Source organism: Melospiza melodia, unplaced genomic scaffold (assembly GCF_035770615.1).
Source record: "Melospiza melodia melodia isolate bMelMel2 unplaced genomic scaffold, bMelMel2.pri scaffold_51, whole genome shotgun sequence".
Taxonomy (NCBI): Eukaryota; Metazoa; Chordata; class Aves; order Passeriformes; family Passerellidae; genus Melospiza; species Melospiza melodia.
The window spans coordinates 1334957-1407045 of NW_026948797.1; the positions used below are offsets into that span (position 1 = coordinate 1334957).

At 46.1% G+C, this 72089-nt stretch overlaps 1 pseudogene; it reads right to left on the reverse strand.

Moving 5' to 3' along the window:
* Positions 1-9088: 9088 nt before the first annotated feature.
* Positions 9089-31087, reverse strand: LOC134413757 (synaptonemal complex protein 1-like; annotated as a pseudogene).
* Positions 31088-72089: the final 41002 nt, after the last annotated feature.

Genomic DNA, 72089 nt, shown 5'->3' on the forward strand with positions numbered 1-72089 from the left:
CAACTTTGGGCTGACCAGTTTGGGGATAGTTTCCCTTTTTCTGCAATTTGTAATGTTTCTCCACCTATAATGGCATAACCTGAAGCTCTTTTTCCATTTACTACCCTCGAAGAGCCATCCATGAATAAGCTTCTTCCAGTTGCTAGAGGCTGATCTTCCCTAAATTATCTTGTTCCCTGGCTATTGCCTCATCGAGACTGAGCTTTCTACAAAACCTCCTGACGTGTCCTGCCTTTCCACAGTAATAGCAATGTCGCTCTCTCAAAGAGCCTTGAGGTGTCTCCATCCCGCTTGCACCTGACAGTACTGACCTATCCTTGCCTCCTCCTGGTGGTGGACCTGCCCACCCTGAATTTTCTCTAGCTACAGCAACCATGACCTTAGCCTTGGCCTTTGCTTTTTCTTCCTCCCTCCTTAAATACACCTTCAATGCCTCTTTTAATAACTCATTAATGTCCTTCTCTTGCCAATCTTCCATCTTTTCCAGTTTTCTCCTTTTATCAGGCCAAGATTTGGTAACAAATTGGACTTTTAGCAGCATTTGACCTTCTGGGGTGTCTGGGTATATTCTAGAGTACAACTGGAAGTTCCGCCTTAGGCGATTAAGCCAGGCAGCAGGAGCTTCATCTTTCTCCTGTGTACCCTCAAATGCCAATTGGGTGTTAGTTCCTTTGGGAACTGACTCTTTGATCCCCCAAATTATCAAAGACCCATATTCCATCATGGCCTTCCTCCCCTCCTCCTGGTTAGGGTTCCAGCTGGGATCCGTTAGTGGAATTTCTGTTCACCTGTTGGCACCTGGGGTCCTGGACTGTTATCTTTCTCCCAAATTCTGAGGCTAGCTGCCCTAATCATCTGGACCTCTTCTGGGGAAAATAATATACTCAGGATGGAATTAATCTCCCCCCAAGTGTAGATATTTGGACCTAGAAATTGATACACTTGGTTGGCTATGCCCACTGGGTCCTCAACTAAATGCCCCAACTCTTTCTTGAATCCTCTCACCTCAGAAGCAGTTAGGGGAACATTCACAAAGCCAACACTTCCTGCTACTCCTCCCATAGGAACCTCTCTGAGGGGAAAGAGTCTCTCTGCCTTGGAGATCTTGGATCTGGTGCTACAGTACGGCCCATCTTCAGATGCCAAACTACTTTGAGGGATATCCGGGTTACCCTGAACTTTCTGCCCATCAGCAGGTGTATTTGCTGATAGCTGTTTACTGGACAAGGAGACATTTGTGTCCCAACTAGGAGGAGGTAAAGGGACAGCAATAGGAGGGGGAGAAGAGCCTGAGCGGATACTAAGCAGAGCTGGAGAAGGGGTGGGGAATGCAGCAGTTGGAGTAGGCACTTGTGGTGATGCAGAAGGAACTGGAGGAAATACTGGGTTTATCATAGCGGAAGCTGAAGAGGTAGAAGGAGGAATTTGAGCAGGTGGTAATGAGATGGCAGCTGGGGGAAGAACCGGACCTGCCATTTGAGGTTCCTGAAGAAGAGGATTATAAGGTGGAGGGGCAGAAGGAGGCAAATAATCCAGGGGGTCCCATCTTTTACTAGTCCTATCATCCCCTCCTTAATTTCCCTCTTTCTTCCTCTGTACCTTACAAATTCGCATCTCTTCATCCCCAACAGTGCTCTTTAACCAGCAAGATACATACAGTAATTGCTCAGGATCAGTATCGCCTTGAGCTGTCAGATAATTATTTAATTGTTGGCACATCCACTTATCCTTTGTCCCACACCAAGGCCATCCTCCTTGCAACTCTAATTCTGGCCACACTTCCATACAATAATGGATCATTTCCACTTTATCTAATCCCTCCGTGGCCTCTAGAGAATCCCATTTTACTAACAATTCTCCTAAGGGACTATTGGGATGTATATACCTCAGTCTCTTGCCAGTCTTTTTACTATTACACCCTCCAATTTTCCAGGTTTCAATAAAAAAAGTCCCAAGGGTGCCTCTACTGACTGGGAATTTCAAAAAAACCTTGTTTGAGGAGCTTCAGCCTCCTCCACTGAACTTCAAATTTCTGCCTGATGCTCAGGACTTTATACTGAAACAACTGCCCGACCTCTTGATTGCCCAACTTTCCCAACATCAGGTCTTACATCTATCGGGACTTGAACACACGAAGCCTTGGCCTTAAGAAACCGGGTCGTGCCTGACTCCCTCAGTCAGGAAAAATAACTGCCTGATTTTTAGTTTGCCTAACCCGCCAATTTTTAGGCTTCACCGTATCAGGACTTAAAAGCAAACCACAGCCTCCTTTGCTGGGGTTTCTGCCTGACTCCTTTGTCAGGACTTACTTTGCCTGCAGGGCTTGTGAAACACCCGAATCCATCTCGGGACTGACAAATCTTACTCGAATCCTTCTCGAGACTTACAAATCTGTCTGACTTCCCTCTGTCAGGACTTACTTTGGGTGCGTGCCACTCAAACACAAATATTCCCTCCGCACGCCTGGAGGCGGGGGGCCCTTTATTCCCCCTTGGGAGGCGACTCACTCACACTAATTCCACTTGCTTCCCCCTGTTCCTGGCCGGGTTTCTCGCGAAAAGCCGGAAACGCAGTACTAAGGGGTCCACTCTCAGGTCGAGGGTCTGGCTGCCGGCCTCGTCTCACTCACACACACATGTGCTCGTCTCCCACTCCCGCCACCAGATTTCTCACCAGTCCGGTGCTCTGGTGCTCCTCTGCATCACTGCTCCTGAGCCGATCCCTCTGGTCCTGATAGCCAGCTGTCCTCTGAAGATCCAAGATGGCCAGTCCTGAGTCCTCTTGCGGCGTGGCTATTCCGGACGAGCACCCCCAGCTGAAATAAACAGGGCCAGGAGACTTCTTCTCCTTTCTAATGCCTTTATTAAAAGTGATCAGCTCAGGATTGGGCAGCTTGGCAGGGCTGCAGTCCCTGTCGTCTCTCCCACGGCGGCTCAGAGGAGGAGGATATGCGCAGCTTTGTCCACTAGGGGCACAGCAGGGGATCAGGTCCTCGTGGGAGCCTTTAGGGCCTGGTGATCCCTTCCAGTTGTTGGTTCGATCCGGGTCTCGCTTCCTCCCAGACCTGGCCCGGGGGCTCTCGAAGACAGGGTGAGGAACAATGAAGGTTTCCAGCATCTCTGCAGGCCTAGCACTCCGCTCCTCAAATCCAGACATCACTCCAGTCTCTCAACTCTTATTTGCCTCGTTGTTTTTGGGGTTTTCTCCATGAGTTTGGAGTTGGGGTCCCACAAAGAATGCTGGTCTTGGAGTCACTTTGCATAATCCCCCCCCACCTTCTCAGGTGTCTTCCCTATTCTGGGAAAGGTACAACTTAGCCTCAGGCAAGGCTCTGCTAATACAAAAGGAGTGATTAGCCTCAACGAACCGTGATTACAATGACAAAACATGCAGAACTTGGGCAGGGACAGTGATCTGGCTGCCTTTTTGTAACTTTTTCTCACAAAAAATATATTAACCGAATTTTTGTTCATAACACCAGCTGCTCGGGCCAGGGCCACTTTGGAACCTCCCCCAGGGCAGAGCGTGGCTACTTTTGGGTGCCGGCACTGCCCGGGCTGGGCTGGAAGCACAGCAGGAGCGGGAGGGAGAGGAGGGACAGAGGAGGAGGAAAAGGAAAGGGAAAGGGCAAGAGAGGAGCGGGAAGTAGAGGAAGCAGAGGGCCAGAGCAGGAGGAAGAGGAACAGCGGAGAAGGAGCTGCAGCACCAACTCCACGCGGTTCCCCGCTCGGGCCGCGGCTGCCCCGGTTCCGCCCCTCTGAAGCCCGCAGGTGAGCAGGGAGGGGGAGTCACCCCAAGCCCATGGCGGGCGGGTCTCTGAGAAGGTTTTTTGGCTGGGTGGGGATGTTTGGATCGTGCAGAAGCCCAAAGCAGAGCCGGAAATGGCCCTGCAGGGATCTCGGGGGGTCCCACGGGGCGCTGGCCCGGTACCGGCAGGGAGGGGGCGATCCCGGCTCTGGGGATCCCCGGGAAAGCCGGGGGGGAAACGCGGGAACCCAGGAGCGGGAAGAGCCCCGGAAAGGGGCGATCCCGGTACAGAGGGACCCCCGGCAGCCGGGAGGGGTGCGGGAGGCTGGGGATGAGCGGGGTCCGGGCCCCTCGAGCCTGAAAGGGGCGCTGGCTTCTCCAGCTGCCCTTGGGCACCGGGTCCGTCACACCCAACATGCTCAGCACTTGTTTTGCTCCCCAAACCAGGACTTCCCATTCCCAAACCTTGGCCAGGTGGAGGAGGAGGCTGTGAGGAGGAAGCAGATGGCCCAGGGCACCTAGGCAAGTGAGGAGAAGTCAGTGCCCGTTTCCCCCTCTGTGCTGCTCCATCTTCCAGCCCAGCATGGCCCCCGGCTGCAGGACAACCCCACTGCTGATGCTGTCCAGCCAGGGATGCACTGGGGGGAATCTCCTTCCCCTTCCCTCTGGCACAGAGGCAAATCCCATCCTCTCCTTGTCCTTCCTCCTCCAGGGAAGGAACTGAGGGTGGAGAGCAGGGAGGACAAATCCCCACAGCAGAACCTCTTGGCAGAGGCCATTTTGAGCGGCTCCACAGGACAGGAATCCAATGGGGAGGAAAAGTTCCGGAGATCCCACACAAGGAGAGGCTGCAAACGTGCATCACGGGGATCTGAGGAGGAAAGACCCACCCTGTTCCAGGGAGGCGGCCAGAGCTTGGAGCCAGGGGTCCCTGAGCAGCTTCAGGATGGGGAGAAGCCCCACAAGTGCTCAGAATGTGGGAAGAGCTTCAGCAAGAGATGCCACCTGACCTACCATTATAGAATCCACGCTGGGGAACGGCCCTGTGAGTGTGGGCAGTGTGGGAAGAGCTTCAGCCACAACTCCAGCCTGAGCTGCCACCAGCACATCCACCCGGGGGAACGGCCCTACGGATGTCCTGACTGTGGGAAGAGCTTCAGAGCCAGATCCAGCCTGATTTTCCACCAGAGGAGCCACACAGGGGAAAAGCCCTATGAGTGTGACAAATGCAGCAAGAGCTTTCAGAGTAGCTCCAGCCTCCTCCTGCACCAGTGCACTCACACCGAGGAGAGGCCCTTCCACTGCCCCCACTGCGGGAAGGGATTCAGGCACAAGCACAGCCTCCTCAGGCACCAGCTCATCCACTCCGGGGAGAGGCCCTACGAGTGTCCCAGGTGTGGGAAGAGCTTCAGTTTGAGGTCCAGCCTGATTATCCAACAGAGCAGCCACACGAAGGAACGACCCTACAAGTGTGGGGAGTGTGGGAAGAGCTTTGCCTGCAACTCCAGCCTGATCTGCCACCAGAAGATTCACAAAAGGGAGAGGCCGTACCAGTCTGATAAATGCAGGAAGAGGTTTAAGACCACCTCCAATCTCCTCCAGCACCAGCGCATTCAACACAGAGGAGAGGCCCTTCCGCTGCCTCAGCTGTAGGAAGGGCTTCAGGGAGAACTCCACCCTCATCAGACACCGGCTCATCCACACTGGAGAGAGGCCCTATGGGTGTCCCCAGTGTGGGAAGAGCTTCTCCCAGAGGTCAGCCTTGACCCAGCACCAATGCAGCGAGCACTGAGGGAAGCTGTGGGAGTGCCCCCAGGGCAGGAAGAGCTTTGTGTGCTACTCCAGTTGCACAGCTCCATCCCTCATTGGAGGATCAGCACTGGATGATGTGACCCCAGTGGGCAGAGCCCTGGTGACCTTTGGTGCCAGTGATCTGTGTTAGGAAGAGACCTGGCTGGCTCCTGGCTCCCCATGAGCACCTGGACACATCCACAGACCAGCATCAGAAATCCATTGTGGAGAGCTGTTGCCCTGATTTTTTAAGATTTTCTAAGCCTTCTGATGTTTACATTCTTGTAACAAACTTTCTCACACACTTCCTGTAAATAACTTATTGTTTTGCATTCTTTGATGGAGGAGGAGAAATTTGATGGACTGTTGGTTTGTCCAGAGTCATTGGAGAGGTGGGACTTTCACCCTCTGATCCACTGTCACTTTTGGAAAACTATAAATGTTGGAGTCAGAAAATAAACTTTCCTTTTTTCACCTTGACAACAGTGGTATGTGCGCTCGTGTTGTTTTGTGTCTTATAGTGACTTCGAGCAGATTTGTTAACTTCTGACCCCAGAAAAATCTCACTTTTTGCATCTTTTGGTGGCATCAAGTAACACTGGATGGCCTTGGAGATCTTCTCCAACATAAATCCATCATTTTAATTCTCTCTGCCCCACAGGCATCTTCCACAACCAAATCAGGTCGGATTGGGGCAAAACCCATGATTTTGGAGACAGTGGGGTAGAAACCCCTCCAAAAAAGGTTCTTCCCACCCACCCAAGCACGTGGATGCTCTTCTGGCAGGGACACATAAATCCTTTTGTTTTGGCCTTCAAACACAAAGGTTTCTGTTCATCCCTTTGAAAACCCTGAAATTGGGGTAAAAATCGAGACATTGAACTAAGGCTTGGTTGGGCACGTGTGGGGACACAGCCTTGAGTGGGGACCTGGGTTGGAAATGGCCATGGACAGGGACATGGGGGGACACAGCCATGGATGGTGACATGGGAGGACATGAACATGGATGGGGACATGAACTGGGAAAGCATCAGTGCCACCACAGTGCCACCAGCACCTTTATCTCAGCCATGGCGCTGCTTGATGCAGTTCCTGCCACCACGTCCTCCCTGCCACCATTGTGGTGTCCCAACCAAATGTCACCCCCCAGCAGGGCAGGATGGGAGCTTGTTCAGCTGGTGACAAGGGGCCCAGGAGTGAGTGACAGCCACCAGGGTGTCCCAGGGCCACCGCGCTCAGGGGACCCCAACCGCCCCTGGGGACAGGGCAAGGGTCAGTTTCATCCAGAGGGGCCATGCAGGGCCATGCTGGTGTCACTGGAGGCATCCTGGTGGCAGCATCCCCACAGGTGTAGTGACATTGTCCCCTGGTGCATGTCCTGCTGGCGTGATGTCTGTTACATGTTGGTGACCCAAGTTACATCATCCTTGTTCTCCTCCCCAGTTCTAGAATGTTCCCCACTCCCACTTTCCTATTGGTTCCCGTTCCCTGCAGCTCCTCCCCTGAATCCCAGTTGGTTGTTGCCCTTTTGTCCCGCCTTTGCACTGCCCTTGTTCCCTCTGCCCATTGGCCTCAGACCCAAAGTGTGGTGGTGTTTGCAGGGGCCCCAGGATGAGGGAAAAGATGAGAATCTTGACTCCGTGTTTCAGAAGGCTGATTTTTTATTTTAAAATCTATTAAAAGAAAATGATATATTGAAACTACACTCAAAGAATAGAAGAGAGGATTTCATCAGAAGGCCAGCAAGGAATAGAAAAGAATGATAACAAAATCTCGTGACTCTCAGAGAGTCTGAGCCAGCTGACTGTGATTGGCCATTAATTAGAAACAACCAACATGGACCAATCAAAGATGCACCTGTTGCATTCCACAGCAGCAGATAATTATTGTTTTTCTTTTCCTCTGAGGCTTCTCAGCTTCTCAGGAGAGAACTCCTGGCAAAGGGATTTTTCAGAAAATACCATGGCAACACCAAAGCTCCACCTCCCTTGTCCCATATAAAACCCTGGACCCTGCTTTGTTCTTGGTTCGTGGTGCCTGGAGCCCTTGGGTGTGCTGGCCCATAAAGCACCACTGGAACTCCCAGCATGGATCCCCTCCCGCCTGTTTTCCCCTGAGCTGCAATCGCCACCGGCTGGTGCTCACTGGGCCATCCCTGCCCTAGAGGAGACGCTCTGGGGAAGGCAGTGCCTGGGGCTGGGATGGGCTCTGGGCACTGCTTTGGGCTGAACTTCCTTCCCAGGGGCTTCTCTGGGGCAGGGCTTGGGTTTGGCCTGGAAACAGAGGGAAGGTTCCAGGAGGTTTTTGTTCCTACCCAGAGCCGAGGCCTTTCCTGTTCCTCATCCTGCCCTGGCAGCGAGGGGCTGGGAGAGCAGCAGAAAGGGGCAGAGACACAGCGGGGACGGGGACTCTGACTCCTGCCCAGGGCATTCCCAGAGCGTGTGGAAGAAGGATCAGTCTGGAAAGAGGGGCAAGGAGCAGAAAGGGGGGGATGCTGGCAGTGACGGCATTTGTGTCCCCAGGTCACCATTGCCTGGGGTGGAGCCCTGCTCACCTGGGCACAGACGAACACCCACCTGCCTGTGGGAAGCAGGGAATGAATTCCTGGCTTTGCTTCCTTGCACAGCTTTTCCTTCCCCCATGGACCTGTCTGTGTCTGAGCCCAGGAGTTTGGGCCCTTTGTCTCTTTCACTCCCTGGATTCTCTCCCATGGGTGCTCCAGGGAATGGGCCTGAGGCCAGAGAGAGAGACAGGAGAGATGGAGCCGTGCACTGCTGCCATGGCCACAAGCAGGGCACCCTCATCCATTAATGAAAACAGGCACAGAAAGGGGCAGATGTGATTTTACACCCTTCCCTGCTGTTTGCATTTCCTGCAAGCTTTCTGCAGTGTTGCTGGCAATATTTTTGTACTTTTTCAGGTGATTGACACAGCACCTCACAGGACACACTCACAGGATCAGGAGAATTATGTGATATACCATGGATTCATGTCCCTAAAAAATACCAAGGCTCTAACTGATTAGTTACTGTTTGAGTCTAGCAGTGGGCAGTACAAACTTCTCATTTTTCACTTTCAGGTGCTCATGGGGAAAGCACAGCATATTCTTCCAGGTCTTTGCACAATATTTGTTAGCTACATACAATAACAAATCTCATTTGCATCACTGCTCAACAGCTCAACATAAGGAACCCAAACTACTGGCCTATCCCTAAGACTACACAAAAATAATAAAACAAATATGTTTTGCTTCCCACTTCAGCTGCATTTGGGATATTTGATTTTTCATGATATTTTAAGATGTACTTGTAGTTTTCTTGTTATGTCTAGGCTCTGAAGTAGGGTTTGTCATTGTTGTGAAACCAAGATTAATCAAGGATTAATACAGAAATAGATGTTCTAAACTATCCTTGTGCTGGTCCCTAGGAAGGCCCAGTGGGTGATTTCTGTCTGTGTTCAAATATGTAAAGCAACAACAAATAGTCCCACACTTTATATTTCAGATAAACAATTTAATGGCATCTTAACATTGTCTTCACAATCTTATAACATGCATATTTTACTCCTTATGAAGCTGAAATATTTTTAAATACAAGTAATTCTACTGAAATTGTAGAAGTTTCAAAACCATTTTAACATACTAAAAATAAAAAAATCTAAAAGACCGGTCTAACAGCCATTAAAATGCAGGAAAAAGCAAGTGGACTTCAGTAAAAGAACATTCATTTAACAGCTACATTTTCTCCACTAAGTATTTATGTGTTAAGAGAAACAGAGTAAATGTAAAAGAACAGAAGTTATTTAAAACTAGAATTTCTAATGCTAGAAACAGCTTTGAAACAACTTTCTATGTAGTTCTATTTATTTCCAAATTTAAAACTGGCCAATTTTTTCCCAACATTTTGAAGCACAAGGGAGGAAAGGTGGAAAATGCTCTGCAGGGGTTGCAGTTATGGATCTCTAAAGTTTATTTGTGTAAAGGAATGAACATAGTATTAAACACACTGAGTATGACAGAAAAATGCAACAAATCACTAACTCTGAGAGAAAAACAGCCCTGCAAGCAATGCCAGGGCACTGGATATTTCTGCATTTTAAGCAAAGAGCTTTACAGCATCTTTAATTTTCCTTTTCCTGTCCATTTTGGAGAGTGCAGTCCAGCCTGCCTCACGCATTCTCCTCATGGTTTTGAGTTTCAGAGCAGAGCCTGGAGATTTCACACTGCATGGAGCTGGGCTCTAGGAAGGAAAATAAAGCCATCCTTTAGTTTCTGTTAACAATCTGATTAACTGCTTGGTTTAATCTTAGGAAAGGCTAACATACCTTTTTTGGTGCTGTGGAATGTAATTGTGAAGCTTGTGGATAATCTTTGTACAAATTTTTAAACATTTCTTCTTCCGAGACTATGCTCTATTAAATTAAAAGTTAAAAGTTAAATTGAAAGTTACTTAGTCACACTATATTAAAAATACTTTTTCTTTCCCCCTAAGGATATTAAACTATGAAAAAAAAAGTTAAGATGTCATTATGAGGCTTAACAGTTCCATAAAAAGAATGTTAATTATGTACATACAATTCCAGAAAGAACCAATAAATTAAAAATATACACATAAATATTGGCTTGAATGTGGAAGCCCAAACTCTTTATTTCCATTCTCAGCCCCAGCAGTGAGCACAAAGAGCTGCTCAGCACATGATTTGTTCTCTGACTCTTACCGGGAGGTCAGTGTGCTCAGAGCTGTCTGACTCAGTGTCCAGCTGCACAAGCACTTTCTGCTTTTTCCTGCTGCTCTGCTCTGCAGGCAGGTTTGTGCTTCTTCCACTCTGCATTTTATCCCTTGGAGGAGTCTTTATAACATATGTCTGGGAAAGAAAATGTTTCTCTTTTTAGATTATATTTTATGGGGTAAGTATGGAATCTAAAGCCAAACTCAGGACCCAGTTTACAGTCTGAGTGTCCAAGAATTCACCTGAGAGAAATGGTGGAACTCTGATCTTTCCATCCAAACATGGAGCAAAGATCCAAACAAAGTGGGGTGGGGTATAAATATCATTTTTTGTACTATTTTTGTTGCCAAATGAGGAGAATGAAGGGGAAGCTATGGAAGAGCTGAGTTTCATGGCACATTGTATTTAAGTTCTCCATGCTTATCTGCAGAAATTTAGGTTATTCTGAACTGTAGCCACTCCATTGGACTCTATCAAACATCAAAGAAAATGGGAACAAACAAAACTGCAGGAAAAGGCTTCCAGAGAAAGACTGATAGCTATATCAAGATTGGTGTTACTTAAAATAATTTTTTCATTAGAAGTTAAACTGAGAAGCATTGAATGGTCCAGTGCAACCCTTTTCTTGACAGATAACATCAAAATGGTGCTGGATTCCACTGTTCCAATGTGAAAACCACAAGTGAACTCCTGACAGGAAGAAGGGTGAGTTCTGCAGTCAGGACTACTTTGATACTTTGACCATTTTTACAGCTATATCAGCTTTTTTCTCTTCCATAGAGGAAAAGTGCCTTTACAAATGGACACTTTTAATACTAAGTAAAACAATTGTAGAGACATAAAAAAATCAACAACTGAGCAAGAAAAATTACACACTGGGAGCCCTTTCAGAAACTGCTGTCTAATATCTCCATGGAATGGTGTGACCCTTTAAAATCCCTTCTTATCCCAGGGGAAAAAAAATCATCGACAGAGAAGTAAGAAATACAGGCAGAAAAATGCAACAAGAAAAATTCACTGTTAGGAGTTACAAAACTTCAATGTTGGACTGCCCAAGGGGCTTCCTGTTCAGAAGAACACATTTTTTATTTTTACTTTTATCTTTTTAATTTTAGGAATATAATTTGGAGACTTTCTATTTTTTACATGAATAGATTCACTGTATAGATCTAAACAAGGTTTAGGAGTACCAGGAACATAAGTCTGTATTTTCTATAATTTAAAAAGTTTGAAGTCAAAAGCATTCCAATGTCTTTTGTTGAATGCAAATAAACATGTCATTGTCATGGCATTTCAATTGATTCTACACATATAAACACTCCCAAATTCTAAAAGCAATTAAAAAGTTCAAGTTACCTTGTGTTTCTTTTCACTTTCAGGAATCATACTGCCAGAGTGCTCTTTTACGAAATTCTCCTACGAAAGAGTTATGTGACAGCAAGGACATATTTATTTGATTTCAGTTGTTAAAAATGTTCTTGGTGTAATGACAGAGCACAGTCTATAATCACAGACTGCTACAAAGTTCACACAAAAATATGACCAGATTTAGCACATTTTAGCAGATTTAGCACAACCCGAGCATTCCAAAGTCACTATTTTTCTGTTCAGTTTCATTTCTAATCCAGCTCTTCCCACAGCACAAGCCCAGGCCACACCTGTCACCCCCACTGCTCAAGGAATAAAAAACTCCACCTTTTCTTCCATTTCTGCTTTCAGTTGTTCCTTAAGGGAGGACAGTTCCTTTTTCAAACATGACAGTTCATTTTCCTACAAACCATTAAAAAGAGGACAGGGTTAACTATGCACAGCCCAGAAAAAGGAAAACAGTCCCAGGTGACACAGGGACTAATTAACAGGGACACTCATTAGGTACACAAGATAATTCTATTTGCTTTTCAGCCCTATACTTGAAGCTTTGCTTTAGCTTGTTTAAAAAAGACTGAAGCACTGTTAGAAACAGGTACTTGATCAGAAGTGTTCAAGGTAATACCTTAAAACCCTTGGGAGAACAGGGGTGAGAGGGCACAATCTAAATATTTAAAACAAAAGTTTCCTATTCAAAGTGGGGAGTCAGAACATGACCCACTACCTGGAGGAGCAGACACAAACACACTGCTACTCCAATTTCTTTTTAGAAACATTTTGAGTTTTTAGTGCCCAGAATAAGATCTGGTGCAGCAGGTTGGGTGGGATTGCTACTGGTAAAAATTCAAACCATACTGGAAAAGTTCCCAGAGAACTGTCTCTGGTGGGAAAGACCCCAGAGCACAGTAGGAAAAGAAACTTTTGAAGCAAACTGAAAAAAGATTTTTAGAAGTCACACACTGACTGAAGATCACATCTTTTGTCTCTCTGTGCTGTGGGTGGGCAAGAGGGAGGGATTGGAAAAAAAAGTGTTTTAAAGGTTTATTTTAATTCTCATTACTCACTTTTAATTCTATTAATAATATTTTTTTATACTATTTAAGTTTGAATCTGCTTTACCCTCAAAGTGTTTTTCTCCTAATCTTTATCTCAACTCAGTCCCTGAATTTTTCTTTCCCCTCCACTGCTCAACTACAGCAGAGAAAAATGAGTGAATGTTTTTTTGTGTGTGCCTGGCACTTAGCCAGTATAAAACCACTCCACAAGGACATCAGCCCCTTCACTGAATTATTGACCATTGCAAAGTGCTCCTTACCAGTGCTCTTTCTGATGATATCTGCTTTTGCTGTTTCATTTTGTATACTTTTAACTCTGCATCTTTTTCTTCAACCAATTTATCATATTCATTCTGTGGTAAAAAAACCAAACCAACAACAAACTCAAAACATGTGACTAAATGTTACAATTATGGAGTTATCCAGTCTTAAAACATCATTTTTTCAAACCAGGCTCTTAAGATTCAGAAAGAAAAGATTCGTTGATGCTTCTGCACAAACTGTAAAACAGAAAATGCTCAATTCAAATATTATTTTGTGGACTGGCAGAGAGTGCTTTTTTTCTGTGCAGCAACATGTGCTCAGCACTAAGAGCCAGCTGTGCCATCTTTATTAATGTATCTGCTAAAGATATTGCAAAATGAGGAATAGAAAGGTAAACTAAAATGTGTCAAGCTAAACTGCTGACAGTCACTAGGTAACCTCTGAGAAAGAGGCCAAACTGATACTGAAAAATATTGCATTCACATGGTATCAAAGGAAGCCTGAATTGAAAAAAAATCTAAAAATCCCAGAAGTTTGGATGACCGGAATTATTTGCCCATAGGAATCTTTTCAAAATCTTCAATGAATTTGATTTTAGATGATGCAAAGTCCAGCATGTGTTCAGCTTCCTTTTCCCAGACTCAGGCCTGTTTCTGCTTTTGAAAGGTCATTAATGTGGTGTCACAAGTTATAAACATGGTATTGACATGGTATCACACATTGCAAACCACAGCAAGCAGGAAAATCTCTGACCTTGTGCTTTTCCATCAGTGCCACCATCTCAGTTATCTTGTGCTGACATCTGGCATCAGTTTCTCTCTGTATCATTGCAGTTTCATCACAAAGCAACCTCATCTTTTCTACCTGTCAGTAATAAATTGCATTTCATTCATCAACATAACAATATATTTTTTTTAAAATCTTAATTTCTTCTTCCCCCTGTGGGTACAAAGTTTGCAGTCCCACTTGGGCTTTATTTGCTTTTAAGATCCCTTTCAAATGCCTCATCTTTTCTGCAGATTGTTTACATGGGCAAGATCAAAGGTACAGCCATGGCAGGCAAGCTCACTCCAAACCAAAAGGCCATTTCAAGCACTCTGCCCTAACATTTCTTAGCATTGCCATCAAAAAATGTGTGGGCAGAAAAATACTAATGTGGGAGAAGTTATAATCTAATTTAACTGGGCTGACTTTATACCAAGGGTGGAATTTCTTTGAACTATATCTTGAAAGAAAGAATTTTTAATTGAGTTCTCATTTTCAAAGACATATTCAAATACTTCAACCTAAGCACCTAACAGTACTAAAGCTTTGTTCACAGGGATTCACAACAAGTTCCATTTATGTTAATAAGACTGAAATATGAGCAAGGACTCTGGCCAATAAATCTTCATAAAAACATTTTAAATTAAAAAAAATAAATTGCAGTAAAAATTAACACCTCTCACCTCTTCACGAAGTTTATTTTCATTTACTTTTCTTGTTTCTATTTCTTTTTTATAGATGTCAACTTCTTCCTTATGTTGCTTGTTCATATTTTCCATCTCTAACTGCAATTTATTCACCTTTGGAGAATGCAGAATTGCTGCTGTTATTTGTTTAGTAATTACTATGTTGATGATTTTTTTCTTACCTCTTATTTTTGAGCACAAACACTGTTACTTTTCAGGTATGATTCAAGTGTTTCCTATTTAAAAGTTCAGGTTTTTTTTTTAATAAAGAGTTGAACTTTGGCCTGAAGTGAGTTAGAAAATACTCAAAGGAACAATGGCAACAGCACAATGGGGAAGACTGCCCTAAGCAGTCACCCTAAATGCTTTGAATGCCTCAGGAAAAAACAAACACAGATGTTTGTTTCTTCTCTCTTGTAAATCTGTATCAGATTTTCACAGGTTTTATGGTACATTTTCCTCCCAGCTGTGCATTTTGATTACAGTTTTTCCTTTTAAGTTTATCATATGAATAGCCTCAAAAAACTCCACTTTTCTTCAAGTGCAGTACCCAAAGCTGGACACAATATTCCCATCAGAGGGATTGCCACTGCAGAACACATTTAAAGAACAGACTAAAAAGAGTAATATATATATATATATGTATATATATGTCTTTTAAATGCTTTTCTGTTACAATGAGGTTGCTGAACCCTGTTCAGTCCACTATCAACAAAAGAAAAAAAAAGTAAGGAACAGATTAGAAGCATCATAATTGCAATTTGAATCCATCTCTTAAATGTCCAATAGTCAGTGCCCAATGATTAAAATGGAACCATCTTCTAAAAACTATGAGCTCATTCCTGCGAAGTCTGTATCCCAGATCCATAAACCAGCTCAGAATGTATTTAACAAGTATTATCATTACTTACACTGGGACTTAAAACACTCACCTCATCTTCTACATGATGTTATTTAAACCTACCTTCCCTTCATAAGTGTTGCTTTTCTTGCTTTCTGCAGTAATTTTCTTTTTCAGCACCTTATTCTGTTGAAATAAAATGAAACAAGCACTGTATCTTAATAAGTTCACAGAATTATGTCATGGTTTAACTGCATCAAGAAATTCCAGCTTTCATCAGGCAAATAACTCTCTGTTGTGCAGCTCAGGTTCCAGAACAATTCTTCAAACAAATGAATGTTCAGCAAATTTCTGTGATAATTACTGTTTCTTCATGACCTTAGGAAAGGCTCCTCTTGAGCAGCAGCAGGGAATAACAAATGAGGAGCGGAATGGGAATTAAAACTAAGATGCTGCTGACAGAAGGTGTGAAGATGTCATGACCAAAAATACAAGTTATTTATTTTTACACTGAAGTTTATACAATTTGTGCTAGTGCAGAATTCTTTTCTACTAGTGATAACTGAGATACTCATACAAGTACATAAATAACACTATGCACTAAATGAAAAAGAGTAGAAGTTTATTAAAGATATTATTTTTGTAATTGCTTTTTTCAAATTAAGGCTCATTACACAAATCAAGTGATTCCAAAGCTGACTCCCTAGTTTGCTCAGGGTTAGGATAAAAAAGGAGAATTTTTAAATTACATAGGTGTATCTAAAGACATCACAGCAGACACAAACCTGCTGAAAAGGCAACCCAAAGTATAATGTGTTTATGTATTTGTGACATTTAAAATCTCTACACACCTCCTGTTGCAACTCTTCCATGCATTTGGTTTTATTTTCCACCTGTTTCTTCAGATTATTCATCTGAAAGAGATATTTCAGACGTGAATTAGTAAGTTCAACAAATGACTCCCTATGTGAGCAATTCCTGTAAATGTTCTCAAATCTGCCCTTGCACCAGTCTGGTTTGTTCCAATGAGACTGAAACACCAGCTGACATGTTAGAATAATCAGAGTTTTAGCCATAAAGTACCACAAGATGTTAATTAACAGCAGTGAACCAGTTCCTTAGTGGTTATGGAATTAAGAAAGAAGAAGAAAAAAACCCCCAGCATTTTCACAATTTAAAAAATGCACTTGGTATGAAGTTCCCTACATCAACGAAAAAATGAATTTTCCCAATTATTTTCTACAATCTTCAATGGCTTTTCCTTTCTTGAAATTTCATTTTCAGTTCTCTTAACCTGAAATTAAAATTGTAAATATTAGGCTTTTACAATGAAATTTTGAAATCCATTCTAATGCTAAAAACCCCAGGTTGCTTTGAACCAATAGAAAGAAAGTAAAAATGTTTGTATCTATTTAAGCTCAAACTCACAATACATATAAAAAGCTAATCCAGAGCCCATCCATCACTGAGTGGGTATATAAGAAACAGAAAAACAGGTTCTCTGTTTGCCTGAAAACAAACAAATCTTCAATATTAAACTTCCAGCAAAGAGTGAACATCCCAGTGACTATGCTTGTCTTTTGAAATACCAGGGCTCACATGTGGACACACAAGGGCACAGCTGGCAGCAGCTGGGAAAGAAGAAACCTCTGGCAGAGATCACATCCCCCAGGCAGAGCTCTGCAGAAAAAATCCCAACAAAGATTTTACATTGAATGCTGCCCTGCAGGTTCTGTAAGATATTTTCATGACACAGGACATACATTTTCTTCTCTTTCATCCAGTGTACTTTTCATCTCTTCACCTGTCTTTGCCATTTTCTCCTTCAAAGACTCCAGTTCATTTCTAAGTACCAAATTAACAAACATTAGTATATATTTACATATTGCCTTTAACTTGTTTTCAGTACTTCTAATAAACCCATATTTTATTTTCTAAAAAGAGCTGCTAATGTTGATGGGAACTTCATAAGCTGCTCAATGAAAATGTTCTTGAAATGCAGCGACAGGCCCAGTAAGTCAATATGTGAACTGTCCATACTTCTTTTAAGTAGGAGAAGATGTTCCAGGAACCCCAGAAAAATACATCCTGACCTGGACTATTGCAATGCAGCTGGGAAACATGGGAGCTGCCTATTGAACTGGGGATACAGAGAGTAACTCTGATCCAGTTTTGCCTTGCCACATTTCATCCATAACCTTCAACTTCCATTTGAATTTCCTTCACACCTGAGATGTCTAATGCAAAACAAGACAGCTCTTACTATGGAATACAAAATGATGGCAAACATTGTATCTGCAGCAATTGGTATTTCTAATCTGAGAAAATTTCTACTTGGCCAACAGCAATTCTGAATAGTTTCTGTTTAGCTATATAATCTAGAAAAACATTAATCAAAAAATCCCAGAAAGCAGCATTTGAACACAACTAACTATTTGAGTCTACTTCCTTTAACAATATCAGTTAATAATATTTGCTTTTACTTGCCTTAGCTGGCTATTTGCCTCTTCTAGATTTTCAACTAACTGCTTTGTATTGTCTTCTTTTTTCTTACTATCCTAAATAAAGACCCATGTGTCAGCAAAGAAATAAAATTCAAAGTGACTTCTTAAAAAATTCAAAGACATCCAAAGCACACAAACCTGCCTTGTTCACAAGTGTAAATACACTTCCTTTCCAATTCAAATACAAAAAGTAGCTCAGGTACTCTACAGACCCAAGTCATGTTGCAGCTCATCATCTAATTTGCAAAACTGAGTCATTTGTCAAACTGAGTATTGTCCTTTCAAGAAAGCTGGAAGTTTACAACTTGCCTCTTGTTGTTCTTGCAGTTTCTTAAGTTCTGCAGCCACAGCATTTTTCTCTTGTGCTGTTCGTTCTTTCTCTAGTGAAAGCTTACTCAGATACACTGTTAGCTGTTCATTCTTTAACCTAATTTAAACCAAATGGCCAAGAGGAATAAGAAGATGGATTTTGAAATCTCCTTTTAAATTAAACATACCCATTATCAAGTGTCATTCCATGCTGAAAGAAGTCCAGGCCTTTATCTACAAATACAAGCTTTGCAGCAGAGTCAGAGAGATGTAAAAAGGTGACAGAAGAAGGAAAGAAAATCAGAGTCAACTTTTATATAAATATAATGGTTAGTGAAGATGATGTATTTTAAAGCAAGATTAACAATGAATTCAGAAACTTTCTCTTCTTGTTAAATAAGTCAGAGAGATATGGAACAACTACATATGCCATAGAATACATATAAATAGAGAAAGGGGAATTTAGAAATGTAAGTATATAAATAATGTCATATATGTGGTTCAAAACTTCCATTAGAAAACAATCATAGTTCATTTCACTGTGGATTAAAGCAACTTCTATATTACACCAAAACTAATGAAATATTCTATTTTCAAAATGGTCATACGCCTCTTGTTCAAGATCTGTTTTCAGAGTCACAAGCTGCTTTAAATAATCTTGTTCCTTCTCAGCTGTACTTGTCAGCTGTGCTTTCAAACCATGGAATTCTTTCTGCAAAATGAAAAGGAAGAGTTTTGAGTATCCATGTGCAAACTCCAACTGCTGGAGGTTATCAGACATGAGCTAAGAGCACAAGGCTTTCAGAAGAACCAAAAAACATCCATGCCATGGATTATCCAGATTGCATCTTTCCAATCTCTGCTGGTATCTGGAAGTGGCGTGAGACAGTGAACTGTGACACCAGTGCTGTTCATGTCTGTCCCCTGCTGTGAGTTTCATTACCTGGGCTGCAAAATTAGGGTGGGACCCTGCTCTGGGTGCTGTTTCTTATGTATAAACTTGTATACAAGTTCATGATGTGCAACTTCACTATTTCTAAAAACATGTTACTATTGCCCTGCTTCAGACCTCTCTCATTTGGAGAGCATTTTCATTTCTCTCTCCCCATTTTTCTCTCTCTGCATATTTTCTACAGTAGCCTCAAGATTCTTCTTCAATCAAAGTTCCTCCAATTTGCCAATTTTAGAAAATGAGTGAAACTCAGTTCAGAACACTCAATGCACAGATTATAACAAGCAGACACAGTAAAATGCACTCCTGATTTCACACTCTCTTAACTTTAGTTGATATGGATTCTTATTAGGCTTGTAAATATAAAATCATAATGAAAATAAACTTCTGTTAAGAGTGTATTTCATATAGCTTTGACTTCTGTGACAGAAAATGGGCCTGTGTCACAGCACAGAAGGGTTCCCAGAGGCCAGAGCTAATTACCTTCCTGGAAGGAAGAAAAAATGGGAAAAATTTATATCCAGAGGGAGTGGCATTTGAATGGGCATGAACAAAGAAGAAATAACCAAAAACCTTGAGAAGGAAAACCAAAAGCACAAGAGACAAGAAAAACCAAAAGCATGGGAGACAAGAAAAACAGAGGCGATAAAGAAGTTCTTAAAAGAAAACACTGAAATTGTGTGTGAGAAAGTTTAGTAGAAATGTTAAGGTAGACTAGATGGTGTTTATTTATGGCATTTAAGATACTTACAAAGCAAGAGGAATTTCATATGAAGAGCAAATGCCATGAGATTAATAAAATGAACATTTACCAGAGTTTCTGACAGCTCTTCAAGTTGCACTTCTTTATCACATTTTACTTTAGTCATCTCTTCTACAGCACATGGAATGTAAAATTAATGGAACAGGAATAATTTTTCATTATTAGCAGGCAGTATAAAACATTTACCCTTTTGCAATACCCAGTTCTCAAAACTTGTTGGATTAAGTGAAGAAAATGAAAAGCTAATTTATGACTTAATCTAAATGTAGATTTGAAAAGATGATTCAGACATTAGCAAATCTATATCTGAAGAGAAGCTAAATATTTATCCTAAATAAAATTTAGAGCCTATTATGTTTTCCACAATTATAGCTTCAAATAAACCATGGACTGTAAGACTGGAGTATTCTCCAAGTATTGATGCACCTGCATTGTTCCAGAAAAAATCTGAACTGCTGAAGGTATCAGATGGATATGATGAGAAAGGAAACCAGTTGTTACTAACTTCCAGATGGTTTCTGTGTGCACAGTCACAATTCTGGTATTTTTTACAAGTTCTCAACAGCAAGGCAGAGCTCTTACTCTGGGGACTAAGGAGCACATCCCTAGAAACCACAGGGTATCAAATGGATGATATTTAAAGAGAACCCCTGCCAGCATCATTCCACTTCCAGCATGGGGAGGGTCACAGAAACCTCCATGGGAGGGTTTTATCTCTGCTGCAGAAGTCACTCCTGGCACCTGCAGTGCTGCTGCTCTGCGCTGCAAACCAAAATGACCTGCAGAGGAATTTATGCATGAATGGTCTGACTATTGGAGCTGTGCACAGCACTGCCCTTTGGCTGCTGCCAGTACCAATGACCCCCAAAGAAAAGGGATCAGCTGAGTAAAAATAAATCCAGGCATTCCTGACAGGTACAGGTACTGTAAAATCATTTCTTCAACTACTAGAGACAGTCCATTTCCAGAAAAGAGCAGAAAACATTTTTATTACTGCCCAGCTCATTTTCTGTCTTTCTACAAGCCTTACCCAGTTCAGCAGATTTATTCTGGAGCTCCAAGGTAAGCAGCTTTGAATCATCTTCAGATTTCTTTAATCTAGAAAAATGGTAAATGAAAAATCCCAAATGTAGAGTACAAAGGACTGCATTTGAAACTTACAGGACAATAAGACAAAGTCTTACCACAAGCACTTTAAGAACATTTAACTTTTAACAGGCAGATAATTTATCTGCCTGCAACACACATCAAATTACAGTTTTACAACCTCAGAACAGTAGACATAAAAGTAAACAAATATATATCTACAGAAATCTGTATTTTTTAAAGACAGAATTATGCAAGTTGAAGGGGGCAAAATTTACTTTTTATACAGTAGTAACTATCACAAACAAAAAAAAAAATTACATAAATTCTCTGCATTTAGACCACTGTGTGAAAAAAACCTCCAAATTTCAGCTTCATTTCCAATTGTTCTTGGTTTTGTTATAGACTGCAACCTGTAAGATCACTCTTGGAATTTCAACTCATTAATTTACCTATTTTGCTCTTCTTGCAGCAAGCTTTTCAAATTGGCAACAGAAGTCTCAAACTCCTCTGTCAGGGCTGCAAGCAAAGCCTTCAGTTTTTTACATTCTTCCTCCTGCTCTTCCTTTTCTCCAGTGACCTGAATTAATGTTTTCACTGTAGTCTGGAATTCAGTTTCCAAGTTCTTCTGAGCAACCTTCAAGACATGATATCATTTCTAAACATGTTTTCCAACAAACAGCTACAGCTGTTTCGTGTCTAAAGTATCCATAATTATTTATGCAAATGATCATCTAGTCTATTTCTACTGTAAAGCTATAAGTAAGGGGTACCTCTGCCTTTTGCAATGTAATTTTAGCCTCTTCCAGCTCTGCCCTCAAATGTTCTTTACTGACCTGGGATTCCTTTAATATTTCTTCATTATGTACTAAACAAAAAAAAAAAAAGTTTATATTGTTAAAAATAGGATATTTACTAAAAAATGCTGCTAAAAATGGAAAATTACATACATTTAAAGAATGTAACAAAGACCAATGGTATTGACATCATCTACTATAAAATGATAGATAAAATTTGAATATAGATGGCTTAAAATATTGAAAAGTAAGTTCTGAAAAGTAAGTTTCCTCAGTGACATCTACCTGACTTTAAATTTGCAAAACTGAAGCAACATATTTTCCCCTTGCAATTTTCAAAAGCTCTCACTGCTTGACTCACCCTAAAAACTGCCCTGCCAGTCCTGCTCCCACATGAGCAGCTCCTGTTCCAAACAAAAAGAAGGCCTTCAAGGCCCCAAAATTCTGCTGCCAACCAGCAACAGAATAAGACTATCATGGCCCTGTTTCCTATGCTTCTAATAAACAATTACATATAATAAATAAACAATCATAAACAACTACATTGAAATTCTGTAAACAATTACATTTAAATACAGCAGGCAGAACTCTTACATTTTGCTTCCATTAAGTCAGCAATCTTATTTTGTGACATCTGCAGCTGAGCCTTGATGTCTTTTATGACATCATCTTTTTCATCTCTCTGTATGGTAAGAGCTGAAATCTAGAAAAATGCAAGAAATATCATCATGAAGTCTGGAAAAGGGACAGATAATAATTTTCATTTGTACCCCAGCTATGATAAGCAGACATTTTGCTGTCATTGAAGTTAGATTAGATAGATAGATAGATAGATAGATAGATAGATAGATAGATAGATAGATAGATAGATAGATAGATAGATAGATAGATAATATTTGGCTAGATACAATCTTAGCCAAATATTGATCAAGTCACATTACTCTAAACAAAATGTTCTCCAATTCAAAATCAAACCATCAATTCCAGTAGACTAAAGGTACTGAAACATCATTAAACTTAGCAGAATTTGACTTAAATGCAGCTTCAGACATTATTTTGTCTTTTTTACTAATACCCAGAAACACTTCTTGGCTCTTGCATTGCCCCTTTAGGCACAAATAAAGCTCTACATATTAGATGGTAAAATGAGCAAACCTGCTTTTCCTTTTGGCTGACTTCCAGTCTGCATTCTTTCTCAAACTTGTCCACTTTTTCCGCTTCTTCTTTTACTTTGGAGATACAGTAACATCCATAGTTAACATTCTAGCTGAAATATACTCCAAGTTCAATACAACTTCCACTTTAAGACTGCTTGGAATTCTACAGCTCTACCATTTGTTTTCCAAGAGTAATTGTTGAGGCAATGTTTGATTTTATAATCAAAATACAAACAGAAAAGACCATGTGAAAATGAAACAGGAACATAACAGGCTATACATACAGAGAGAGAGCATTTAGCTAAAGTTTCTGTAGCTATACACTAGTGGATTCTCATTTAAATAAACAAACTATGTGAAATAAATATTGATCTCTAGACTGTACTTCACAGACAAAACTTCAATTTTGAGTGACTGTTTGAAAAATAAAGTTTCAGATTTGGCCCAGTGGAACAGCAACAGAAGCGGCCAGGCAGTGACCAAAGGCAGCATGAATAAAAGAAGGGTCCCAGTGTCTCAGTGTGAGCTGCTCACCATTCCAGCACTTCACATCTGCCTGCCCTGACACTGCGTGTGTAACACAAGCTATGAAGTACAAAACTGAGCCAGCTGCATAAACTCAATAAACAGAATTCTCACATTTGAAACTCATTTCCAGTCTGTCGTTCTCTGCTTGCACACGAAGCTCTTCAAATGCCACTGTCATTCTCTAAAACCAAAATTTAATATTTGAAGTTCAATACTGGAAACCCTGGAACTTCTCCAGGGGCTGCTGCCCACCTCAACCATTCTGAGGAACCAGCAGGGAGGTGAAACAGAGCCCAGAAAGAAGCCAGAAGTTGTGTCAGTGACCCAGCACTAAGCACACATCACCCAGATCACAGGGATCTACATCCCACACACTGCTGCACTTTCTCCATTGAATGTGTTTGATGTAACACAAAAATAATTCTTGAAAAGGGATTGAAAACCCAACTTCCTGCATCATACATGACATGATACCCACACATGATGGATACAAACAGTATCCCAACATAAACATGGCACTCAGCTCAGCTCACATAACTCACATTCCTTTCATCAAGCTTGGTCACTTACTTCTACGTTGCTGTGAAGTTCCTCATACAATTGTATTGTTGCTTCCTTTTCCTGTTCATCTATCAAAGCAAGAACATAGGAGAAAGTTTTTCTTTTGAACAAGAATGCCAGCTGCCCAAGTCATAATACTTAATCAGCATAATGAATTAAAAAAGGAATTATCAGCTCCATTCTTATTAAATAAGTCATTATGAAACATGGTGCCAAAAGTTACAATCTAAAAAAATTTAGAATCTAGGGAAAATGTGTATTTCATTGAAACATTGAGCAAGCTCAGCTTTTAAATTTCCTTCCCAAGATATTTTTTTCTGTGAAAAGTGTAATTCTGGATCAGCTTATGTGACCATATTAATTATTATAGTATTAATGCTGTTGAATCATAATGTATCAAAACTGTTGGTATTTATAAACTATAATCTATAACCACAGATCTGTCATAAAATTGCAACACTCCATGTCCATATTTTCCTTCTTTTCTTTCCCTTTTGTAATTGATAGAAAACAATTAAAAAGAGAACAGTAACAGAAACAGGTATCAAAAAAGAACAGTACATCTATGCACTGTGTTTCTAGAATTAAGTGTATTCCAACTATTCTAGTGTTTCTAGAATTAAGACAAAAAAGAAACAGACACTTCTTAAGTATCCACGATCAAGTTAGTAAAATTCTAAATTGCATATAAAGTAAAATTCCCAATCAAGAACATGTTTTAAAACCTCAAGAATTTAAACTTCATTAGGTTATCCAACTGTCTTGGCTTGTTCAGTTTCATGAGAAGAATTCCAGTTACTCATTATACCTTGGGGTTAAGACCTTTTTTCCCCACAAATGTGTGATGGCTGAAAACAGGAAATGTCAGCTCTGGAAATTTGTTCCAGAGTGCTGGGAATTTAGAGTAGATTCTACTGCCTAAAAACAGGCATGAAGTGTCACTTCTTATGTCTGAATATATTCCCAGAGTGTGGCTGGGACTGCAAAGCTTCAATGGGCTGAGCAGCCTTGGGGAGCCCTGCCCTGCCCTGCAGTGGCTCCAGTGCCAGTCGGGGCTGTGGGCACTGCCTCAAACCCGGAGCACTGTTTGGGCACCCAAAGAGCTCCCAGGCTGGCAACCTTGCAGCAAACAATTTCACTGCCTTCAAAAGCCCTCTGCATTTAGCATTACAAACCACAAGTCTGTTAGACCTGGGGCTTCACTTCCAATTTTGTGAGCCACTTAAAATTCACTTCTCATTCTGAGAGCCACATCCAGTCGATCTCAACTGGAGAACTTCTCTGAACAGCACGAGAAATTTCTTCTTCTTGCTTCTGTTTGTGAATTCAGAGCAAGCTAGAAGCACATTTACTCTGATAAATAAAAACTAAAAAAGCATTTACATTTGCTGGTCTTCTCTGTGAAACGAGTGTAGGTTTCCTTGAGCAGATTACACAGATGCCTCGAAGCAGCAGCTCTAAAGGAGGAAAAAATATCATGTTTGCACAGGAGTGCACAGTACTTTGTGCACCTAAGGAGTAACAATGGAAATGACCTTCAATATTTAACAGCTACATAAAACTGCCCATGTGAAAATGGATTATTTCCACCACAAAAATATATACTTGGTTCTATTACTTACTCTTTCAAGAGATCTTTATTTTCACATATCTCATCTTCCAGTTTCAAATGGAGTTTTCCATTTTCAAACTGATTTCATAGGGAACAAATGCAAAAAGACTGTTATTGAAAAATGTATTAGAAATGCACTTTGATTTCTCAAATCCCTCATGAAAAAGTCATTTAGGGCATCAGTAGACAGAAGTCTGTTTTATCTGGTATTACATGCTGAGTCATCTTTTTCATGAAAGATGCAGTAATTAATGAACAATAATTTACCAGCAAATGAGATACTTACAGGTATATTCTTCATACACACACTCACACAGGACAGGTGCCTGCAACTTCTCAAAATAATCCCTTTCTTAAGGCACAAACCAAACTGCAACAGTCTTTAATATTTAATTGTATCAATAATAGTGTCATACTGAATCAGGAAACACTGAACTTCATCTATTCAATGTACACTATACAATACTGGCCTGCAGTTCTTGAATGGCTTTATTCTGTGCTTCAATAATCTTTCTATTCTCTTGGAGTTTTCTTTCTTTCTGGTTTAGTTCAGTTTCCACAGTCAGTTTCCACTGCTTGATCTTCTCAGCCTCTTTGTAGAGTTTTGAGAACAATTCATTCATTGTTTCTGGATTCTATTAAAACAGGTTCCACAATTTAATCTCAAATACTATCCAATTTATAGTATATAATATCTAATTAATATTGTTGTAGATAACATATTTCTCTCCTAGAAACATCACAAGAGTAATATTTTTCCACAGATGGTGATATAAGCTTAGATATGATCAGGAGTCCAAGTTTAAATCTTTGTGCATCCTCTGTGTATGTATCAAAAGGCATTACAAAGCACACAGGAGAAACAAATACAATGAACTATCCCAAATCCCCTTCAGACATCACCAAATAGATGGGCCTAAAGACATGGATAACTTCAGTCCACCAAAATCAATAAAAGTTTTGCCAGAATTATCAGTGAAGCCAAAATTCCTTCTAGTAGGTTCTTCCCACCACTTCTGTCCTCTCCTTCTGACAGACACTGCTGAGTTAAGTAAAAGCAGCTTCAGAGACTTTGCCCAGGAGTACCTGTGATATTGCCATGGACACACACAGAATCACAGAATAATGAGGTTGGAAGAGACCTCTCAGATCATCGAGTCCAACCTATGCCCTGACACCTCAACTACAGCACCAAGTGCCATGTCCAGTCTTTTTTTAAACACATCCAGAGATGGTGATTCTACCACCTCCCTGGGAAGAGCATTCCAGCGCTTTATTATTCTTTTGGTGAAAATCTTTTTCCTAATATCCAACCTATCCCTTCCCTGATGTAGCTTGAGACTGTGTCCTCTGGTTCTGTCAGTGCTGCCCTGTGGAAGAGACCGACCCTACCTGGCTCCAACCTCCCTGCAGGAAGCTGTAGAGAGCAATAAGGTCACCCCTAAGCCTCCTCTTCTCCAGGCTGAACATGCCCAGCTCCTTCAGACGTTCCTCACAGGGCTTGTGTTCCAAACCCCTCACCAGCCTTGTTGCCCTCCTCTGGATGTGCTCCAGCATCTCAACATCCTTCCTAAACTGAGGGCCCAGAACTGGACACAGCACTCAAGGTGCAGCCTCAGCAGTGCTGAGTACAGGGGCAGAATGACCTCACTGCTCCTGCTGCCACATCATTCCTGATCCGGGCCAGGAGCCCTTGGCCTTCTCGGCCACCAGGGCACACTGCTGGCTGATATTCACCAGCACCCCCAGGGCCCTTTCTGCCTGAGCACTGTCCAGCCACACTGTCCCCAGGTTGGAATGTTGTAGGGGATTTTTGTGGCCAAAATGTGGAACTCAGCACTTGGACTTATTAAACTTCATGCTGCTGGACTCTGCCCATCCATCCAACTGATCTAAGTCTTTCTGCAGAGCTCTCCTTCCTTCCAATAGATCAACACAAGCTCCCAGCTTAGTGTCCTCTGCAAATTTACTGATCAAGGACTTGATGCCCTCATCCATGTAGTCTACAAAAATATTAAACAGAACTGGTCCCAGCACAGAGCCCTGAGGGACACCCCTGGTGCCTGGCTGCCAGCTGGATGCAGCACCATTCACCACCACTCTCTGGCCGGCCATGCAGCCAGTTCTGAGCCCAGCACAGAGTGCTCCTGTCCCAGCCGTGGCTGCAGCTTCTCCAGGAGTGTGCTGTGGGAGACAGTGCCAAAGGCCTTGCTGGAGCCCAGATACACAACACCCACAGCCTTTCCTGCATGCACCAGGCGGTCACCTGCTCACAGAAGGAGCCCAGCTTGGTCAGACATGACCCACCCTTGGTAAACACCTGCTGGCTGGGTCTGATAGCCTGGCCATGCTGTGAGTGCTGTGTGATAGCACTCAGTATGAACTGCTCCATTATCTCACCTGCTACTGAGGCCAGGCTGACTGGCCTGGAATTACCAGGATCCTCCTTCCTACCTTTTTTGTACATGGGTGTCACACTGGCCAGTGTTCAATCATCTGGAACCTCACAGTGAGCCACAACTCCTGATAAATGATGGAGAGAGGCTTGGCAAGCTCATCTGCCAGCTCCCTCATCACCCTGGCATAGACCCCATCTGGACCCAGGGATTTATAAATATCCAAGTGTCCCAGCAGTTCTCTGCTCACACAGAGCAGGAAGGAAAAGCACCACCCTTGTGCCCTTAGAACACCTTGAAAGTGCCCTACAAGCAGTGTTGGGCCAGTGGTCGAGGCAGGGAGAGCAACACACAAGCCCTTTGGTTCACTTACAACACTCCCAAACACCATCCTTGTTTTGGCTGCATCACACTTTTGTTACAGTCCTGATGGTACTTTAATAGCTTAGGATTAAAAGAGTCTAAAAAGTTGTCAGGAATATGAAAATCAGCAGAAAGAGCACAAGAAATGTGTTTTATTTTGTGGTAGCAAACAGTGTTTTGTAGCTGCAAAGTACAGAAGGTATTGCAAAAAAAATGAGCTGTACTGAATTGTGCTAAAGCAGAGATGTGCTGGTAAAGACACTGTGAGAAGAATACAGTGCTTGAGGAAACCACTGAATTCATTGTTTTACAGATAAAATAAAGCCAGACAAGGCAATTGGGATAATCTACTTCAGTTTTCCAAAGAATACTCTGACTTCAACCCTTCTGCCCCTCAACAGAATATTCAGAACCAGTTCCACAAGGATACTTAAGTGTTTAAGTCTTACTCTAAATAAAGCTCATAGACTTCGCAGGCACTTCAAACAAAGAAAAAAACAACAACAATATTGCAATCACCCTAATTTTTAAAGATTTGTTTCCAGGCATGTTCACTAAATCACAAATATCTCCTCCAAGTTATTCAGCTTTAAACAGGAGACAGAAAATATTATTCCCTTTTGACTACTCCCTTTAGCCCTAAAATATCTACTGAATAATGCTTTAGGCACTGTTTGGGAACAAATTCAAAAGACCCCAAGGAATTAATTAGATGGGCAGAGTTGATACTTAGCTCACCTCTTCATCTACTTCAGAGCAAAGTTTCACTTGCTGTGAAATTGTATCTGAAACATGAAGAGATTTTGATCAATGTATTTCTAAAACAAGTAACAGTGAAACTGTATTTAACAGTTACAGATATGGAACTGTGAGACTACTCATGAAAATTAAAACCTGACAATATATAAAAATCTAAAGAAGGTGCATGGCAAACATTCCAGTTGTACCTGAATCAGTGATTTCGCCACGGCTCCACACACCGAATGGCAGCTTAAAGTCATCATCTGAACATCTATTAAAACCCTGCACAAATTAAAAAATTAGTTCCTTATGGGTAGATTTGTAAAAAATAAATTGTAAAATCCAAGAGAAAAAAATCCCTACAGATGATGTGAAAATAGAATTTATCATTAATAAAACAGCTGCCTACAATTTTCAAAGCCCAAGGTATTGGTAATGGCTTTGGAACTCACTTCTTACTTCCCAGTGGTTGATCAAACTGTTGGTGTCCTGCAGTTTGATTTATAGACTGTGGCCAAAGGGGAGCTTTCAATGCAGGGAATTCAGCAGCTTCTGCCTGTCTGGGCACTGCTGCATGGCAAAGGACTCAGGGAGACAAATTACTTTTTTCAAGACCAGTAGTTGATATTTCTTTTTTGCTTTACTTCCAAGGGCACTTCTAAACCATATCTGATTATGTGTCAGCATGAGAATACCCTTTTACAAGGTTTTGAAGTCACAGAAGTTCATCCTGTAAACAGCTAACTCATCTGCTGTCAGAATATCTCATCCCTAATCTCAAAATACTTCATTAGGAGCTTCGACATGAAAAAATAACTTGTGGAATTCCCGTAACTCAGTGCGGGGACAGTACATTTTCACTGCACACCTGATCTAGTGAGACCAAGACACCAATACCAGTGCGAGCATCTGAGTGGGGCCTGTGGGAATACATAAAATCAGAGGGGTTTCAGAAAGCTGCAAAAGGCAGTCTCAGAGACAGCAGAACTGGGATTAGAGCCAAGCAGTAGCCATGAGATAGGTCAGCAGAAAAAATAATGTAAAAAGTAGAAAAGTAAGGACAAATAGAACAATGGTCTGTGTATTAACGTTTGGCTAGAATAACTCCCTAAGTTACAGAAAAGTTTATCTAGCCAGATATTAGGAAGTTTTAAGGTTAATAATGGAGCTATGTGCATTTTGCTTTAAGGCTTAAAAGCAGGTATTGTATTCAAAATAAGCAAGCATTGTTTTAACCAAAGGTACGTGTGCTTATAGTGCTTGGACTGAACTACTGTCAATGTGCTTTTGATTTGTGTGACTGGTCAAAAAACTTTTAAAGTAAGTTGTAACATTAAGTTCTTGGTCAGCTGCCTGGGATGTGAGCTGCTGGCATCTTCCCACTGTCATAACCATGTAATGAGACTGATGATGGGAAAATAAAACAGCTCAAGTCAGTTCCTCAGCAATCCCATCCCGTTGGTGATTTGTACACAGACCCCGGCCAGCGATAGAGCCCTGCTTGCTCTCTGGGCTGAATTACCCACATCAAACACGGACTTACAACACAGAGCGGATGCTTGAGAAGATGATTCCCTTCAGTTTTGATAGATAACAACAACAAAGGTTTTTGAAATTCAAACCAAAGATGTCTGTGCATGTGCCACACTAGGCATACACACAGAAATGAGTCCAGCACAGGAGCCCTCCCGGCCTATACAGGGGCAGGTGTGTGTATGCTCCAGCCCGGGGCAAGGGGCAGGTGTGTGTGTGTTCCAGCTCGGGGCTCTTTGGGAGCAAGGGGCAGGTGTGTGTGTGCTCCAGCTCGGGGCCCTGCCGGGGCACTCCCCGGGCCCAGCACTGTCCCCGTGTCCCCGGAGAAGGGCCCCTGCGCTTTCCCCCCGTCCCCTCCTCAGCCGCGGCCTCCAGAGCAGCACAGCCCGAAGGGGCAGCCGGGGGAGGCGGGGGAAGGTGTGATATGGGCCGCCCTCAGCGGCCCCGCGGCCGAGCACTTACCTGGGATCTGCCCGCAGACACCTGCCCAGCGCTCAGACGCGGCGGCATGAACAATTTAAAGCGGTTTTCCTTCTCCATGGCTCCGATAAAAGGGCGGGCGGGGCGGCCCCAGCTCCCGGCGGCCGCTGAGGGCGGGCGCGAAGGGCGGGAAGCGGCAGCGGCCCCTCAGCGCGGGAGAGCTCTGAGGGGAAGGGGGGGGTCACGCCTGCACAGGGAATAACTGGGAGAGCCCAGTCCTCCTGTGGCAAAAATGCGTATTTTATGATTGACTTTTCGCGAATATTAAAATGAATATTATATGTGTTTTGTCAGAAAGTTATGCTGTATTAATGTCATGAATAAGAAGCTTGACTAGGCTAATATTCAAGCAGCAATCAATTTATTATTTAATATGGTAAAGTATGAGCAATACAGCGCTGGGTACAGTGGGGGAAGTTTTCCCCTCCAACTGCACACCGATAATTGAGGGTTACAGGTATTTATAGGGGTACTTATCAGCTTTTTCAGCAGTTTCTGTTTCTAATTTTTTTACTCATCAGCAATTTTTATTCTAAATTATTACATCATGATTCTATACACTATTGTGATCTTAGTTTTTCAGGATGTATCTCAAAAGGAGTATCTCTAGATGGTGATGGTTTCATTTCTGAAAGAAGAAAGACGAATCTCATGTGGTGGGGTCTAGCTCTTCAGATGTGTGTTCACCTTTTAATTGCAGAGACTATAAATCTCGTAACAGTGATTCTAGCTTCTTTTTGGTCGAAACTATAAACTCTTGATGTGATGTTCATCTTCTTTTCTCAAGCTGTTTTTCTCTGCTTCAATAAGGCGTAAGATAAGCATATTTCTTATATATATATTCTAAAGCTATAGTTTCAAGGATACAAGTAATATTCTAACATTATACTTCAAAAGGTTATTACTGCAGAACTCTTATGGATTAAATGCAGGCAAAAAGCAACATTTTTAGCACTTTAATTCTAATGCTCTTAAATCAACTAGGGTTAATTTGCAAACAATAGATAGGTTTAAAGGCCTTTTTCTATGCTTTATTCTCTTCAGTTATTATTAGAATTCACAGCTCTCTCATTGTCGGGGTCTACACATTTCGCATTCACAACAACACACATCGCCTGTTTGTACTTGACACGAAACACAAGTTTGTATTTTACAATTAATTTTCTTAAGTAGTAGGTTAAATCTAGTTTTAGGGTATAACATAATGTTCAAATAGAAACCATGCTATGTGAGATACTTTTTTAAAGAAAGGACTTGCAGCGACATAGCAGCCACAGGACACCTAAATCTTTCAGAGAAAGAGAATTTATTGCTCTCTTATCAGAAGAAACGAACTTCTTCCTGCCTGCTCAGCCATGAAGGTGCCGTCAGGATTCAGAGGAAGAAGCTGACACTGACCAGACAGAATCCTGTGTTTGAATGGAATTTATGCATCATGGATGAGGGGTATGAATATGCAACAGGTTATTGTTTTTAAGGGTTAATCCTCTGTTAACCCGTGTCTCTTTTTGGGCTTATTTTGCCCAGAAAAGGTACCCGGACATCCGTAACTCTGTTTCTATTGTATCATATTGTCTTAATCCAAATTACCCAAATTATTATTACTCTAATTATATTGCTATTTTTATAACCATTTTATTACTTTTAAACTTTTAAAAAACAAGTGATTGGTGTTTTTCACATCCTGTGACCCCCCCCATTTTGTAAATGGTTCCCCCAGAAACATTGGTACATGGGATGATGTGTCAGATACTGTGTGAAAAACGCCAATCACTTCTTTTTAAAATTTTCAAATTTTAGTAGTAATTAAATTGTTATAAAAAGATTAATATAATTAGGATAATAAAAATTTGGACAATTAAGTTTTAGGACAATATGAGACAAGAAGAACAAAGAGTCATGGATGTCCAAGTACCTTTTTCTGGGCAAAATAAGCCCAAGAAAGGACACAGGTTAACAGAGGATTAACCCTTAAAAACAATAACCTGTTGCATATTCATACCCCTCATCCATGATGCATAAATTCTATTCAAACACAGGATTCTGTCTGGTCAGTGTCAACTTCTTCCTCTGAATCCTGACGGCGTCTTCATGGCTGAGCAGGCAAGAAGAAGTTCGTTTCTTCTGTTAAGAGAGCAATAAATTCTCTTTCTCTGAAAGATTTAGGTGTCCTGTGGCTGCTATCTCACTGTAAGTCCTCTCTTTAAAAAATATCTTACATAGCATAGTTTCTATTTTAACATTATGTTATACCCTAAAACTAGATTTAAAACACTACTTAAGAAAATTAGTACAACATAACTTTCTAACACAACACATATAATATTCATTTTAATATTTGTTAAAAGCCAGTCATACAATATGCGTTTTTCACACAGGGAATGCAGGCCCTGGAGGCATCTCCTGAAGCTGGCACAGCCCCAGCAGATGGCATCGGTGAGGAGGGAGCTGCTGGGGGGCAGTTTGGAATAACTTTGCTGTCCTAGGGTGACGTTAGGACGCTTGTATCCCCAGTTGTCTGTTCTGTTTATGCTGGATACTATGTTCTGTGCTTTCAAGACTGGCTCTGAAGAGCGAAGTTTTGTTTTGGTTTTGCTCTCAGCCACTCCCCCACGGCTGGCGGGACACAGAGACAGGGCAGTACATGGTGCTGCTTTTGCTTTTTGCTTGGCTTTTTGCTTTGCTCTTGCTTCTGCTTTACTCCTGCTTTGCTCTTGCTTTTTCTTCTGTTCATTAATTAGTTTAGCTAAGCAGTCCGAATTTTTCCCTGGACTATTTCTCCTTTCCTTTTTTTAGAACCACTCAAACCTGCTCTGGACTGGGACCTGGGAAACACCAAGAGTTTGCACCTTGTGGCTGCAGCAGCTACCCCAGCACCTGAGGGACTGATAACAGAGCGACCGCCCCCAAGAGAGGCTTTCTGAATTTGTCATCTTTTTCAGAGTGGTGAAAGAGTGGTGTCACCTGGTATTGTTCATTTTGTGTGCTGGGGGTGCTGTGTCTGTTAAATAAACAGGTTCTTTCCACTTCTCTCCAGGGAATCCTTCCTGACCTGGTTGTGGGGAGGGGCAATGTGGGTTTGCTTTCTGGAGGGGCCCCTTTGGAGGTTTTCTCTCAAATTTGCCCTAAACCAGGACAAAATTTGGTGCCTAATGCGCGAGGCTTGAAAGAGAGTGGAAAAAACCCTGGTCTGAGTGCATTTTGGTTGCCATTACTCTGTGTTGGTATAAAGCAGTTAATGGCCATGTTTTTTTAATTCATAATGTCCCTCTGTGTCTCAGTCAGCTCCTTCTCCAAGGAAAGCAGGTGGGAGTTGGAGCCAAGGAGCTGAAAGCTGCAGGTGCAGCCTGGGCTGGAGGAATCTCAGATTTGCACAATGCTGCTCTGAGTGCCAGGCCTTGGATGGGGGAAATGGTGGGGTGGGGGTAGGGACAGAGTGTGATTGATTGTCAGCCTGACATGAAGGGTCTTGATTTTCATATCTACTCAAATTCATGAGGAAGTACTTGGATTCAGTGTCAATTGGAGATTGCACATATCAATTTATCAACAGGGAAAAACCTAAATGGGACCTAAGAAATCTTTTCTCACTGTTTTTTTAAATAAAATATATTCTGTTTGAATGCATTTCTGAAATCTGCCCGATTAACCACAAAAGATTTGAAAACATAAATCAAATTATTCCCAGAGGCTTGGCTTGTTAAGGTGTTCTGAATGTTATTGAGCCCTGGGACACTGAATTCCTGCACTGGAGAGCTGAAGGCTGAAAAAGCCTCTGGAGCAGGAAAATTCAGCAGCAGCCTCCAAGGTGCTGAGGATGTCAGCAGCCCCCACTGAGGCCATCCCTGCCCAGAGACCGTGGGGGAATGGGCAGACAAGGAGAGCGTCCCTGGGGCTGGGACAGCACAACTCAGAGGCACCAGCGGCTTCAGCTGGGAAATGGAGTGTGGAATGTGGCTGGGAAAGCCCTGCCTGGGGTGTGCCAAGCAGGACAGACAAGCCCTGACTCCCATCCCCCAAAAAACTCTCTCAAGGAGACATTTAAAAGGAATTACAGCTGTTTCTGTACTCTGAGTTGGGTGCTCTGGAGAAATACCAACAAGAGATTCTCAGGAGCTCAAAACAACAAAACAGCCTTTACTGGGAACTTTGGAAAATCAGAGAAACTTTGGCAAAAGGTTTATTATGACATTCAATCAACAAAAAACACTTCTCAAAGCACTGACTTGGCCCATTCAACTTCACTAACTCTGAGCCTGTTCAATTTTAGGTTACTCAAAATTTACAAGAAGAGTGAATTAGAAAGAGAGAAAGACAAAAAAGATACAGAGAAGCACACACACAGCTAGCAACTCCTAGATTGCAGCAGTGTTCAGATAGAAATTCCAGGAGGAGGTAGGGTCAAGATGTGTGCTTGCCTTGTGGTCAGCCTTCAATACCCCCTGGACTTCCTGGGCCCTTCCCATGGGTGGTCCTTGGGCTCATTTGGTCCCTCAGGAGCTGGGCTGGGGGCTGCAGAGGTGGCTGTGGAGCATTGCCTGTGCTGTGCCAGGGACTGGCAGCCACTGCTGGGCTGGGATAGAGGCTCTGGGGGGATTGGGGTCACAGGGCAGGGCAGGGCTGGGCTTACAGGGCAGGACAAGGCTGGACCTGCCCTTCCTCCCAAGCACATGAAATGTTTTGAGCCAACAATCTCCTCCAGTCTGTCACAACAGGCAATGCTAGAAGTGAAATCCCAATTGTGGCCATGGGTACCTGGCTGAGAAGGACAGTTCTTTTCTATAGGAAGGAAAGCACAGAGCCTCAGTGTTTAGAAGGCAAGTGAGAGTGTCACTGGGCCAAGGCCAGCCAGACTTGTCAGGAATGGCAGACTGGGACACACTGGGACACACCGGGATACAGTGGGATACACGGGGATACACCAGGATACACTGCGATACACCGGGATACACTGCACCCAGCTCTGGGACCCACTGGAGCAGGATCAGAGCACACTGGGACTCAGCAGGGCCAGAACTGGGGCAACAGGGATCACAGTGGGACCAACTGGGATATACTGGGAGTGACTGTAACCATACTGGGGATGACTGAGAACACACTGAGAGCGACTGGAGTCACTGAATCTACATTGGGGGCAACTGGGATTGACTGGGACTGTGCTGGGGAAGACTGGGATCACAGTGCATTCATACTGGGATCATACTGGGAGTGACTGGCTCTGTGCCAGGGTGTTGTGGTTTTGGTTTGCTAATTTAAGATCTATTTAATTTTGAGGCTTTTTTGGCCAATGGACTAAAGAATATCATGGGTTTGGTGTGGTTAATTACTAATACACTTATTTTTTGTTGTGAGATAGGATTAGGAGAAAGGTAAAGCAGGCTCAAAACTTTAAAAGAGTAGAAAGAAAAATTTTATTAATAGTAACTAAAAGAAAAAAAAACAGGTAGTAGGAATGAAAGCAAACTTTTTAGAATACTTCTCCCCACAATTTTTTCTTTCTCACTGACAATGTAAAGAAACTAAACTTAAGATTTCTAGTCAGTTTACTACCTCTAAAATAGTCATTTTTTAGTTCACTTAGGGAGAGAAGTCCCTCTTGTTAAAGTTATGGAGACTTTTCTACAAAAGGAAAAAACAGTTTTCTCATGGTTCTCAATTTTGTCATGAATAACAACTGCCAGGGGAACCTTGCTATCATAAAATCTTTCTTATTTCTACAAGCCTTCCCACAGCTTGGAGATGTGCTATGTTGATTGATGGGGTATTGTTTTAAAGATGAGCTGTTCAAAGGCAAAAGTTCTCATTATCTATCTCTAAAATCCTCTTCATCTCTGGGAGCAGAGATCTTCATTTTTAGAAGCACAAGACTACGCTCTTTCTTTGTACAAACTTCTCATGGGATTACAGCTATTTCAACATCTGCTTACTTTAATGTAGAAGCCTTTACTGTCGGTTTCTCGGCTGTTTTAAAACCTGGAAAGGCCCGGGGTGGCCTTGGACAGCCCGCGCTTCAAAGGACGAGAAGAGGCTTCAGGTTTTTTCTCGGTCTTCAGTGTTTATTAGTTGTTTATCTAAAAGATTTTCTCTCAGCCCAACAGAGGTCTGCACAGCAAGCCAGCCATGAGCACACTGCGCGTCCCCGGGGCAGTCACCTATCTTTATACTCAAAATTACGTATACAATATTTATCAATTTTCCCCAATACCTTTTGCCCTTATTGACCAGTGCACTTTTAGTAATAACCAATCCCAAAGTGCCAACATCACCAAAGAAGACGGAGGCCAAGAAGAAGAAGAAGAAGAAGAAGGACAGGACACGCCCCAATTCCTCCATCTTACTTCTTTAGACCCCCCTGTACAGAAATCTTAAACCTTGTGTTTCACACTCAATTAATTAACTTATCCCTTCACCATTTACCCCAGTGAAATCCTCCCATCCTCATACAGGTGTCGTCTCCCGTGTAGGATCAAAGTCCAACCACCAGACACTTCTGGCAACATTCCTGGACTCCCGAGCCCCACAAGGGTGGTCTCGGTCACTCTGCACATCAGTCCTGAGGTGCTGAGATCCCACATCTCCCCCTTCTGTTTGCACCAAGAAAACGTCTTTTGCTATCTGATTCATGGCACGTTTTAAACATGCAAATATGCATGGGACGACAAGTATGAGGACTAGGAGAACTATTAAAACATAGAACCCTACTTTTAAAATTCCTCTCCAAATGGGAGAGATGTCAAAGAATTCTACCATTGCTTATTGCAATGAATGAAAGACTGATGCACATAAGCATCATGAAACTCATTACTTCACTTTTGTGTGAAATCATTGTTTTGCTTTTCATTCAAGACTGTAGCGGAAAATTCCCCAAAGTCCTTAGTTTCCTTTTATTTCTCTTCTGAATCGCTCTTTCCAGTCTGAGTCTCGACTTCTGTCTGAGTACTCATCTCTTTGTTTCTTGGATCAGCGTTCTCGTGTTCTCACGTTCGAAATGGCTTCACGTGTTGCGCTGACACCCACTTCAGACCTCAATCTGTGGAAACACAAGCGAAACCCTTGCCCTAAGTGATTAGTTTGAAAGGACCCTCTATTTGTCCTGTCTCTGGGTTTCTGATCAAAACTAAAGGATTTTCCCTTAGCTTTGCCTGTGTGCTGTTTAGAAAATGTCTCACGATTGGTGGATTAGGTTCTGAGGACGAGCTATTTAGGAAGTTCAACACATACAGTGCCTTATTTAATTTCATGTGAGGTGTTGCCTCTGGTTCACCCCTTCTCTGCCTGTCCAGAAGGGATTTCAGGGTGTGATGTGTTCTTTCAATGATCGCCTGACCTGTGGGCGAATGTGGAATACCAAATGTGTGTCTGACACCCCACCTTTTCAGGAATCTGTCAAGCACCCTGCCTGTATACGTTGGACCATTATCTCATTTTATCTCCTGAGGCACACCTAATGATGCGAATGCTTGCAGAAAATGTCGACAAGCATGGTCTGCTGTTTCCCCTGCATGTGGTGAAGCAAAGACTGCACCTGAGAATGTATCTACAGAAACATGAACATTTTTGAGCCTTCCAAAAGATGGATACTTCGTGACATCAGCTTGCCACAACTGAAGACTTTGCAGCCCCCGCGGATTGATTGCTCCGGTAGAAGAAGGTGGCTGCACAAGCTGACAGTCTGGACAAGCACTAATGATCTCCCTCGCCTGACTCTTTGTGAGACGAAAGGACTCCATCAGCGCTTGCGCATTCTGATGAAAGAACGCATGACTTAATCTTGCCTGCTCAAAAATGTCCGGCAGTGTTTGCGAAATGGGCATTGTCAACCTGTCCGCCAGAGCATTCCCTTCCGCTAAAAACCCTGGAAGTGTTGTGTGCGCTCTAATGTGTGTGATAAAATATTCTCTTTCCCTGCTCTCTAGCAGTGTTTTCAAGCTCGTTAGATATGAGTATAAAACCTCATTATTGACTTCTTTCAAGAGCGAACCCTCCAATCTCTTGACCACACCCGCAACATATGCGGAATCTGTCACCAGATTGAGAGGTTGTTCGAACAACTGAAATGCTCGGACAATGGCTGCCAACTCCACAATTTGTGGAGACCCCTGAACCATCCTCATATCTGATTCCCAATCCCCTGTCATTGAGTCTCTCCACGTGATCACTGATTTGTGTGTCTTCTCTGAGCCATCTGAGAACACTGTGATACCATCCAAAGGTTCTTCACTTATTCTTGGTTTTGCTCTATAGCATATCTGTGATTGCAGTGTTCTATGTCGTGGAAAGTGGACTGTGCAAGTTCCTGGGAACGCTAACAACGCGATTAACAGGTCTTTCGATTGTTGCGCTGCCCAATTGAAATAGTCTCGCTTCAAAGGTAATCTGATGACTGAGAATTCTCTTCCTGCCATTGTCAGCAACCTTGTTCTCGCCTTTATGATGATCTGTGCTGCCATCTCCAGATCTGTGAGAATTGTTTTTGCGGGCCTGTGTGGTAGGAAAATCCACTCTATGATTATCAGAGTCCTTTTGTGATTTGTCCCATTGGAAGATCAAACCATGGAACTGCGTTTTCTTCCCCAGCACTGCCAACTGAAAAGGCAACGTTGGAACAAATCGATGTGCCTGCCTTTTCTGTATCGCGTCCGTGACTTTCTCCAACTCTTTTTTCGCTTCTGGCGTGAGTGTCCTGGGAGACCGAATGTCTGTGTCTCCTCTCAAAAGATCGAGCAACGCTGGGCTGTCGCTGTTTGTGATTCCCAAAACTGGCCTCATCCAGTTGATTTCTCCCAAAAGCTGTTGCAAATCATGCAAATTGCTGATCTTAGTGCTGATCTCCATTTTTTGAGGTTTTATTGTTCTCTCTGAAATTTTCCACCCTAGATATTTCCAAGGCGCAACCTCCTGAATCTTTGAAATGCTGATTTCCAGACCTGCCTTTTGCATCTCTGCAATCACAGTCACGAGCTTCTTGCAGCTCCTGTTGTGTTGATGTTGCAATGAGCAAATCATCCATGTAATGAAAATGAAAGCATCCATGATGAAAATGAAAGCTCTTCACCTTCAGAAATTTCCTCCGCGCTGGTGCCAAAGCTCGTGCCACGTACCATTGACAGATCGTCGGAGAATTTTTGAGGCTTTGTGGAAGAACGAACCAATGGTACCACTGCAGAGGCGTTTCCTTGTTGATACTCGGAACTGAAAAGGCAAATCTCGGAGCATCATCTGGATGGAGTGGAATACTGAAAAAACAATCCTTGAGGTCAATGACCACAAGCTGCCAATCTCTGGGAATCATTGAGACAGATGGAAGTCCTAACTGAAGTGGTCCCATGTCTTCTATGACTTCGTTGATCTTCCTGAGATCATGTAACAACCTCCATTTGCCCGATAGCTTTTTCTTGATGACAAACACTGGAGAATTCCAAGGGCTGTCTGTTGGCTTGATGTGTCCCTTCTGCAATTGTTCTTGGACCAGGTCTTTCAAAGCACTCAATTTTCTCCGCTCAAGGGGCCACTGATCCACCCAAACTGGATCATCTGTTTTCCATGTCAACTTCAATGTGGCGAGTGCCGGAGTGACCCCTATTAAAAATCCACTTCAATCTTCGCGCCCCATTGTGCCAAAAGGTCCCAACCCCAGACTGTGATCGGCTTTTGGACTACAAAAGGGTGAATGATCGCCGTCTTGTCTCCTGGTCCCCTGACAACGACAGAATTCTCACTTTGCAGACACAGAGATGCTCCCCCTATGCCTGAGAGAGAACCCAATGGTGCGACCAAGCTCCAACTGCGTGGCCAAAAGATGTACGATATTACCGTTACATCCGCCCCTGTGTCGAGCATACCTCTGATTGCTATTGTCCTGTCCCCACATGTCAATTGGCATGTGAGCGTGGGTCGGTCTCGACCTATGTGCTTCACCCATGTGGTATGTACTTCAACATGTTCCTTCATAGGGAAACCTTCTTCGTCGAAGATTGACATGACCTCTCCAATTGCGTGTGGTGGCAATGAGAAAGCTCTCGCAACCACAGTATTTTCCGGTACAGTCAATGGTTGACGAAGCGCTCTTGCCAAAACTGTTAATTCAGTATTTTTGTCCGCTGAGACAACCGTTGGATAAACAATGAGTCCAAGAATACTGCATTTATCTTGTCCAACTATCAAGAAATTTTGTTTCTTGTATGAATCCCCGTGGGTACCCGTTGGTATCTCCGCATGACTTTCATCTAGAAAGCATACTAGTTTTGAAGCTGCCAGTGCACACTGTGCCCCTGGTGGGAGGGGGTCTGGGTCACTGTGGAATCGACTGAGGGTTTTGCTGAGGGCATCTGCTTGTCGCTCACTGATGATTGCCCTGTCTGCTCTTGTGACACCGCCAGTACTTGTGTCTGAGCGTGCTGGCGATTTACGGCCGCGCTCTGCTTCTTGTTTCCCGGATGCGGTAACGGATTTCCGTCCACGTCTGTCTGGGAATAACATTCTTTCACAGAGTGTCTTCCTCTTCCGCACCGTGCACAAATTGGCCATTCCGCCTTCTGTGCTGGCGCTGGCGTATGTGTTCGTGGACAATTCCTTTTCATGTGCCCAAACTCCCCACATTTGTAGCACTGTCCTCCTGGGGGATTGTTCTTTTTCTGCATCGTACAAGAACTTTGTTGATGTTCTCGTCCTGTTGATGGAGTATTTTTTCGAGCATCTTCTCTAATGTCTTGTCCTTTGATTGCCTTTCTGAATGTCCCTTTAACTGTTCTTCCCATTCCTCTCTTAACTCGTTCTTCACAATCGCTGCGACATGCTGAGGTGTCCCCACCTTGCTGCATGCCTCCACCATCTCTGCCAAGGATGGCCGTCCTGGCATGGCACTAATCACCCGTTGACAATCTGGGTTGGCATTGCCGAAAGCTAAGCTCTCCAAGAGAGGCCTCTTCGCTTCTTCGATCGTCACCTGTCGATCCACGGCTTGCATGAGTCGATCGATGAACGACATGAATGGCTCTGCGGGACCTTGCCTGATGCAAGAGAACGGAACATCCGGAGCTCCTGTTGGTGTAATTTGCATGATTGCCATTTGTGCTGCTTCTTTGATGTCGCTTAACACTCGTCGTGGAAGCCGCACTGCTTGTTCCCCTGGGTTGTTGTCTGGAGGATCCCCTGCTAACTGCCCTTCTGTGAGGTTCGCGTTTGGCCCACCTTGATATCTATTCCGCAATTCAGAAAGATATTTTCTCCACCTTTTTTCCCAGACGAGACTCTGTGTGTCAGTGAGAATCATTGCCACAATACTTAGAATATCATATGGTGTGAGGTCATACGTGGTGAATGTCCCTCTTAGTAGCTGTTTGACGTATTGTGAGTTCAGCCCAAAAGTTTGAGCCGCCTTCCCTAAGTCTTTGAGTGTCTCATGACCCATCCTTTCCCACCTTGGATTCTGTCCCTGGGCATCATATGTCACCGGCATTGTCAGATCTCCTGATCCCGGAAATAAATGCTTTCCTTTTGCCAACACTTTTCTGATTCGCTTCCAATCCATCGTCTTCACCGGCTCTTGAAATTCCTCTTCTTGAGACTCCATTGGGATTTGCATGAATAATGGTGTTGTGGATGTCATCGGTGATTCATCGTACCTCATTTTTCGCCTTGAGGTTTTTGACCTCGCTCCTAAATCCGAAAAGGAAACTCGAGGATCCTGTTGATATTTCTTTTTTGCTGTATCAAATGAATGCAAGAAGCTTTTTGCTGTTTCTGCTGCTGACAGCATCCATGCCGGAACACCTTCCGATGCTGTGATCCTTATGACATCTTCTCCTTGTTGCTGTCCTTCATCTGAACTTTCATCGTCTTCACGAAATCCCGAAGTCGATGGATAATCCCTTTGTTGTGTTATCATTGTCTTCTTTGAAGTGCTTTTCCTTTTAAATATTGTTGGAAAAAAATTGCAGCATTGTTGCAGTCTCGCCACGAGACGGCGCTGTGGCTCCACCGAACAGATCCGGCATGTCGTGCACTTCTGTCCTCCTGCCACTAGGTGGCGCGGTCACCGGCCGCCCCAGCTCGGATGACGGAATGAGCTCGACTGCTCTTCCGGTCGACTGCCGTGTCTGCGATCTGATTTGAGACCGAGTGTGCCTGGCTTTTAATTCAGCCGAAAATGGAGCTCGAACACCAGAACGTCCCCCTTGAAGGGATGAGCTTTGGACTCCGAGGGGTTCGACTAAAGGCACCAGGTCTGGAGAAGGTGTGGAGCCCCGGGACGTAGAATCCCAAGCACGGCCCCTCCTCGCCCGAGAAATCACAGGGGACCTCGCCCGCCCCTGCCCGTGCTCTGCTCTCTGCGCATGCGTGCTCTCCGAGCCGCTGCCTGTCTCTCCTGAGCTGACGTCACTCTCTCCCCCTTGTTCCACCCGAAGTCTCCTCCCCTCGGTCTGTCCCTGACTCTGTCTCCTCCTCCTCTGACGCTGTGTCCACTCCTCCCACCGGTGTGTGCAGCCCGGCTCCCACCGGCACCCAGGCCCACTCCGCGATCCGAGCCGACCTCCGCACCGGGTCTGACGTCACAACAGCGCGCCTCCCGCGTCTCTCTACGGTGGCCCTTCGGGGCTGCGCAGCTCCCCCCAATTCGCCGCCCGTGCCTAACGCCCCCGTGCTGGTTTGTGATTCCCCCCGCGGGTCTTTGCAAGTTCCGCCCGCCGCGTGCGTCTCTGCTACCCTGCCGGCCGGGGCGGCCGCCACCCCCGGCTCTGCGCTGACAAAAGCCGCACCGGAACTCATGTCTCCCGTTATCTCTTTACCCGTGCCCCCCACTTGCACCGCCGCAGCCTGGCCGCCCTGCTCTGCCGCCACGCCGCTGCGAGAAAGCGCCCCTCCCAATCCCTTTTCTCCCCCCTGCATCCCCCCTTCCGATCCTGACTCCCCTGTACTCTCCGGGGTTTCAGGACGCTTTAGGAGTTTCCTGGGGTTTCTGGGTCTTGGGACCAGAGGCTTTGATACTATTTCCTGCTCTCTTTCCTCGAGAGCCCTTTCCCCCTGGCTACTTGAGGCCAGAGCTAATTTTTTCTCAGAGCTTTGCTCCCCCCCTCCTTCTGAGGGTCCCGCCAGTCTTTTCGACTGCACCGAAATGCCTTCTAGCATTATTCTTGCTGGCGAGAGCAGCTTTAACGCTGTCTCATCTTTTTCCGTTGCTAAGAGATATAAATGTCTGTTAATTTCCTGCCAAAACCCCACTTCGAATAGCAGGCATGTCTCTGCAAGTGGATAATTGAGCCTCACCCACAATAAAAGTTGTTTTAATTCCTTCTTTGGGATCCCTTCCGTGTATGATTCAGCCACGCCTTGTAAGGCGGACAAAATTTCCCGCTGTTCCTGGGAGAGTCTGCCCCCCATGTTCTTATTTTTTGACCTTCTCACCGAATCTGTCATCAGAGCGGTCCGAAGGCTCCCGATCTCCGTCCAGCAGGTCATGAGGGATGGATCCAGAGGCGCCTTTCTGGTTCCGGTCTGGGCTGCTCTGCTACGAACTTTCTTTGGCAGAAGCTGAGAGATGTAATTCTCAGTGACTGCTGTTTTTTGCAGACTCTCCTGGCCGTTTTTTTTTTTTTTTCTTCTTTCTTCAGGCTTCTCTCCTCAGGAGTTATCACTGCTCTCCTGGGAATTCGTCCAAGGCTGGAGCTGCCCTCTCGGCTCTTCAGCTCTTCAGCTCTTCAGCTCTTCAGGGCTGTTTCCCCCCGAAAGGTTGGTGGGGAGTAGCCCACGCAGCGAACGCCACTTGTCGGTTTCTCGGCTGTTTTAAAGACCTGGAAAGGCCCGGGGTGGCCTTGGACAGCCCACGCTTCAAAGGACGAGAAGAGGCTTCAGGTTTTTTCTCGGTCTTCAGTGTTTATTAGTTGTTTATCTAAAAGATTTTCTCTCAGCCCAACAGAGGTCTGCACAGCAAGCCAGCCATGAGCACACTGCGCGCCCCCGGGGCGGTCACCTATCTTTACACTCAAAATTACATATACAATATTTATCAATTTTCCCCAATACCTTTTGCCCTTATTGACCAGTGCACTTTTAGTAATAACCAATCCCAAAGTGCCAACATCACCAAAGAAGATGGAGGCCAAGAAGAAGAAGAAGAAGGACAGGACACGCCCCAATTCCTCCATCTTACTTCTTTAGACCCCCCTGTACAGAAATCTTAAACCCTGTGTTTCACTCTCTAATTAACTTATCCCTTCACCATTTACCCCAGTGAAATCCTCCCACCCTCATACAGGTGTCGTCTCCCGTGTAGGATCAAAGTCCAGCCACCAGACACTTCTGGCAACATTCCAGGACTCCCAAGCCCCCCAAGGGTGGTCTCGGTCACTCTACACATCAGTCCTGAGGTGCTGAGATCCCACACTTTAACTAATATCAATTCAAACACTTTCATTTCCTTGGAGTTTTATGTGTTATAAGGGAAAAGAGTTTTTTCTTTATATCTTACAAGAGTATTTCAGCTCTAAAAACAAAGCATCTTCTCACCCCTCCCATCTGGGAATTACTATTAACTTGAATCTTCATCTTGTTTTCAATATACTTGCATTTTGTTCTTTTCTCTCACTCAAAAGAAGATTGAAGTACTGAAAAAGTTAACATCACGCCTGAAGCCTACCTAACCCACCAATAACTTGTAACAGAAAGCTGTGGCTCAGTTGTGTTCAGATCAGCTTTATAGTTAGTGTTTAGTTTTCTACAGCAGCTACAGAAGTCTCTGATCTCAGCCATGCTCACAAGAAGAAGCAGCAGCCTGACAGCGAGATCTTCACAGCCACAGCCAGCCCTGCTCTGGCTAAAGCTCCACAGCCTCCCCCGTCTCCTTGCCCAGCAGCTGCTGAAGCCCAGCCTGGCCAAACCAGAGCCCATGGAGAGAGAAGCCAGCAAGAAACCCAGAAAATAGAAAAGAAGCCCAGCCTGCAGCAAGACTGCCCAGCCCAGCCCAGCCCACCCCAGCCCAGCCGAGACACAGAGCTGAAGCCCAAACCCAAACCCAGCACCTCCTTGCCGACCAACAAAGAAAAGTTTCTGAATTTTTTGGTCTTTACCATGTGTGCTTCACAAAAGCATGTCTAACTTTTCAGCAGGTCAACAGACTGTCAGATCCACAAAAAACTTTGTATCACTTCCCTAAATTTCCTCCCATTCCAAAACATAACACAGGGGCCTCTGGGAGCAACTGGGATCAGACTGGGAGGAAATGGGAACAACTAGGACCAAGCTGGGAGCAGCTAGGACCAAGCTGGGAGTAAATGGGATCATCATGGCATCAGATTGGGATCATACTGGGAGGGAGTGGGTCTGTGCTAGAGGCAACTGGGATCACACTGGGAGGAAATGGAACTATGCTGGGACAAATGGGATCATACTGGGAGCAACTGGCCCCACACTGAGGGTGACTGGGATCCTTCTGGAATCATACTGGAAGTGACTAGGGGCAGGCTGAGGGCAATTGGGACCATGTTGGGGCAACTGGGATATACAGGAAGTGACTGGAATCATGCTGGAGGTGACTGGGAGTGGCTATGAGCAAATGGAATCATACTGGAAGCTACTGGGAGCAACTGGGAGTGAGTGGAAACACATTAGGGACAACTGGGATGTACTGGGAGAGACCAGGAGTGACTGGAATCACAAAAGAACCATAAAGGAAGTTACTGGAATAATACTGGGAGTATCTGGGAGTGACTGGAATCCTACTGGGCGTGACTGGAAATCATACTGGGTGACTTGGAGTGACTGGGACCATACTGGTGGCAAATGGCACTGTACTGAGAGTCACTGGGTTCATACTGGAATCATACTGGGTAGGACTGGAACCATACTGGGAGTGCCTGAAACTATAGTAGGGGTGAATGGAAACACCTGGGATCATACTGGGATCATGCTGGGAGTGACTGGGAGCCACAGGGCCCATGCTGGGAGTGACCTGGGGGGAACTGGCCCAGCTGGGGCTCAGGGTTGTTCTCCCCTGGGGCTGCCCTGGCTCCTGCTGCCACCTTGGGCCCCACAGAACCAAGGGACAGGGGACAGGGACAGGGCACAGCTGAGGGACAGGGGACATGAGCAGGGATGTGGAGAGGTAGAAGGGAGTTCCAGGGGGTCCTTGAGCCCAGGAAAGGGGAGTCCGATTTCCCAAAAAGGGGGGACCAGGGTGGGGATACCCGGGATGTTTGAGAACGAGGAGTTCAGGGGGTCTCTGATTTTGCACAAAGCTGGAGCTGGGGGTTGTGAAAGGCAGGATTGGGGGACCAAGGCATTCCAGGGCATCTCAGGGTCAAGCTCACAGCAAGTCTGGAGGCTGGGAGCCATGGGATGGCCAGGAGAAGGGAAGCAGGGAGCCCTGATGTCCAGAAATGGGGGATTCAGGGGGAGCCTTGTGCAGGATAAGGGGAACAGGGGGGTCCCCGTGCCGGCAGCTGCGGTTCAGGGTCCCCGTGCCGGGCCTCCCACTTCCCCCTGGCCCCCAAGGAGCGCCCCCAGCCCCAGCGCTGGAGCCATCGCGCTGCTCCTCCTCACTGCCAGCGTGATCCCAGGATGATCCCAGTAGAACTCAGTCACCCAGAATGATCCCAGTACAGCCCAGTCACTCCCAGTCCTGGCATCCCCCCAGCCCTCTCTGCGTTCCGACCTGTCCCGGCTCCATCCCTGCCCCTCCCGCCGGTTGCGAGGGCTCCGGGAGGGGAGGAGCAGGAGGAGGGAGGGAGGAAGAGGCGGAGCGGGGGAGGAGAGGGGGAACCAGGCGGCTCCGGCGCTGCCTGAACTTGCAGCAGCCTCTTGTCCCCTCCTGTCAGGTAGTTGTGCAAAGCCGGAAGGTTCCCCCTGAGCCTCCTTTTCTCCAGGCTGAGCCCCTTCCCAGCTCCCTCAGCCCCTCCTGCTATTCCGGCCAGGGTAGAATACTAGTGCGGCAAAGAGCAATGTATACACCTGACATCGGTGCCTTTATCCCCACATTTTAACCTTTCATTACTTACAGAAAGACTCTTGGGAAGCCCCAAACTGCAGTCAGTCGCTGCAGTGCCAATCTCCTTTGCAAATCCCTGTGGCCCGGCCCGGTCCCGCCCGGCCCCGCACTCGGCGCCGCGGTTGCCCGGTAACCGCGGCCGGGCCCTCAGCGCCTGTGACAGCGGCGCGGCCTCAGCTGCCTGAGAGCGCGGCCATGGCTGGGTGTGCGCAGGCCGGGCTCCTGCAGGCGGCTGCACCGGGCCATTCGCCAGGGGAATTGTTCACGGAGCATTGCTCTGCACAGAGAATTCCTAAAGGTGCAGAGCATTGGCCTCTGTGAAAAGTTCCTCAGCGTGCAGAGCATCGGTCTCTGCTAGGGAGTCCTGAATTTCATTTGAAGGTAAAGACTGACTAAAGTTGAACTTTTTGGTTTTGTTTCATGTGTGCTCTGAAAGAGAATGCCAAAGGGAAATACAGGATGTGATCATGCCAGTCTTCTGGCACAGTAGTTCAATGACATGTCCACCTGAAAGGATGAACAGTAAATGCTCTACTGATTGTGCTTTTTTTCACTGAAGAAATGCAACATCTTCTAAATATACTCGTCTATGCATTTTTTTCCTATAGTAATTGTTTAAACTGCTTAAAGGTGAATAAGTTCTGTTCAAGTTTTAGTGGGTTTTTTTAATCTGGTGATTAAAATTATTAGGGGGATGCCTCTGTATTGAGGTGCAAATGAGACCATATGCCAAAGTCAATAGTCTGGATTTTATAGAACAGTAAATGTGAGGAAGAAAGAGAGAGAAAGAAAAGAAAAAGTGAGAGGGGGATGGGGGTTGGAAAGGGGTGGAGAAAGAGAGTGACAGAGACAGATTTAGTAGAAAATATCACCATTCCATGGATGCCATCAGCATACCATTAAATCCTCTTCTGGTCTTCTCTGTGGTGAGGTCTGGCAAAATGTAAAACTCCAATGGATTAGTGCAGATTTGGGCAAGGTGGGACTGCCCAGGTACCTCCCTGGGGTGGGGCAAGTTGGAGTCTGTCTCTTGCTACTGTCAAATAATACAAAATCTTTAGCTCCCGTATATCCTTCGAGTCTGCCATGAGTTGGGTTCTGGATTTTCAGATTTGTTGTGTTACTTTGCATGCCCTGCAGTCGTCTGGTGCGAGGCCTCAGGAATGGGTCTGGAGGCACTGTGGAGGTCTTTGCTGGGAGGTTTGTGTGCAAACCTGGCCTCAGCAGAAGAGTCTGTGGCTATGACTTCCCCAGCCTGAACCCAAACAGGGCTGATTTTCAGGACAGCTGCTGGGTTTGGCTTTGTTGTAGATAGGTTTTACTCCTCAGCTTTGTTTACTTCTCCCCAGACCTGAGCTAATGGGACGGTAGTGTCACCTTGATCTTGTCTCAAGTTCCCTTAGGCAGCTTAACTCACAGTGCCAAGTTCCAGTCAGGAGGCATTTTCAGGGAAGGGTGGGCTTGAGTGGTTGCAGCTTCTTTATACAGTTTTGTCACAATGGGCAGCAAGTCCTTTATAATGACATTTAAGCCATTAGCCATAACATTCCAGTCTCTCATTAGTCTCTCAGCTGTGAGGACCAGCTGAGAGAGCAGGGGTGCTTTAGCCTAAAGAAGAGGAGGCCCACTCTAGCTATTTTTAAGTAATATTTAAGCTACGACTTTGTCTGTTCCAACTCTTATTAATGTTCAGCTTTTTAGCTCCAGGTTTCAGTATGATCCATCTGTGAATTGCACAAAGTAGCCATATAGTTCAAATACAGTCCAACTAGAGGTCTAACTATACTAGCTATTTACACCAAACAAGCACTTAGCTACTTTCAAGTAATGTAACATTTTTAGTACCAGTATATGCCTTGAATGTACCATGAATTGGGTTCTGGATTTTCAGAGTTCCATTGTTGCTCCTTCCAGTTTTGTTGAGGCATTGTCAGTCATCTGCGACATCCTCCCTTGGAAATGGCGTCTGGATTCCCAGAAAAGACCACAACACCTCGTATTTTGTCCAGGAAAGGACTGAAGTCTTTTACTGTGAGTACCCACTGGGGCTGTGTTAAGGCTGGCACTGCCCTGGTGTCCCTGCTCTCCCTGCCCCTGTTGTCCAGCAGGGCTGTGAAGCTGCAGAGCCCCTCCCCAGGCCTTTGTGCTGTGCTGCTGTTGCTGGGGCTGTCCTGGTGCAATAGGGAACACTGTGGGATGCTTCAGCTGTGTCTTGCCTGGCTGTGCCAGCGGAGCCAAGTGAAACCAATGTACAGCTGAAGGCCTGGGCATGTGTTCTGTCCCTTTCCCTTTGCCACAGGAATTCCTTCTGTCAGGCTGGGCACTCACCTGTGCTGCTCTGACCATCTTGCCCTTGGGCACCTGGGCATATGGCGGGGGGAAGTTCATACTCTGCCCAAAGCCTTGAGAGCCACGGCTGGTCCCAGCTGGAAGAGCTTCCAAAGCAGCTGTTCTCTCCCAGCTCCTGTGTGGGCACAGATGCAGCCCTGCAGGCAGCGCTGGAGCCAGGGCCACAAAGGTCCCTTGCTGTCTGCAGCTCCCTTGGCTGAAGATGCCGCACTGCTGAGGCTCTGTCAAGGAGATGCCTCTGTTTTCTTCTGTGGAGGACTCTGTCAGCCCAGACAGAGAAAACAATCAACAGGGAGAACTAAAACCTAGAGACATTCCTGTGCACCTCACTCTTGGTTCAACTTTGTTTTCTTTCATCTCTTGGACTCAGCCAGCAGCAATACCTCCTTGCTGTGAGTTCTGAGCGCTGTGCAGGGATGGAGTTCAGGCAGTTCTGAGAGCTCCTCCCCATTCTCTGGAAAGGTCACTGCCTCAATCCAAAGAAACGTAAGAGGAAACAAATGCCCAAAGAGCAGAAATCCCCAACTGTGTCCCATCCAGTCATGGAGAAGCCAATAGGACAGAGCCATGTGGCTGGACTATGTGTGTTCCACTCTGTCTTATTATTTGACTGATGCTAAGTATTTCAGCAGGAAACTTCCAGGGCTCCCAGGGCTGTCCTAGTGGCTGTGATCACAAGTTATTCACCAGTGCCACTTGTTCAAGAAAAGCCTTTCTGAAAAAGCACATCTCTGAGGCTCTAGCTGGTGTATTTTTGCCTTTCAACTGCTTCCCTCTAAGTTTCAGAGGGAGAAGTTTCTCAGCAGGAAGAAGGAGGCCAGCACTGGGGGGAGTATTCTGCCCAGAATTAGCCCATTTCTAGACAGGAGTGAGACTCGCCCAAAGGTAGCCTTTTCCTGCTCTTTTCCTTTCTGTTTCACATGAAGTTTGAAGAGGGTGTGTGTTTGTGACAGGCTTGCCTCCAGCAAAATACCTCAGTGTCCAGGTCCTGCTGTCATTGCCAAGTGCTGGGAGGGGTGGACTGGGAGTCCTGATCTGCACTAAGCCAACACAAATACCCTCTGCTGAAGCTGCTGGGGTGTGCTGGAGTGCAGCTGCCATTGCTAAAACAATAGGAGGAAGGCTGGGGACACAGAGGCCCAAAATTGCCCTTTGCCCTTCTCCTGCTGGAGGAGCCACCTCTTGCTTTGGTGTGGCCACCATCAAATGCTTGGGGTCACAAGATTCCCTCCAGAGTGGCAGCGTTGGCCTTTGAAGGACAAGGATCTGCAGGAATTACTTCAGATTGAACAAAACAAATTGCATTACTGCTTTGGGCTGGAACAATGTGTTGGACCCTGACGGGGTGTTGGATTTTTCAGGCTGCCAGATGTACAGGGGACTGGCCATGGGCAGAGGGGAATGGATGTGCTTTGTCTGGATCAGTGCCTCCTCAGAGGTGTGTTTAAAGCTGCTTTTCTGGCAGGACTAGCTCAGTATAAAGCACAGTCCAAACGGGTAGGTGACTGAGGTGGGCTGTTGAGCAGGAAATTGGCAGCAAGAGACACAGAACACAATCCAGGTAAAGGATTGTCCTGGAGAGGAGCCTTGGGAACACCTCAGGGAAGGGCACAGCTAAGGGACAGTGAGCTGCAGCCACTCCCTTCAGCAGAATGTGTCTGCTGTGAAGTCACAGAGGAGACCTGCTTGTGTCTCTGCAGTGACAGCAGTGTGGCAGACAAAGCAGGGCAGAGTTTTCTCCAAACAATGTCTCTGCTCCAGAAGCATTTGCTGTTGTTGTGTCATTCCAGATGTGCCTCTACAATGACATTAAATAAGATTGCAGTAATGACAAGAAAGCACCCATTTAAAGCTCATGGAAAAAGGAGATACCAACTCTACTTTTACCCAAGTTGTTGAGAAAATAACTGAAACGTATCCTCATTCAGCATTCACCTCACTTGTCTTTTTTTTTTCATCTCATTTGTCTTTTTATTTTTGCTTTTCCCTCTGTTTGAAACGTACTAACTTTTAAGTACAATGAAAAGGAACAAAATCATCAGAGCAAAAGAAAAGTGTTTCTTAGTAACGATTCAGCTGAGCCGGGCATGTCTCCCTCCTGGAGAGCCAAGCACACACACACACACCCTCTGAGAAAATGGCAATCTTTGCATCCCCTTCATACCCGGCTGGGGCGGTCCTTGTGCCCTTTGCCATTGGATGGGTACTCAGGTGCTTCCATTCTCTACTGAGCACCAACTTTTCTGTCCCCTCTCCTCTCATCCTCCTTCTTTTTGGTCAGGTCTTCAACCCCGTGCCTCTGACTGTGACACTCAACAAACCAACCTGAACAAATCCAAACCACAAACAACACACAGAACCAAGAAATTCCATTCGTTTGCTTCATAAACTTTTGGCTTCAGCCAAATGTCACCTCATCTCTCACACCTCCTCTGGGCCTGTGCTCTTTTTCCTGATGTCTAAGTTCTAGAGCAAAAAAGATATTGCAGTTGTGTGGCCTCGGTTTCCCTGTCTCAGAGTAAAGAACATTCCAAAATTCTTTCCCATGGAGTCTAATGTAAATTCATGGGTTTTACTTGCTCCATGAGTGCTCAGTCAGTGCCCCAGAGCTCTGTGACCACATGGGCACAGGGCTGTGTTTTAGGAAAGTGCTGCCTGGCATTCTGGAGAAGGAAACCTGGAGAAATCCATGCCAAAAGAGCAGCTTGGCTTGAGCCTGCTCTGTGTGGCCAGCAGCTGTGGATGAGCTCAGAGCAGAGGTGGGTGAGCCACTGTTTGCCCAGTGTGGGCTGGGCAGACATGCTCCCTCAGAGTCTGTACTTCACTGGGGATCAGTGGAAGATTCTCCTGCATGAACCTTCCTCACAGCAGCTGAAGCTCTCCCTGCTCTCTCTCCTCTCCAGCTGCCGTCAGCTGCCCCGAAACAGAGCTGGTTTGGGGTTTCCCCACCAGAGCTGGTATTTCAGAACTTTGTCGCTCGGGAGGTCTCTGAAATGGTGCTGTCTCTCATGAATAAGGACAAGGTAAGTGCTGGCACACGAAGCTTTAACACTGTGCTGGAAGAGGAGAGTGCTGTCATTCTCCCAGTGTACAGCAAAGCAAGTTATCTGCTGCAGCACATGCAGAAGAAAATATCTCATCACCTTGTTCTGCAAGGTGGTGGAAATCTTTCTGTGCTGAGACTTGTCCCCTGGTTTTGGGCATGCATTGATGGTGTGTATCCCAAAGGAGTTTCCTTCTCTTGCAAGCTCTGGATTGACAGGAATGTTGAGGGCTGTACAGTTCTTACCTGCTCTCATGCTTTGCCTTGGGTCTACACCACACCCTGTGTCTCCTTGGTTAATCTTGGCTCCTGGTAGGAATCTCTGCTTCTCTCAGCCAGTTTGGCTCCCTTTGTGCAGGTCACAGCCAAAGCTCAGAGGCTGAGCCTTCTGCACTTTATGCTGGAGTCACTTCTCTTAAATGGCATTGGCACTGCAGCAACCGTGTTCTTGAAGACCCCTGCAATCAGAGTGATGGAGCAGAAGCAGTGAGAGGCCTTTAGGTGCCACTTGAGGCTCCTGCTCAGCTTCCTCCAGCTCTGCTCATCTTTTCCAAAAGCAACACGGTGCTCTGCTTTCCCTTTGGAGAACGACAGCACATCCAGAGCCATGTGCTCCTGGAGGATTCCAGCTTCACTTGAAGAAATTGAGATTGTTTTGCAGTTTCCCAAGAGAGCTGAGAGGGAAAAAGTTGAAAAATGTCAGCAGTTGTGTTCCACTGTAAAGAGGAAAACTTGAGACCATTGGAATTTCAGTCATGGGAGACATTTTCTCAAATGAGGCTTGTGCCAAGAGTGGGCTGGTGGGAGGAGACAGGAGGGAGTCCAAATCATCTGGTTTAGACTTTTGGAGAGCATTTTGGTGCTCGGGGGTTGATGATATCAGTGTGCTAGAAAATGCATGTGTGCTGTGCATGTAGTACCCCAGAGGGCCGAACCTGGCCTGCTGGCTGCAGGCAGGAATGCCCAGCAGCCCAGCTTGCCTTCACAGGCAGCAGGAATCCCTGGAGAGCCAAGATTGGCTTTTCATACTGGAACCACACTGTCAGTCAGTGCTGGTCCTGTTTTTCCAGGCAAAAAATGCCTTTGAAGCCCATAGTCCATACGCACAGCCTGTGTTTCTGTCACTTATGGCAAGCTGATTGCTGTCATGGTTTTATGATTCTTCCTTGCTGCTTTACTGCCCATTTAAATTCTCTTTGCCATCTCCTTGTTATAGGGATGGTCTTGGCTGTGTTCCTTCCTTCTTTTGCTTTTCAGGTTTGCTTTTATTCCTAGTAAGTCCACAGTGTTTGGTCTCCTCTCTTGCTGCTCTGCCTGCCTGACTATATCCCCACAACATCCCTACCCAAACCTGATCTGCTAGAGGGGAATTTCTTCCTTCCCCCAGGATAATGTGCTGGTTTGCTTTTAGGTAGCACATTCCCCCTCTGGAACATGACCACTTCATGGCTGTGTGCAGGCAGAAGCCAGCAGGTTTTCTGGCCTTGCCTCCCCCTAAATGCACTCTCTGTGTCATGGGAAAAATGGTTCTGTCCATGGCTATACAAGAGAAGTCCAGCCAAATGCCATTCCATCATCTAGGATTTTTCTCTACTCTTCTGATATCTTTCCCTTGCACGGACTTTCATCACACTTGTCCATTTCCTTCTATTTCATCTCAATCTCTCTTGTCATTCAGATCCAGGAGGATCAGCATTTGTAAGGTTTCCATCATCCAAGAAAAGAGTTCAAATCTCAGGCTCTGCCTGTCCAGGACTCCCATGCTGGCCCTGCTGGGCACCTTCTCGCCACACCCTTGCTGCATGCCCCCCTTCTCCTTCAGCCGCACTGCCAGCACATGATGTCAAATTTCAAGGTGGCACAAGCACAGGCACAGGCTCTGTCTCTCTCTGTCTCGGGGGCCGGGGGCTGCCTGCTGCCTCTCAGTGCTCCTCCACCCTTCCATCCTGCAGGGGCCTTCACCTCCCCTCTCTGCCCAAGGCCCCTGCCTACCTCACCCGGCCCCATGGCTTCCTCTCCCGCACCCAGCCTGCAGCTGGGCAGGGGAGCTCTGACCTCTTTCACCCACTGGAACCAAAAGAAAGTTTTCTTGGCAGTTCTCTGCTTTGAACCCCCTGTGTTCTCAGAGGCATATTCATGTCCTCAGTGGCCACACCATGTGCCAATATTCAAATCTGAGCACCTATTGGCCTAACCACAGCATCCCAAAAAACTCACCTCCTTTTCAAACCAGGACACCAGGATATACAACCCCAGCTCCCTCAGTTGCTCCTCACAGGACTTGTGTTCCAGACCCCTCACCAGCCTTGTTGCCCTTCTCTGGACACAATCCAGCCCCTCCATGGCCTTCCTAAACTGGCGGCCCAGAACTGGACACAGCACTCTAGGTGCTGCTGAACCAGTGCTGAGCACAGGGGAAGAATCCCTGCTCTGCTCCTGCTGGCCACACCATTCCTGATCTGTAGAAGTCCCAGAGCTTGGACGAGGGAAATGGTAGGGAGGGGTTAGGGATAAAGTGGGATTCATTGTCAGCCATGAAGAGTTTTGATTTTCATATCTATTGAGACTGCATTAGGAGGTTCTGGGGGTCAATATCAATTGGACATTGCTGGTATCAGTCTATAAACCGGAAAAGAATACAGGACAAGACAATTCTCTCTGTATTGTTTTCCATAGTGTATTTTGCAGTGTCAAAACTGTCTCCTTGGTTCCACAAGGTCCTGCAGAGCCCCTTGGTTCAATGAGGCTTTGAAATGTCACAATGGGCTCCAGTATTCCACAAGGCCCTGCAATGTCACAATGAATCTTTGGTTCCATGAGTTCCACATTGTTCCATCAGTCCTTAGTTCCATGGAGCCCTGTAGTGTCACAATTTTCTCCTTGGTTCCAGGGTGCCACACAGTGCCACAATTGCCCTTTGGCCCAACAGGGCTGCATAGTATCCCAAGGGACTCCTTGGTTCCATGAGGCCTTGTAGTGTCACAATGGACTCCTTGGTTCCTTGGGGACACAAAGTGCCACGATGGCCCTTTGGTTTCACGAGGCCTCAAAGTGTAAAAATGGCCTCCATGGTTTCACGAGGCCGTGCTGTGTCACAATGGACCCTCGACTCCATGATGCCCCAGTGTTGCAGAATGAGGCCTTTGTCGGGGATGAGCCATTTGTCAGTGAGGGGAAACTCCGACACTCAGTATGAGTGATAAACAAGTTCCATTTATTGAAGAGAGCTTCAGACACTTATACAGCAAATAATAAGCTTATGAATATTCTGTAAGCTAAGCGATCTATTGGTTAAACTATACTATCAACTCTTCCTCATTCCTTTGGGCTTACATTCTCTATTTCCCACGTCTCTCTGTCCACTTGTTATCATACCCAGCTAGGCCCAAGGACACGCTATCTTGCAGGTGCAGGACTTGGAATTAGTCACAGCCTTGTACTTTTCTAGTCTCTAGTCAGCTAAATTCTCAACATTTCCCCCGTTTTGTTTTGGAACAAGCAAAGTTCTATGGGCTAACTGCTTCACACTCTGCAACACAAGAATAGGCAATTCTAACAACTATTACATTACAAGCAGTATTCTCAACTAGCAAGCTTTTTCTCTTACAAGGGATCTAAGACAGGGAGACAAACTGAAAAGGCTATCACTATTTATAGGATATGCTATATGACAGACACAGAAAGGATTCTATGCTGCTACAAGGCTCAAACAAAGGTGTGCTAATATAACTTACAAAAATAAGCTAAAGGAGCAACATGTGTGCAGGTTTCATCTGCGTTGATTATCTGGTAAGTTTGCTTTCCATTCTCAAGCAGCAGATATACTTAAAACAAGAATGGCTTTACTCACAAATGCTTCTGATTGTCTCTTTTAACTAGAGTTTCTCTGATGTTCATGACAACACCTTGCACACAAGTCATAAAATAAATGCTTAGCATAAATGCATAAATCTATCATCACTTAAACTTAATAGCACTTAGACTTAAAATACTTAAACTTAAAATATTTAAACTTAACAGAACTTAACATCACCTAAACTTATTTTTACTTAAACTTAACAGAACTTTAACTCAACAGAACTTTAACTCAGCAGAGCTTACACATAAAATCCCTTAAATTTAACAGAACTTAACTTCAACAGAACTTAACTGACTTTAAATTCTACATAACACTTAAACCTAATATAATTTAAATGTAACAGAATCTAACTTCACTTAAACTTAATACCACTTAACAGAAATTAAACTGAACAGCACTTAAACCTAACAGGACATAAACTTAACAAAACTTAACCTTAACAGTATTTAACATTTAATGGCACTTAATAGATAATTTAGGTTAAACTACTTAGCAACGGATGTAACTTACTATAGACATAGAATATAGCATTTACTATAACATACTTACAGGCCTGACTCTAAAAATACTAAGCTAAAACAACTTCCTTCATGTGTGTGCTACAGCATTTTTACACTTGAATGCACCTAAACATAAGGAGTTTGTTCAAGGTATACTTGTGGAAAAATTCTTTTGAATTCAGTGCTTGCTTTTACATCTACCACATCCAAGCAAAGCTCAAAGAATGCAAAAAGCACACTTATTACATCTTACTTATACATTTGCTTTAACACATCTTTAACATTTTTAAATTTTTCAAAATACAATCTCAGAGTTTGATGTTCCACCGACTGAGTTATCTGGGCTTCTGATGTTTAAAGTCTATGTTAATACAGGTGATTTGAAGACAGTATAATGGACGCTCAGCTAAATCGGCTGAAATTTGTCTCACGCATTCACTACTCATTCTCTTTCACAGTCTCTGCCAGGAAGAACAAAAAGTCTTTTTAACTTAGGTGAGGAGCGTCTTGATAGCAATGCTGTTCGGTGTCGCTTATTTATTATCACAAGTCTCTTAATTGCAGTAGAGATCTTTTCTTTTGTTGACAAGAGTCACATTTATTATGGCTATTAGGTCTAAAACTGAAGCTTTTGCCCGCCGTGGGGTGGAGGTGGGAAAGTAGTCGCGCTTGGAAGGCCCTGGGATCGGGCCGCTGCTGTTCGTGTCACTGTGGTGCGGTGGGTTAACGGAGCTGCTGCTGGACGCAGCGCAGCATTTCGGCTGCGCGAGTTGTGGCCCCCGAGGCGGGGGGCCCCCCCCACCACGCTGCGCCCTCTTTGCGCCATTGCCGCCACCGCTTCAGGCTGCCAGCAAGGCACGGTGGGCCCCGCCACAGGCTGCCCGCCTGCTGCTGAGTTCCGTGCACCCAGCCTTGCCGGTGCGCACCACACCGCACCGTGGGCACAGCACCCACCTGGCTTGCGCTCTGTGGCTGTTCGTATTGTTGCTCGCCTAGCGCCGGCCGGCCGCACCGAGTTTTGTGCGCCAGAGACACTGTCTGTGGAGGCGCCAGCTGAGCCGCGGAGCTATACTGGAGTCTGTCAAAGTACTGTCTGTTTAGGTTGCTAAGTCGAAACTGACTCCTGCTGGCCGCGGGGCGGAGGGAGAAGCGCTCACGCTGGAAAAGCGCTCTGGTCCTGTGCCGCTTGTGTCAGAATGGGCGACCCCCCCGCGCTGGGATTCTGGTTTCGCAAGACTCACCGGCAGCCTGAATCACTGCGTGCGCCGCACCCAGCGCTGCACCCATGGCAGCGTGGGTCGCTCCCCCCACGGCGGCTCCGCTCCCCCTGCGGCTGCCACCGCTACCGCCGCTGCAGCGCAGCATCTCAGGCGACCACCCGCCGCGGCTCCTCCCCATGGCGCAGTGCCCATGCCGAGTTCGGAGTGGCACAGCCCCGCAGGCGCCCCGAGCCACGACTGCTGCTGCCATCACAGCAGGGTTGCTGACCCAGTGTGCGTATACTTGCAGCGCCAGCACCACAACGCACGTCTTTACAAGTCTATATGCAGCAATCTCGGGAATTCTCTTCCCAAGTCGACAGTCTATAGTCCCCGCTTTTCTAATAAGCAGATCTATACCCTGTAATCCTCGTTTCTCTAAAAAGCATCTAAAAGGTGATTAGCCACTTGCCTTTCCATTACCTTCTAACCTGATAGTCAGCGCTGCTGCAGCCCTTTGCAAAACGTCGATGGCATTCAATCAGCTGGACTCTCCTGTGAGGTCGCCAGGGCACCGAAGCCCACCCTTTTGCCTTTTTCCAGGACTCCTCTGTAGGGTCGCCTAAGACAGGGCCCACTTTTTGTGCCTCCTGGGCTGCGTCGGGACTGACACCAAAATACTGCACCGACCGTGGCTCATAGGCCCAAATCTTCTGTAAAGTCCGTAGGGTCTGTAGAGTCTGTAGGGTCTGTAGAGTCCATAGGGTCGCTGTTCAGGCGTCATTTGTTGCAGAATGGCTCTCAAGTTCAAACTTCCTTTAGGTCCCTGTTTGGGCAGCCATTTGTTGCAGAATGAGGCCTTTGTTGGGGATGAGCCATTTTTCGATGAGGGGAAACTCGGACACTAAATATGAGTGATAAGCAAGTTCCATTTATTGAAGAGAGCATCAGACACTTATACAGCAAATAATAAGCTTATGAATATTCTGTAAGCTAAGTGATCTATTGGTTAAACTATACCATCAACTCTTCCTCATTCCTTTGGGCTTACATTCTCTATTTCCCACGTCTCTCTGTCCACTTGTTATCATACCCAGCTAGGCCCAAGGACACACTATCTTGCAGGTGCAGGACTTGGAATTAGCCATGGCCTTGTACTTTTCTAGTCTCTAGTCAGCTAAATTCTCAACACCCCAGAGTGTCACAATGGCTTCCTTGGTTCTGCACTTTAAGAATGCTTCTTTGATCCCTTGGAGCCCCACAGTGTCACTATTGTGCCCTTGGTTCCATGAGACCCTGCAGTGCCGCAATGGTCCTTTGGTTGCACAAGGCCCCATGTGTCACAATGGTCTCCATGGTTCGATGAGGCCTTGCTGTGTCACAATCGCCCCTCGGTTACAATGGGTTCCGAAGGCTCATAAGGTCCCCTTGGTTCCACGAGGCCCTGCAATATCCCAATGGACCCTAGGTTCCAATGGGTTCCAAAGGCTCAGAATGGTCTCTGTGTGTCGGTTTCTCAGCTGTTTAGGTGGCCTGGAAAGGCCCAGGGTGGCCTTGGACAGCCCGGCGCTTCAAAGGACGAGGAGAGACTTCTGATCTTTTCTCGGTCTCGGTGTTTATTAATTGTTTATCTAAAAGATTGTCTTTCAGCCCAACAGAGGTCTGCACAGCAAGCCAGCCATAAGCACACTGAGAGCCCCTGGGGCGGTCACTTATCTTTATACCCGAAGTTACGTATACAATATTTATAATTTTTCCCCAATACCTTCTACCCTTATTACCGGTGCACTTCTAGTAAAGACCAATCCCAAAGTGCCACCATCACCACAGAAGATGGAGGCCAAGAAGAAGAAGAAGAAGGACAGGACACGCCCCAATTCCTCCATCTTACTTCTTTAGACCCCCCTATACAGAAATCCTAAACCCTGTGTTCTACACTCTAATTAACTTATCCCTTCACCATTCACCCCAGTGAAATCCTCCTACTCCTCATACAGGTGTCATCTCCTGTGTAGGATCAAAGTCCTGCCACCAGACACTTCTGGCAACATTCCAGGACTCGCGAGCCCCCCAAGGGTGTTCTCGGCTACTCTGCACCTCTGTCCTGAGGTGCTGAGATCCCACATCTCCCCCTTCTGTTTGCACCAGGAAGACCTGTTTTGCTATCCGATTCATAGCGTGTTTTAAACATGCAAATATGCATGGGACGACAAGTATGAGGACTAGGAGAACTATTAAAACATAGAATCCTACTCTTAAAATTCCTCTCCAAATGGGAGAAATGTCAAAGAAGTCTACCAGCTGATCGATCCATGATCCTGTGATCTCGCCAAGCTTATTTATGCTCTCCTTTATATTTTTAATACTTTCATGAATTGACCTTGAATGATCTGAGAGATTCATGCAGCACATTCCTTCAAACTCTTCACACCCATGTCCATGAGCGAGCAATAGATAATCGATCGCCGCTCTGTTTTGAAGAGTCGCCTGTCTTACACCACTGATGTCTTTTAACATGTCATCCAATGCGACAGACACAGACCGTGCATGTTTGCTCAACCAACAACCCATACGGTCGACTTGAGTCAAGGCTACCCCTGATGCTGCTTGAGGTGAGAAGATTGCTGTAGCAATACTCGCTTTCTTGTCCCAAGAAAATATTTTATCATTGCAATCTGCCGTATATTGTTCTATTGATCTTTTTTCTCTGCGTTTTCTCTCCCTTAACATGTTCAAATCAGGCGATAGCATTGAAATTTCCCCAATGCTGCATGGACCTCCCGTGGCATTAGCAGGAATGCCGTGCCAAATTCTGTCCCCGCAAATTAAAAACAAACCCCGTGGCAATTGCACTGGGACTTGGACCGATCCTTTGGTAGTTTTCTCTGTATATTTACACCATGCTGACGCATTCTTATAAAATTCATGAATGGGAGTCAAATCGACAGTTTTCGTCTTTGTGACATTTGGAGCCTCAAACTGCATGCAGAGTTCCATTGTCATGGACCCAAAAATCTCCAATTCCTGAGGTTCTGTAGAAGCCACAGGAAGTAGACGTGTCCAAGCACACCACTCTTTCACAGGATCTTTAATGACCTGCGAAATGTTAACTGCGGAGCGCCCTGGAACTGACCATTCGTTCACTGGCAATCCAACCATGCATGCTGAAAATGGTTTTCCTGGCCTCGAATGTGTCAGGCAAATACTGTCTAAATTTGCTGCCTGAGCTAAAGTTTCCCATACATTTTGCCTTGGCTGCATAATAGGTAAATTACCCCCATTGCTTACTGCAAGGAATGAAAGAATGATGCACATAAGCATCATGAAACCCACGACTCCGCTTCTGCGTGGAATCATTGTTCTGCTTGTCATTCAAGACCCTAGAGGAAATTCCCCCAAAGTCTTTAGCCTCTTTTTATTTTTCTTCAGAATCGTTCTGTGCGGTCTGAGTCTCGACTCTTGTCTGAGTACTCATCTCTTTGTTTCTTGCATCTTTGTTTCTCGGATCCGCGTTTTCATGTTCTCGCACTCGAAATGGTTTCACGTGTCGTGCCGACACCCACGTCAGACCTCACTCTGTGGAGATACAAGCGAAACCCTTGCCCCCCACTAGGTCGCGCTGTCACCGGCCTCCCCAGCTCGGATGACAGCATGAGCTCGACTGCCCCTCGTCCTGTCGACTGCCGTGTTCGTGATCTCGTTTGAGACCGTGTCTGCCTGGCTTTTAATTCAGCTGGAAATGGAGCTTGAACACCAGAACATCTCCCTTGAAGGGAAGGGACTGGGACTCCGAGGGTTACAACCAGAGGTACCAAGTCTGAAGAGGGTGTGGAGCCCCGGGATATAGGATCCCGAGCACGGCCCCTCCTCACCCGAGACGTCACAGGGGATCGGGCCCGCCCCCGCCCGCGGTCTTCTCTCTGTGCATGGGTGCTCTCCGAGCCGCTCCCTGTCTCTCCCGAGCTGACGTCACTCTCTCCCCCTTGTTCCACCTCCGAGGTTTCCTCCCCTTGGTCTGTCCCTGACTCTGTCTCCTCCCCCTCTGACGCTGTGTCCACTCCTCCCGCCGGTGTGTGCAGCCCGCCCCCCGCCGGCCCCCAAGCGCGTTCCGCGATACGAGCTGACCTCCGCACCGGGTCTGACGTCACAACCGCGCGCCTCCCGCGTCTCACTACGGTGGCCCTTTGGGGCTGTGCAATTTCCCCCATTTCGCCGCCCGTGTTTACCGCCCCTGCGCTGATATGTGACACCCCCCCCCGGTTCTTGCGAGTTTTGCCCGCCGCGCGCGTCTCCGCTATTCTGCCGGTCGGGGCGGCCGCCACCCCCGGCTCTGCACTGACAAAAGCCGCACCGGAACTCGTGTCTCCCTGTATCTCTTCACCCGCACTCCCCGCCTGCTCCGCCGCTGCCGCGCCGTGCCCCCCGCGAGTAAGCACCCCCCCCAATCCCTTCTCTGCCCCCTGCACCCCCCCTTCCGATCCTGACTCCCCTGTACTCTCTGGGGTTTCAGGACGCTTTAGGAGCTTTCTGGAGTTTCTGGGTTTTGGGACCGGGGGTTTTAAGATTATTTCCTGCTCTCTTTTCTCGAGAGCCCTTTCCCCCTGGCTTCTTGAGGCCAGAGCTGATTTTTTCCTGGAGCTTTGCTCCCTTCTGAGGGTGCCGCAACTTTTCGTTGCTCTTCCAGTCTTTTCGACTGAACCGATATCCCTTCCAGCATTACTCTTGCCGGCGAGAGCAGCTTTAACGCCGTCTCGTCTTTTTTTGTCGCTAAGAAATATAAGTGCCTATTGATTTCCTGCCAAAACCCCACTTCGAATAGCAGGCATATTTCGGCAAGTGGGTAATTAAGACTTGCCCACAACAATAGCTGTTTTAATTCTTTCTTTGGGATCCCTTCTGTATGTGCTTGAGCCACGCCTTGTAAGGCGGACAAAATTTCCCTTTGCTCTTGGGAGAGTGTAGCCCCCATGTTCTTATTTTTTGACCTTCTCACCGAATCTGTCGTCAGAGCTGTCCGAAGGCTCCCGTCTCTGTCCAGCAGGTCACAGGAGAAGGATCCAGAGGCGCCTTCCGGTTCCGATCCGGGCTGCTCTGCTACGAACTGTCTTCGGTAGAAGCTGAGAGATGGAATTCTCAGTGACTGCTGTTTTTTTGCAGACTCTTCTGGCCGGTTTTTTTTTTTCTCTTCTTTTTTTTCTTCAGGCTTCTCTCCTCAGGAGCTATCAGTGCTCTCCTGGGAACTCGTCCTAGATTGGAGCTGCCCTCTTGGCTTTTCAGCTCTTCAGCTCTTCAGGGCTGATCCCCCCCCGAAAGGGTTGGTGGGGAGTAGCCCACGCAGCGAAGGCCACTTGTCGGTTTCTCGGCTGTTTAGGTGGCCTGGAAAGGCCCAGGGTGGCCTTGGACAGCCCGGCGCTTCAAAGGACGAGGAGAGACTTCTGATCTTTTCTCGGTCTCGGTGTTTATTAATTGTTTATCTAAAAGATTTTCTTTCAGCCCAACAGAGGTCTTCACAGCAAGCCAGCCATGAGCACACTGAGAGCCCCTGGGGCGGTCACTTATCTTTAAGTTACGTATACAATATTTATAATTTTTCCCCAATACCTTCTACCCTTATTAACCAGTGCACCAGTAAACCAGTAAACCAGTAAAGACCAATCCCAAAGTGCCACCATCACCACAGAAGATGGAGGCCAAGAAGAAGAAGAAGAAGGACAGGACACGCCCCAATTCCTCCATCTTACTTCTTTAGACCCCCCTATACAGAAATCCTAAACTCTGTGTTCTACACTCTAATTAACTTATCCCTTCACCATTCACCCCAGTGAAATCCTCCCACTCCTCATACAGGTGTCACCTCCTGTGTAGGATCAAAGTCCTGCCACCAGACACTTCTGGCAACATTCCAGGACTCACGAGCCCCCCAAGGGTGTTCTCGGCTACTCTGAACCTCTGTCCTGAGGTGCTGAGATCCCACATCTGTGGTTCCATGAGGCCCTGCACTTTCCATGGAGCACCACGATGTCACCATGGTCCCTTTGTTCCATGGAGTACCACAGTGTCACCATGGTCCCATTGGTTCCACAGGGCCCCACAGTGTAACAATGGACCTTTGGTTCCATGAGGTTCCACTGCATCACAATAGACTTTGGTTCCATGAGGTTCCTCAGTGTCTTAATGGCCCCTTGGCTCCATTTGGCCCTGCTGTGTCACAGTGGCAGGGGGTTCCATGAGGCCCCACAGTGTCAGAATGGTCTCCTTGGTTCTGTGAAACCCCACAGAGCCACAATGGACCTTTGGTTCCATGAGCTTCTGCACTGTCAACAATGGATGGAGTTCCACAGCGACGCCTTGGATCCTTTGTTCCATGAGGTTCTATAGCATAACATGACCACCTTGATTCCAGAAGGTTCTGCTGTGTCACAATGGACCGTTGGTTCCATGCACCCCCAAACTCTCACAATGACCCCATGGCTCCATGAGCTTCCACACTGTCAGCAATGGTCTCCTGGGTTCCACGAGGCCTTGTTCTAATACAACGGACTTGTGGTTCCATGAGGTTCCATTGCATCACAATGGACCCTTTGTTCCATGAGGTTCTAAGTGTCACAGCTGGATCCTTGGATCTGTGAGCCTCTGCTGTCACCAAATGTCCAAAATACCAGAGTAAGTCTCCTTAACACTAATTTGGTGTTTAAAAGAGTATCATTTATTCAGGCCTGAGGTCCAGCAGGTGATAACTCCTCACATGGACATGTGATTCTACAAGTGTTATCGCTTATATACAGTCACTATGTCTATATTAAAATTTACCCATTTCCATAAAACCCACCTCAGGTTCTCAGATTCAGTCCTTGCTTTTTCTATCACTGCATTCTTGAGCCAGATGTCTTCTTCTTCTCTTCCAACCATCCTTGCTGGGAAAGCAGCCCCTGCATGCCTTGTTCCTGTGCCAGAAGCTCACAGGCACAGTAAAAATAAATTACCCTTTTGATAATAAGCCCAAGGCTTTGTGTGGGCAGGCAGAGGCAGACAGGAGGCAGACCTGTCAGCAAAGGAAGGGCCCAGCCAGGTGGAGCAGCCAGGGGATGCCGACAACCTTCAGGGACAGAGGCGCAGGGCAGGGACACCATAGGACAGCCTGGGCTGCACAGGGCACAGGGATCGGCAGCAGCTGCAAGACAGCCCTGAAAGAGCCAACTTGGGCAGCACTTTGGCCATGGCTGCTGGGCCTGGGGCCAGGAGGGGACAAGTGACCCTTGCACGGCTGGGGCCTCATTGCTTCCTTGTCCCTGCTCAGCAGCCTGGCAGGGGCCGCCCCATGGTCCTGCCCCTGGCATTGCACATCCCCACATGCCAATGCCCATCCCAGGAAGAGCCCTGAGCAGAGGGGGAGGGACAGGATCTGCCTGGCCAGGGGCTGGGGCTCAGGCCTTGGCCCTTGGCATTCCTGAAACACATCCAGGTGTGCTCAGCACCAGAGACACCTTTGCGTTGATTGTGCCCACCTGGCATCACTGCCTGCAGTGTTGTGCTCTAGCTGGAACCGCGGAACACTTTCTCAGTTGTGTGCCTGACAGGGATCTCTTCAAAGTACAAGAAACTTCAGTGTTTCAGTAGAACTGAGTTCTTGAGGGGTTTGTGACATTACAGAGCAGGCTGTGACATCACAGAGCTGGCGGTGACATCCCAGAGTAGGGTGTGAGGCCATAGAGCAGAGTCTGCCAACATAGAGGGTGGCTCTGTGGCATCAGGGAGTGGGTTGTGACATCACCTGGTGGCTGTGTAACATCATAGAGCAGGCTGTGACATCACAGAACAGATTGTGCCATCACAGGGTGACTGTGCCATCAGTCTCCTGTGACATCACAGAACTGCTGTATGACATCACAAGGTGACATAGAGTTGGCTGTGTGACATCATGGGGGCAGTGTGACATCACAGGTGCTGTGTGATATCACAGGGGCTGTGTGAGGTCACCGGGGAGGTCACTCTGCCCCGGCCCCCCTCACAGCTCCCCCCAGCACAGTCCAACCCTGCTCGTGCACAGCGGGGTCCCCTTCCCCTGTCCCCCCAGGTCCTCCCTGTCCCGCAGCCTCCCCCAGAGGATGTTCCACGAGATCGACCCCAGAGCCTGACACGGGGATGGGGGGCCGGGGCCCTGGGGGTGGCACAAGCGGACAGGGACCCCCCAGCAGCGTCCCTGTGTCCCCCAGGGCCAGAGCCTGGGCCAGGACTCCTTCACCCTGCTACCAACGAGGCCTTGAGAGCTCTGGAAAAATCCCCAGCAAGGGATCAGCAAAAAACAGATTGGATATTAAGGGACAGCAGCACAAAGTTCCTTGGCAAGTCACTGTGCTCCTGACTGGTCACTTCAGGCACACCAGGGAAACAAAGCAACAACAAAACCAAACAGAATCCAGGCAATCAAAGCAGAAATTAACCGAAAACTCTCCCTCTGTGTGTGGGTGTGTGAGACACAAGGACGTTGGAGGCAAGGGTAAAAGGAATACGGCCTAAAAGCTTAACACAGCTCAAACTTAACAGGACCTACACTTATACCTTAACCTTAACTGATACTTTCAACTTCACAATTTAGCAAAAGAGCAGTGTGACAGTTTAACCTAACTCAAACCTATGCCTTTGCAGTTTAACAGAGGAATAACACTTAACAATATTTAACTTATAACTTTTATTAAAGGTAACAAATTAGCAAAAGAACAGCTCTTAGAAGCATTTAACTTCACTTAGACCTTGTGATTTCACCTCCCCTACAGGCCTGACTGATTCATCTATCCAAGGCACTCCAACCCCTCAGAGCGCAGCATTTTGCCACATTTCCCCAGCACAGGCACTCCTGTGTGCACACAGACACAAAGAGTCAGTGCAAGGCACCTGTGAGCAATTCCCCTGCTCAGTGAGGGGGATGCTGTGAGCGATTCCCCTGCTCAGTGAGCATTGCCTGGGGGCAGGCAATGCTCACTGCTGATGCTTTGGCATCTCCCCACCAAAGGGCAAAGGGTTGAGCCTGGAGAAGTGGGGGGATCGGCCCAGGCTCCGTCATTGTTTGGGATCCCCGAGTGCAGCAAACGGGAGAGTTCCCGGCTGGGAGAGGCCCCACTCAGAGGGAGTCGCTGGCCCAGGAGAGCTCCAAGGGCTCCTTTTGGAGCGCTGTTTGCAGGGCCCCAAGAGAGGGGCTTGAGTCCCAGCAATAGCTCATCCTGGCCTCACTTGGCATCAACAGCATTCTTTGGCAGGGTGAGAACAGGGATGTTGTGCCACTGAGGGAACAAAAACAGTTCCCAGGGCTGCTCCTACAGCAACCAGGAGCTGGTTGGGGAGCAGCAGTGCCTGGAGCAGTTTACGTGATGAGCTGCAGAGGAGCTGATTCCAGGGGCTGTTGGCCAAGGCCAAAGCCCAAGGAGCATTTCTCAGCTGGCAGGGCGGCCTGAGAAGGGGAGGGGGGAATGGAGTAGCTCAGGGCCATGGAACCAAGGGATCATTGTGACACTGTGGGGCCCTGTGAGACCAAAGGACCATTGTGAACCCTGTGGGGCCTTTGAGACCAAGGGACCATTGTGACACTGTGGGGCCCTGTGAGACAAAGAGACAATTGTGACACTGTGGGGCTGCATGGAACCATGGAGACCATTATGACAGTTTGGGGTGTCATAGAACCAAGGGGCCATTGTGACACTGAGGTGCACCATGGAATCACAGAGACCATTGTGACACTCAGGGGACTCATGGAAACATGGAGACCATTGTAACACTGAGGGGCCCCATGGAATAAGCAAAGCATTGTGACACTGCGAGGCCTCATGGAACCAGTGAGACCATTGTGACCCTGGGAGGATCATTGTGATATTGTGGGGCCTGGTGAAACCAAGAGGTCTTTGTGACACTGCAGGGCTGTATGGAACCAAAGCTCCACGGTGTCACAGAGTTGCCTACTGTCATCAATGGTCCATTGTGACACTGTGGAAACAAAGGAGACCATTGTGACACTGCAAACCCAAAGGGTCCAAAGGTTCATGGTGACAATTGCAGACCTCATGGAACAGAGGAGTCCCGTGACATTGTGGGGGCTGAGGAACCATGGAGACCATTGTGACACTGCAAGGGCTCATGGAATCCTTGGGACCATTGTGACACTGCGGGGCCTTATGACACCCAGGGGCCACTGTGACATTGTGGGACCCATTGGAACCTAGGGGCCAGTGTGACACTGCAGGTCTTCTTGTAATCAAGAGGCCATTGTGACACTGCTTGAACCCATGGAATCAAGTCCTCATTACAACACTGCGGAGTCCCATGGATCCAAGGTACCATTGTGACACTATGGAGCCTCATAAAACCAAGGGAACATAGAACAGGTCTGGCTGGTTTGGCCTCCCATGGACGGCCTGACTGGTCCAAGTGACCTTTAAATGTTGAGGGTCACTTCTCATCTGCTGCTGAAACACTGGGGCTCTCTGCTTTCCTTCCCAATGGAAAAGGACTGTCCTTCTGCTCCAGGCACCCATGGCCAAAATTGGAATTTCACCTCCAAATTTCCTTTATATCCAGGGATTCTTCCCATAGGAATATCACCAGGACAAATCTAGCTGGCAGTACTTTCACAATGGTCACCTCTCATCTGTCCCTAGAACACTGGGGCAGGCTCCATGCTCTCCTTCCCATGGGAAAGAACTGTCCTGCTTGTCAAGGTGCCCATGGCCAAGATTGGGTTTCCACCTCCAAAATTCCCTCAATCCAAAATCTGCTATTACTGACAAGTCCGGCTGGCCTTGGCCTACTGAGGCTCTCACCTGCCTTCTAAACCTTGGGGCTCTGTGCTTTCCTTCCTATGGAAAAGAACTGTCTATTTCAGCCAGGTGCCCATGACCACAATTGGGATTTCACCTCCAACATTGCCTGTTATGACAGACTGGAGGAGATTGTTGTCTCCAAACATTTGGTGTGTGGGGGAGGAAGGGGCAGGTTCAGCCTTGCCCTGCCCTGTGAGCCCAGCCCTGCCCTGCCCTGTGACCCCAATCCCCCCAGGGGCCTCCAGTGGATTTACAGTTTCTACCTGACCCACGGCACACTGATCCCCCAGCACTGCCATCTCACCCTGGGCACTGGGGCCCTCTTGGCTCTACTCAGTGCTGCTGCTATACTTGGGGCACCCCAAACCGTGGTAGGGACCCGTGTGTCCCCACTCCAGGGATTGTGTGCGACTCACACTGCCCCGATCCTCCACGCACCCAGAGCTCCGTTCGGGGTATGTGTGCCAACTCACCAATTTGTCTGCCACCCTCAGCACGTCCTGAGGGTGCCTACCAAGCCTTAAGGGGGAAGGCCAACCCCTTGTGTGCCACTCACATTTCTGTTCCTCCGCACGCCTGGAGGGGGCCCCACCTTATCCCCCTGGGCAGCCACTCACTCACTCACTCACTCACTCACTCACTCACTCACTCACTCACTCACTCACGCTTCTCTTGCTTCCCTCCGTTTGTGGCCGGTCTGTTGCCTTCTGATATAAGGCAAGGCGACCTGGTTTCGAGGAACAGCACGGTGACCCAAACTCTTCAGGGTTGCTCGGGCCAAAGAGTACGCAGACACCAATGTGGTGGATGGTCAAAGGCCTTTATTATCTCTTCTCATGGGGTTTTATAGTCTAAGAGGTCTCTCTACGTCAGAGGGGGTCTGCAGTACCATCTATGGTTAGTAAGGAGTGGAAAGTTACCAGGAATGGAAAGTTTCTAGCATTACTATCGTTAGGGGGGCTACATTCCTAGTTACCCTCCTAGGGTGATCTCTTATCTTAATAGATTAGGGGAAAAGGAGTCCTGCCGCTTTCTGTCACATCGTGTGATCTTCCAATCGCCTGTCCATATCTATCACATCTCCCCCGACCTTTTTCACAAATGAAAAAGGTAGTCATATACACAGGCACTGAAATGAGGTATAAGGTTGTAATTTGACAAGGGAAAGGGGTTTGGTAAACCTGAGTAAGTTTTTGCCAGGCAAGTTTAGAAAATCTTGTGACTGGCAGTGTTCCCTGGTTGAATTCACAGCATTTGTTGCCGGCCTATGAACAGGATGTTGGCCCGTTCTAGGCGAGTCTGAATGAATGAGACTAGCTTGTTCAGCAGGCATGGTCCGAAGGTAACAGCTAAAAGTAGCATTGCCAATGGACCTATTAGGGTAGAAATCAGGGTGGTTAGCCATGGTGATTGATTGAACCAGGACTCGAACCAACCCTGTTGTGCTTCCCTGTCTTTCTGTCTCTGAGCCAGTCTGTTTTGGAGTTCCGCCATGGAGTCTCTTACGACTCCCGTGTGGTCCCCGTAGAAGCAGCACTCCTCTTTCAAGGTGGCACACAGGCCTCCTTGCTGCATGAACAGGAAGTCCAGTCCTCGCCTGTTCTGCAAGACCACTTCTGAGAGTGAGGAGACTGACTTCTCTAGAAAGGAAATGGATTTTTCGATCCTTTGCAGGTCCTCATCGATGGTCATTTGCAGCTGGGACAGTCCTTGGCGTTGAGCCGCTAGGGCTGAGACGCCCGTGGCCGTTTCGGCTGCTCCTAGGCCGAGCAGCATTGCGATAGTTATACCTGTTATTATGTCTCTTTTGTGGAGCCGGCTAGGTTCCTCAAAAAGGTGGTACACTTCTTCGTCTGAGTGGTACAGGACCCTAGGAACAACCAGAACTTGCACACAAACGTCGTTAGAGTCGTTGAATTTGGCAAGGAACACACAGGGACTCACTCCAGATCGCTGGCAAACCCACATCCCAGATGCGGATGGGACTACCCACTTATTGTTTTTCCTGTTGGGCTTGACAACTTTGGTGCAGACGTTGCCTTTCCACCTAGCTAGGGTTGCATTGCCAAAGCATCTGCCCTGGCCTGTGACTTGACTCAGGGTGATTCCTTTGCAGGGGGTATCCCATCTGCACTGGTGAGGGGCATCGTCTGTGGAGTAACTGAAGGGAGTGCTTAAAGCGACTCCTTCGTAAAAGGGGGGTTTGACATCGTAACAAAGCCAGCAGGATTCGGTTAGGTTAGGGTTGGATTCGTTCAGGGATAGAAAGGTAGCTTCTAGCATACGAAGGATTGGGTCTGAGTTCAACCCGGCTGAGCGGCCT